Source organism: Jatropha curcas, chromosome 2 (genome assembly GCF_041381405.1).
Source record: "Jatropha curcas cultivar XTBG-Jc1 chromosome 2, XTBG_Jcur_1.0, whole genome shotgun sequence".
NCBI lineage: Eukaryota > Viridiplantae > Streptophyta > Magnoliopsida > Malpighiales > Euphorbiaceae > Jatropha > Jatropha curcas.
Genome location: NC_143152.1, coordinates 23,432,570 through 23,485,281, shown reverse-complemented (window position 1 = coordinate 23,485,281; position 52,712 = coordinate 23,432,570). Strand labels below are relative to the sequence as shown.

Sequence of the window (52,712 nt, the reverse complement as noted above, 5' to 3'; positions counted from 1 at the left end):
TTTGCTTAAAAATGTTGCCAAAAACTGTATAGTTCCACTCTTTGAGCTGATGTGTAAAAGAAGAAATAGTGGAACTGATGGTAGATAGAGTTTTGAAAGCAAAACATTATATGTGTTCATCTTTTTTCGAAGTATGAAAGGGTTTTCAACTAAATTACACATGGAGAAGCATTTCTCGAGCTAAATGGGTTATTGGCCGAGGCTATAGGTGGAGAATGGGTGATGGGACTGTGTAAACATGTATTTTTTATACCATTATATTGTTAGAAAACTATTACAAAAATTGTTGTTCGAATCAGTATTCAATCGTCAAAAGTCAAAGTAAAACTCTAAAAGTCGAAAGTGACTTTTATCCACTCTTTTGATCATAACTTAAGCTACGAATAGTTCTTTTGAATAATTAAAACTAGACTTCTCAAACTTTTGTAACGGCATATTGCACGCCAAAATCCGACTAAAGACAAGTGAGAACGAAGCCTTATAAGTCATGTTAATGGTATAAGAAAAGTCAAAGTCAGGGCTTAAAGAGGGCTATTCGTAAGTGGCTGGCAGCCGTTGTAAATGGCCTTGCAGCCGTTGCAACTTACCCTGGCAGGGCTCGGTCCCTTGGTCTTCTCTGCCACGAATTGACTATGGTTATTCGTTAGAACTAAGAACCTAAAATAATTGGAGATATTGATTAGATGTCTACGGGCTGATCTTGATAATCTATGACAAATCTGCTTCATAGAAGAATTGGAATGAGAACAGATTACAATCCATAGAAGTCGTGGTTTATTTTATGGCATTGAAATTAATGCTTCCATATGTGAGGAACTCATTCCATGAGAGCCACACCATCATCTAGTTCCAAACCCTCTTACTCCTCTTGAGGTAGTCCTCTTCATATAATTAAGAAAACCAATCATATCACGTTTGATTGACAGTAAAAGCGAGAATTTGACTGCTCAATTCAAATGGAATAGAATTAATGCTAACCAAATAAATTAAATTTTTTATATAAAATAAATAAATCAAATAGAGTTTATAAGATTGAGGCAACTTTGATAGTTTGATTATTTAGCTTAACTTAAATTTTGAGTTAAATTGGTTTAATTTTACAGTTTTTCAAATTTTCAATTTTATATAATAAAAAATGAAGCAAATTAAAAAAGTTCATTTCTTACACTAAAATTAAAATTAGATTAAATTTTTTTAATTTTAAACCGAACTGAATCAAAAGATAAAAACTCAATAACTAGCATATGCACCAAATTTAAAACATCAAATTGATTAAAATGAAGAACAAATTATTTTTCATTAGAAGTTAGTTGAGCAGAGAAAATCAGATGGTGCAACAATTGGATGGATCTGCAGCGTATAGGGCCCACTGATTACAAAGGGTCTTTAACTTGTAATAAATTATTCTAACCCACGATACCAGATTCTGAAAGCTTCCTTTATTATTATTTTTTTAACTCTGTTTTCTTTTTCACCATGATAATAATAATTAAAAACAAAAACACAGAATAGAGAACACTGAAAATAAAACACAGCCAATGAAAAGAAGAAAAAGAAAATAAAAAGAACACTAGAAAACAAAAATGGTATACGTCATGAATTCATTAGCATGTGTGATGATGGTGGTGCCTTCATGTCAAACGTGAAGCACACAATGAGAGAAGAGAGAGAGTCTCTATTTTCATTTTTAACGCTTAACTTTCTTTTTAAATTTTCTGGGTGGCCTGTGGACTTTACTTCTTGTTGGTAGACCCCCGCCTTTACTGACCCTCTATTTTTCTTTTTTCTTAATATAAATAAATTTCTTATAATCCTTCTTTTTGCTGTTTAATGTCTCTTTGCTTTCTAAATCCAGTGTTAGATTAGATACTATCAGTGAAAATATAGTCAACCAAGAGAAGCTAAATTTTGGGTTACTTGCATTTCTCTTTCTTACTTTGGTGCTGGAGAGAGAAAGAGAAGAGAAGGAGAAATGGGTATTGTTCCAGATGAGGCAATCAATCAGTTCAAAGAATTGATGGATCAAGGTTGATTTGATCTCTATTTATTTGTTTATGTACATGAAAAATTGCTTAAATTAACTATTTTTCACTTTTTCTTTTTGGTTTGTTCTTTTCTGGTTTATTTTCTGAAATGTGATGGTAGTTGATGAGCCACTGAAGAGGACATATCAGGTATGCATTTTCCTTTCCATGTTTGTTTTTAATCTATTTCATTATTGTTATTTTTATTTTTTATTTTTCTCAATTTAGGTCAGAAGTTTTTCAAGTGTATTTAGAGGTCAGTGGGTAATTACGTGATTTTGCTGCTGTGAGTTGCATATGCTATGATGCTGATCCGGATACCGTTAGTGCTTTTTCCTTATACACATAATTGGAATTTTTGTTAGCTAAGAATGGCATTGGAATGTTGAATATTATCAATTACAAAAATTGGTTCCAAAAAAAATGATAAACAAAAAGAGAAATATTTGATTTAGAACTCTGGTAAGGATTAAAATGGGCTTTTTTTCTGAGAGTGTATGCGTTGCGTTGCTTTAACTATTGGTTTATTTGATCTTGAATTGACGGGAAACTTTGATCTGAGTCTTCTTCTCAAGTTCAACAATCCACTCGGTAGTGGGTGTAGTAAATGAATCTATCTTCAAGGCTGTTTACTGGAGACTGTCTCTGGGTTTATTTTGTATAGGCTCTCTGGATTCAAACTGTACAATAACTAAGCCTTGATCCAAACTTGTTGGGATAGGCTATATGAATCATTAATGTCTAGAAACAGTAGATCTTTTAAAACAACTACTCTCCAACTCCAAGTGGTTTTAAGTTTCGCTCTGCCTGTTTAACACCCTCCACCATTAACTTAGAAAACTTATGAACTGAATCACATGTGGGTCTATGCAGGACATGATAACCATCTCAGACGTCCTTCCCTCATGTTATTCCCAACTTGTGCTGCTTGCACCTTTTTATTGGATATAGTCATTTTTAATCTTGTCAAATATTGTGTGACCAAACATCCATCTTAACATCCTTATCACTGTAACATTCATCTCGTGAACATAGAAAAATAGAAAACAAGCCTTTTGATGTAGTGTAAATAGTAATATAAGACTTATGATCACTACTTGGGTTCCAATATGTTTAGACCTGAGTTTTTCCATTTAACTACTGATTTGGCCTTTCTTAACCAACAATCCAGCAAGCTAGATGGATTGACCTTTGATGAGCATTTTGCTTTGAACTTTGAGTAGTGAATGGTAGAGGAGGCTTTTCATAATAGTATTTGAAACACGTTACTAAGAGACTGGGAAATTAATTAAGAAGAATGCTCCCACATAGATCTGTTAATTTTTATTTTCCACTAGCCCAGCAACATTTCTCTGGTCATTTCGTATTACTTGAACCTAATCCTTCTATTGTTGTCTCTTTGCTACTTTGTTATAAGAAATTTCTTTTGAGTTTCCAGTTAATTCGACTATCTTAAATTGGTAGAATAAAATGGCCTTATAGGAATGCTAAGACTTTGTTCTTCTCCTTCCCATCCTAAAAGTTTTTTGTGACTTGTACTTTAGCATGTGGCTATCATATCAATGGTGTTATATTAGAAGCATAATGCTGGATGATTAACAGACTGAATGTGTGGTGGGGACTTCTACAGAACAAGGTTGTAGTTCTTGTCAATAATTGACATAGTGAATGTCGTTCTGCTCACTGTTTGACATGGCAAAAGCTTCAGCAGTATTGTGTCGGGTTGTACCTGGTTCAAGACGCAGGACCTATGCTAAATCAGGTTAAAGTGGTAATTTTGAAGAATTGAGGAACCAAACCAATATTATTGCTAATAAAACCAAGTAGTTTGTATTGGTTTGTTTGGATATCTATCCATCAAGTTTAATTTGAATCAAGAAAATGTTTCTTACACACTTCTTAAGCCACAGAACAAGCTTGAAAATGCTATGTTTATATTCAATGAGTTCCACTAGTGGGGTACATTGAACTCGAAGAAGAAAATCTTTTGCTAAGTAGATTACATGATTAGAGAATAAATAGAAAGTAAACACTCCTAACAGCAACAGGGGAAAAAATAAAAAAGAACTCCAATATAATTAAGAGAAGAAGACTAAACATAGGAAAAAAACAACAAATACTTTGACAAAATTCACCGGAAACACATTGTGTGTGTGGGAGTGTCTGTTGACCCTAAATAGAAAACAGTACTTTTCTGTATCTAAAAGTTTCTATTTTCTGTATTTGAAACATATAATTGATATGTATTTTAGAATTCAGTTTGCTTTGGGTTATAGTTAGTGGTCAAGATATCAATCCTCAAACCTAACTGATTTTTTTATTTGGCTATTATTTTAAACCAAGACTAGTTTGATAAGTTTGTAGCCTGTAAATTTTGATACAGTTGGGTTGGTTTAGACTCTTTCTATACAACTCTAGTATTATGCAATTGTTAGATACCCTTGCTTCCAATAACCAATTTCAGAATTCTTGAACAAAATGAGTTTAAGATGAGGTGTATTAGAGGAGTGAAGTAACTGGAATGGTCTGGACTTCTGTTGCTTCAAAGTCACAACCCGCTAGATGTCAAAGAACAAAGCACTATGTTTTCCTTTTATAAAAAATTTCCATGTTATTATTAAATTTACAAGTAAGTAAAGTTGCCTTTGTGTAGCTTTTAATGTGCGATCTCCTCCCCTTACATCATAAATAGATTGTTTCTGTGGCATGAACTCTTGACCTCAAGCTACAATTAAACAACTTTACATTTCTGTCTTTCTTCCTGTTGTGGAGCTTTCATTAAATATTCTGGAAAATTGTGAGATAATTTACTAACTGGTATGAATTTGGATTCTGAACACACATGCCCATAAGAAACCATTACTTGTAACTGAAGAAATTAGATTTTAAATAAATTTTAAGACAATAGATAGAGGATAAAAAAACTGAAGTGGAATCCTCATATATTGAAGAATACTTTAAAAGATTTGTCCAAATTGATTTCTTGCTTGTAGGCCATTGGGAAAAAAAGAGGTAAAATAGAAGAGTTTTGGGAGATGGAAGGGACTTGACTCAAAAGAAAAAAAAAAAAAAAAAATCTCTTCTAGCTAATTAAGTTGTGTGCTCTCTTAACTTCATATGCATATTTTTTTTCTGAATATCGCCCACCAAATTTTTCTTTTTTTTTCTTGCTTTGTTTTTCTTTTTTTCTTTTTTTTTTTTTTATTGGAATGCCTTATTGACCATCTTTTTTGGTAAAACATAAGTTCTGGCTTTTCAAATGCTTTTTGATTTCTTTTGACTGCTTTTGGTCTTTCCATGGAAAACTTTTACATAATTTGGTATTTGATTTTGGAATCTTTTTATATTTTAGAGAATTCTAAAGCAATCATCTTCCTTTGGATTAAGCATAGATATTGTTGTTAACCTTTTGAGTTTTCTTCTTTATTATCGGCTAGATAAGGAGAAACTCCTTTACTTTTCATGCACTCATTCTTCTGGTTTGGCTTCAATTAGATTGGCACTTCAACTGAATAAGTTTGCTAGAGAAATTTTTTATCTCCAAATTTAAGATCTTAGACATGCCAAATATTTGAATATTACTATTTGTTTCAGTGAATAATGAGGGGTCTTTGGGCCACCCATTTATAGAACCAATTCTTCAAGGGGACCAAATTTCTGATGAAAATAACAGTCTTTCAATATGAAATCCATTTCTCAATTTTTTTCCCATTTTTCAATAGATTCAATTAATAATGGTTAACTACCTGGGACTTTATGTGTGAACTATGAAAACTCGGGATCAATTCTAAAATGGTCTAGATTATTTCTCAGAAGCTATCCATTATATCTTTTAGCAAAAAATACGAATCAAAATGGTGACCTAAGTTTAATTATGAAGCTGGTTTTTCATAATGTAACAATATGGTCCTCCAAAAACCCAAGTGCGAATTCACAGTCGTATCAGTTTTCATTTCAAGTAAACAAAATATGCAAAAACAAATGGGATTCTCATGCAGTTCGATTTTATTAAGAAAGATAGCAAAAAGTTAGCAACACCAACTATGCCCCGATAAATCTTGATTGTTTTGATTCTTTGAAGGTAGTTACTGTTAAGTTTTCAAAGTCAAATTAGCGGGTGAATGCAAAAATTTTACTGGTTAGAAAACCAAAAGTAATTGAATGAAACCAAAATGCTTCTGGAAAGCAATACCTTATGCTATGCCAAGAAGGTAGTAAAAAGCCAACAATTCCAAGGCAACAAAGAATAATATGACAAGGCAAGGCTAAAAAGTGTTAATAGATACTCTTCTCAAAACTCCATCAGGAGTATAAGGCAGGAAATCATCCTCGACAGTACATTGAAGATTTTGCAGTGGCCCCCTGCTGTAAATTCTTTGAGAGGCACTGACTCGATAACCACCCAGCTGTACACATAGAGAGAATGCTGATTGGTTGTGCATTATCATAGTTTACTTTGGAAATAATGGACTCCCATTGGGAAAATCTTTGTTAGTTTGTTGATTTTGTTGGGAGAATCTGTTAGGTTGTCAGTTGTTGATTATGTGTTGGCTAAGTTCTTGAATCTTTAATTGCAGAATATTCATCAAGGATGTCAAACTGAAACTTTAATGCGTTTCCTAAAAGCTAGAGAATGGAATGTTGCTAAAGCCCATAAAATGGTTTGTAGTTTCCATTTCAGTTGAATGCTTTGTGAGTGATGAAAATAATTCAATCACCATTCCTGATTTTGAATTTGTATGATGCTTTAGCTAGTTGATTGTTTGCATTGGAGGATACAAAATGAGATCGACAATATATTAACGGTAAGTTATTGTGCCCAGGTACTTCATATACATTTAGTTCATTATTTTTTCTGAAGATGTATTCCTGGTAATCTGTTATGATATTGTGTTTTAGTTTATGGTTGGACTTCTATACGATTTTTTTTATCTTGTCTTCATAGGGTGGATAAAATACAGTAAAAAAACTGATTTACTGAATCGAATTGAGGTTATTTAGTAAAAATGGATCAAAATGGTAAAAGGTACGGTAAATTGTTTGGACAAAATTCAGTAAAGAGTAATGGTTCAATAAGGCACCCAAAAATGGTGTCGTCTTAAGTTTTAAAAGCCAACCCTAGTAGAGTAACAATTTGGTAAATCAGCTGGTAATTGGTGAATCAGTCGGTAAATGGTAAAGATCCATCGGTACATCAATAATTCAGTAAATATGTAAATCAGTCAGTGAACAACAAATACTCAATCGGTAAATTGATTAATACAAATTCGGTAAAAAGTTAACCATACCGATCGAATGTCCACTACTAATTTTCTTGTAAGTTAATGTGGTATCAAAAGTTACATTGACAATCGCCTGCAAGTAAATAAATTTTTACTGATAAATTGTTAATGTTTGCATTAGACCCAAAAATCTTTTGTTGTTTCTGTTGTCTTTGGTTCATCCTACAATCTTCCTATCATCTACTGGTATTTTATCATTAACTTTTTGCATGACCAAATGAGCTATTGAAACTAGAAAATGGACAACAATATTGTGAAGCTTGTTGATAGGTGTACCTTGAATTATTTTAGTGAGTTTTGGCTATTGTTATTGATTGAACTTTGTTATTACATTTTGCAAAAGGGATAACAACTTGTTTTGTGCAAAATGTTTATTTGTATGTATATCTATCACAAGTTTTTTGAAAAGAAATTCAATCTGGTATATGTTTGTGAAAGAATCGAATGAATGAGAAAGATAAAGAAATTTGAGCCGTTAATGGCGAGAGAGATTAGGATGAAAATATTAGGCAGTTGAACAGGCCTTTTTTCGGGGATAGAGGGACTTGAAACCTCATGATTTTAAAGTCGATGGATTTTTCCTGTTTTCCAGAAGGAATAAATTTTAATTTATATTTTCGCAAACAGAGCACCTCGTATAAACACGCCCATTAGCACTTGTACATAATAAAAGATCAAACAAAATAATTGTATCTCCTGTTTTACTTGCACGGTATATTAGACACAATAAAGTTAACCTTTTTTATTGTTTCAAGTTCTTTTGGGACTCTGGCTGGTTTCTTACCAATCTGGCTAAAACTTTCAATTATTATATGGTTAATAAATCAGTAACTTTTTTATCTAATGTGCTATTTCTTTCTACAGAAACCTATCATTCCAACTGATTTATACAGAGCAGTGCGTGATTCACAGCTTATAGGAATGTCAGGTTACTCAAGAGAGGTGTGCTCTTTCTATCTTTAAGTTCCCATGCTTATGGTTTCTTATTCCTAGTTTAGAAAAGTTCATGTACTGCTTTGTTGGTCCTGATGACACAGAAATGCTTGTTTACATGCGAATAGTGTATGCCTTCTAATTCCTATAAATGTTTCTACATCAGGGGCTTCCAGTCTTTGCTATTGGAGTTGGGCTCAGCACGTTCGATAAAGCATCTGTAAGTATCATTATAAATACCTTGCAGTGTTTTTTTCTGAGTTTCTAAGCACTCTTTAAATGTTGAATCATTGATCAGTAACTTCACCTTGAAACCTTAATCCTATGTGTTCTGAAGAATAGCTGAACTATAATATTTATAACACTGTTTTGCATTTCTTGTTATTACAGGTCCACTACTATGTGCAGTCACACATTCAAATAAATGAGTATCGAGACCGTGTAATATTGGTGAGTAGTAGATTTTGAGTATACAGAATGTTTTAAGTGGTTTTTTGACCTGAATGTGTCTTTGCAGCCTTCTGCTTCAAAAAAACATGGGCGACCTATAACAACCTGCGTTAAGGTTTTGGATATGACTGGTCTGAAGCTGTCAGCACTTAACCAAATAAAGGTATGACTTGCAATCCTTGAAGTTCCTTATTTTCTTCACAGGCCTTTTCTTGAATATTTATCCTTTTTTCTTTGACGCTAATGTTTGTCAACTTCTATGTATCAAGAGATCAATAGCATTCATACTTCAATTAACTGTGTTTTTTTGAAGCAACAGGATATGAGATTTAGTCAACCATATTTTATCTTTAAACCTCTGACCAGAATATAATAATGGTGAATTTCACTGCTGTAATGGGCGGTTGCATTATAAAAGGTCGAGTACTATGTCATATTGACCAAGTCCTGTGTTCTGTGTTGCTGCAGTTGATGACAATCATATCAACTATTGATGACTTGAACTATCCAGAGAAAACAAAAACATACTACATAGTAAATGTGCCATACATATTTTCAGCTTGTTGGAAGGTAAAACTCTCCCTTGTTTCAATGTGATTACTACAGTGGATGTTGGACTGGATTTACAGTGACCTTCCCAGCATTGAGACATGTGCTTCAGTTAACACTTGGACTTTCGGCAGGTTGTCAAGCCTCTATTGCAAGAAAGGACAAGGAAAAAAGTTCAGGTGTTATCAGGTAGTGGGCGAGATGAGCTGTTGAAGGTAAGGCATAGGCATAGTTTCCCTGATTCCTGTTGTATTGGAAACTTGCAGTCTGCTATGTATGGTTACTGGTCTAGTAGGAACCTTATAAGCATATTTTTCTTCCCCCCAGTATTCAGCATAGCTTTGTAAACATTGATGTTTTCTTGGCCAACATGTAGATAATGGATTTGGAATCTCTTCCACATTTCTGTAGAAGAGAAGGATCTGGATCATCTCGATATTCCGAGAATTCAAGTGAAAATTGCTTTTCTTTGGATCATCCGTTTCATCAACAGCTATACAACTACATCAAGCAGCAATCGATGATTGATGAACCTGCCAAACCAATTAAACAGGGGTCCTTCCATGTGGATCTGCCTGAGGCAGCTGCTGAAGGAACAGAAATTGCTAAAACCATTGAATCTGAGCTACATAAGTTTGGAAATGGGAATGGGCTTTCCAGATCAGTCAGTGACCTTAAAATCAATGATGATTGAGACATTTTGAGTATAAGATATTATCTGCCACTTCCGGTGGTGAATATTCAATCTTCATGTCCATTCACTCTGTTATAGTTATACAATATAAATGGATGTGATAGTAGCTAGTGATTCCCAATATCTCCCTACTTGACAGGGAAAAAGTTAATGCTGTATATGTATTTGATATGTCGGCTGGATAATATTCATATAAAGCTTTCCACAGCCTGACACGGTGTAGGAATGGTAGCAGAAAATTGTAATTTAAGTTCCCATGTTTAACCTATCATTTGATCGTTTTTGGCCTCTCACTCTCTTTTATTATCATAATATTAAAGGCTTCTGTTTTATCTTATTAGCCTCCTGGAATATTATTACCGGTTGTACCTTTAAGGCCTGGAGTATACTAGCTATCTAGGAGAATCTCCTTATGTAACTCTTGGTTTGAATTCATTTTATTATAATTTAGGAGAATCTCCTTATGTAGCTCTTGGTTTGAATTCATTTTATTATAATTTAGGAGAATTAATTAATTTCTGAATTTTGTATAAAAATTTTAAATAATTTATATTTTTACACAAAACAAAAGTACAGCAGAAGAAGATGTATCACTTATCATGTTGGTCTTTTGGAGACATTTGGGAATGCTTTCAAATTACTCGCCAACCGTAAGACCTATTAAAATGGTCAATAGCCTATTAGGTTACAGCAATAAAAATCAGGATGGCCCATCCACCTATTGCCACTAATTCTTTAAAGGGTAATGCTAACTGACTCATGAAATTGTCTATTATGTCCTTGGAAAACTTTAGATTATTGGATAGAGAAGAGAGAAAATAAAAATTTAAAATTTAAAAATTTCATTCTCTCTCTGGTTTACAATCTCCAATCAACAAATCATTTAATGGGTGAATATTTCAATGCATAGCAATGACCATCTAATTTCAACACACTTTTAAAAAGAAATCTTATGCCTTAAAACTGTATTTATTCGTTATCCATAATTCTATGTAGAAATCAAATCAATAAAAATATCAAATTAATAAAAATAAAAATTTTTTAAAAATTATTTATATTTTATCTTTCTTTTTCAATATATAGTCAAAAATAGTCCATTTAAATAAAAAAAAAAAGTCTTATTAGTTAACGAGCATAGACTCTGTCTAGATAAGTCTAGCCCTATATATAAATACCTTTAGTTTCTCTCAACCTGCTAGTCATTAGCCACATCTATATTGCATCATTCCATATTGAGTTAACACATAAAACGGTGCGTTTTTTGTGGCTGCATATTGATTTGTGAAAATCACGAGAAGCTTTAATTTTGGTTGAATAAATATAGATATGGTTGGATGAGCTTTAATTTTGGTACAATAAGTAAGTCTAGTAGGTGTATTGATCATAAATTGAATGGTCTCACATTATATTTACATTTATTGAGCATTATGACCTAACATGTCAATTTAATTAACTATTTTTCTTTTTTTCCTAATATATTCTTAATATCACATTAACTTCTCCAAAATGTAAAATTGTAGCAAGCTTATCCCCGCCCCGACCGGCAGCTGGCGGGTCTCCCCATCTCTCCTAAACTTCCCCCGGTCTTCGGCCCGAGCTGTATGAGGCAGAAACTCGTCTCACGTACGGTTTGAAGGCTGAGCTCAAGAGCTTCAACTGAAGTCGAGGAGTTATAATAAGAATGCAACTAACTAGAAAGCAGTTCTTGTCTTTAACAATATTTCTTGGTTGAATAAACAATAAATGCATTGTCTTAAAAAAAAAATGGAGAGATTTGCTCTACCGTTGCTAAATAAATGGGATATTAAGAGATTTGATTAAAGAATAAAATTCAGTTACAAACTCAATTCTGCACCCTTGAAATTTTTTGCACGCAAAAAATTAACTGAATTTTTAACTTTTGAATTATAAATACTCATCAACTTCATAAAAATGCAGTCATATAAATATGGAGAACAACACAAATCTAGATGTATATCCACAATTTTAGTTCAATCATGAATCCGTTAAATCTATTAGACCTTAATAAATTTACCTAAAAACTTGCATATTTAAAGTTTAGTATGAAAAAAAGGCACAAATATTAAAAATTGCATTCAACTTGGTAAAAATTACATTATTTTCATGTATTTATACTTAAATACGAAATGGACACTATTTTTTTTTTTGAAAGAGAAGAATTATCATATATTATTTCAAGGAAAAATAATCCAACAAACAGTCTGGCACTGAGTCCCAAATATGAAAACAATTAAAACGATAGGATGCTCTAACTAGACAATGAGCACCTATATTATCGTGTCTTCGAATCCAACGAACTTTGACTAGTGGAATGGAGGCTAATAACAAAATACAATCAGAAATAACGATACTCAACTCACTCATATCTCTAATCTTTGACAAAAGAACATTAAAAATATTTTGAGAATCTATTAGAATAGTACCCACACCCTGAACATGCCGAGCTATAAACTGTAAAGTGAAGCGCAGGGCCAAACCTTCTGCCATAAGTGGAGATGGCTTACCTTCATAGAAGCTTGAAATAGCACGCAAAAAATATCCTTCATTGTCTTCAAAAACGGCCCCTACACCCGCCGATCATATATTAGAAAAAACAACAGCATCCACGCGGCAAGTCCACTCTCCCACATCAGTAATAGCAGCTGTTACTTGCGAAATTTGTACCTGGGGCATTTGCGGCTGCACCAAGGCATTCTTGAAGTCTTGAAAAAGAATAGAAGCAGTAGCACTAACAGTTAAAGGAGTCCAATCCATTTGTTGCCAAAGAAATTTGTTCCAAGCATCCCATACACTCCATGCGATATAAGAGATAAACGCTAACTTGTCGTTATTGATTTGTTTCAAAACCTGCAAATAAAGAGTTTTAAAAGAAAAGTTAGTAAAAGCTTCCTCCACCCTACACACCTTCCAAACCTCCAACACATTTTTGCACAATAATAATGCATGATTAATATCCTCCTCCAAATCACAATAAGGGCATATAGTGTCCACATTCACACCCCGCCTTCTCAATCTCTGTCAAGTAGGCAATAAGTTACGTAAAGTTCTCCAAATGAAATATCTAACTTTTGGTGTAACATTCAACTTCCAGATACTTCCCCACCCCTCACCTTCTATGCTCTCATCACCCTTTTCCATCACCCTCAAGGTAAGATAATAACAAATGCCAAATTAGCTCATCCTCCAAATCTCTTACACTAAGGGGAATATCAAGAATAGTGTGGATATCCCTCAAAGAAAAAAGATTAATAATCTTTGCCACATCCCATTTCCTCTACCCTACCACCAAAAGATCTTTCACCAGGAGATTATTATCAACAAAGAGACTACCATCCTCCACATAAAAGACTCTATTAATGGGTAACCAAGGGTCCTTCACAACATTAATACGCCTACCATTGCCCACCCTCCACCAAACTCCATGTTTCAAAACCATGCTAGAAGACATTATACCCCTCCAGACAAAACTAGGGTTATGACCCGTTTGCGCATCAAGCAACTTTCCGTCACGGAAATATTTAGATTTGAAAACTCTAAAAAGAGAGCATTAGGCGAAGTCAAAAGACGCCACCCGTGTTTCGCTAACATAGCCACATTGAAACAATGTAAATCCCTAAAACCCATTCCCCCATCTTTTTTACTCCCACACATTCGATTCCAAGCTAACCAATGGAGCTTCTTCTCACTACCCTTTGAACCCCGTCAAAAACTATTCATCATTTTTTCCAACTCATCACATAGACACAAAGGCAATTCAAAGACACTTATGCAATAAGCCGACAATGCTTGAATCTCCGACTTAATAAGTATCTCTCTCCCTGCTTTGGAAAGAAATCTGTTAGACTAGCTGTTCATATGCTTCCACATTCTTTCTTTTAGGAAACCAAGAACTTGTCTTTTATTCCTGCCAATCAGAGAAGGTAGCCCCAGGTAAGACCTACCCTCAAAGGGTTTAAACACGCCCAGAATATGGCGGATATCGTCTTTCACAGTCATGCTAGTATTCGGGCTGAAAGTAATGCCAAACTTCTGAAAATTAATCGATTGACCAGAAGTGTAACACCCGCCGCCCGATCCCGAAAGACCCGACGGTGGATGCCACATTCGGTGCCAGAGGCACCGTCCTAACCTACATAGAAATCATACGATCATATTATGAATTAGAAGAAGTTTAGCAAGTAATAAGATTAATATGTTTTTTTTTTTGAAAATGCTTTGGGAGAGTCCTACAGAAAAACTGCAAGAGTTTTCCCTAAAAATAGAAGTTGCCAAACATGTGAATACAAAGTACTCCCAAATTCAAACTCCAAACCCCATCAAACTCCAATAACAACACAATAACACTTCTATAATTTCATAACTACCTAAGTCCTCAATAACATTTTAATATTCATCAATTCAATACATTCATGTAAACATATTAACTTCTATTTATATATATACCAACAGAATTTACAATAACATGCTTAAGTCATAAATTAAATAATATAGTCTCCAAAAATATACTATTTATACATGCCATAATTCTTAGTTACATAAAATACTAATCAACTACCAAAATATCTCTTCAACTCTGGTGCTACTCTTCAGGTCTTTAAGCAGCAAGCACAATCTCCAACTTGCGCGTGATAAAATCAACGCACTGAGTGGATGACTCAGTGGTGCTAAATAACCAACAATTAAAATAACAAGAAATAGCTAAGGCAAAACTCGCAAGTGCTTTAATTATATAAATACCGAAACAACAAATATGTCGTCATTCTTTTATAGCAAAAATAAAATTTCACTCTTTTTAGTTAAGGCTCGTACTAATACAGAATGAATATAAGCAGATTTGATCGTGGCCTATGTTAGCGCCACCCCCATCACACAATCGTGGCCTGTGAAAGCGCCACCCCCATCACACAAATAAGCGCGTTCGCCTATTTATAAGGGCTGATAACCCTAGCATATGATCATAGCTTTGTATAACCAAATCAATCTCATCATACCACATTTCAATCATGCATAGTAGAGCCCAAATCAGAATCATTCTTTCACAAAGGGCTTTCTTACTTATTCAAAATTCTTAATCAAAACACTTCATTACTAAATACCCATCATTTCAAAATATCTCAACTTACAACTTACAAAAATTACCACATTCTTCAAAAGAAATATTTCACATAGATATATATACTTAATATGGTACAAAAGTACATATATGCAGATTAACTAAGTCGGCACATTTTCTTCCTGTTAGGACTGACTTCAACATGGAGCAATATGCAGAGCTTTATATAGATGAGATAGTGAGATTACACAGGGTTCCTTCTTCCATCATTTCGGATAGAGATCCAAGATTTACTTCTAGATTTTGAAAGAAGATGCATGAGGCCCTGGGTACTAAGCTGAATTTCAGCACAGCTTTTCATCCTCAAACTGATGGTCAGTTAGAGCAGGTTATTCAAATTTTGGAGGATATGTTAAGAGCTTGTGCTATTGAGTTTCAGGGCAGTTAGGAGAAGTACATTCGACTTGTAGAATTTGCCTACAATAACAGTTATCAGTCGAGTATTCAGATGGCCCCTTTTAAAGCACTATATGGTAGGAGATGTAGGACTCCACTGTGTTGGTCAGAATTGAGTGAGGGCAAGATGGTAGGTCCGGATTTGATTCAGAATACAAAGGAAAAGGTCAGAATTATCAGAGATAGATTGAAAGCAGCGTCAGATCGTCATAAATCTTATGCGGATTTGAAGAGGAAAGATAGAGTATGCAGTGGGAGATAAGGTTTTCCTTAAAGTATCTCCGTGGAAAAAGATATTGAGATTTGAAAGAAAGGGGAAGCTTAGTCCTAGGTTCATTGGTCAATATGAGATCATTGAGCGTGTGGATCCATTAGCCTATAGAGTAGCTTTACCACCAGACCTGGATAGGATACATAATGTTTTCCACGTATCTATGTTGAGGAGGTATCGGTCCGACCCATTACATGTAATATCAGTGGAATCTGTGACTATAAAGCCAGATTTAACTTATGAGGAAGAACCAGTAAGGATACTTGCTAGAGAAATCAAGGAACTAAGAAATAAGAGAATTCTTTTGGTAAAAGTTCTTTGGAGAAACTATAAGACCGAAGAAGCTACATGGGAAAGTGAAGATATAATGAGACAACAACATCCTCAGTTGTTTAATTCAGGTGAATTTCGAGGACGAAATTCTTTAAGGGGGAAGAGCTGTAACGCCCCATTTTTTCTGTGTTTCAATAGTAGTTTACCGGTCTGTGGATAGTACCACCGGTCCAGACGTTGGTATTATTTTTGGTCCGAAAAAATTACTACTTATGTTTTATATTTTATTTAACATTTTTGGAGCATATATGCATGGTTTTTATGGGTAGAAAGTAAGGAATATTTTTTGAGAATTTAGAGAATTTGTGAATAGTGAATTATGGTGTTATATTAAGTAAGGAAATATGAGAAATTATTTTTTTTTTATGGAGTAAATTAGAAAGTTTTGTGGAGATAAATAATATTTTAAAGGAATTTAATTGGAGAATATTTGTAGGGACTTAGATTACGAGTGACTTAATCCTAGCCATCCAATTTGGAGAAAAGACCAAAACACCCTTTAGTTGACTTATTAAAGGCAACCATCAATTATTGAGCAACAATTTTTTTCCTTCTTCTTCTTTTCCTACACGTCTCCTTCTTCTTCTTCTTCTTCTTCTTCTTCAATTCTTACTTAGTAAGCACATCAAATTCACCCCATCCAACTTGATTTAAGTAATAGATCTTAGAGAGTGAAGCTAGAGAAGTAATATTTGGGGACTCATTTCAAGGAATTTGGTGATTTTCCTACTTGGGTCAAGTAAGTGATTTTATGATAAGTTAATTATTTTTGGGTTTAGAGTTTTCTTTTAGCATATACATGCTTAATCATGCTCCAAATACTTCTTTTCTTTGTTTTCTTTGTTTGATTTTGAGTTTCTTACATGTAGAGGGTGGAGAGCCTTCTACCAAGGATAAGGGCAAGACCAAAGCTTGAGAAGCTTTGATTCAAGCTTGTTAAAGCTTGTTTTGAAGGGTAATGCTTATAAACACACTTACCTTACTCAAATTTTTGATTTTGTGCCTTTATACTATCATGTGTATCTTTTGGAATTTTGTATGAAATGATTGATTTGTTGAATTTTGGTTGCAATTACATGCTCTTGGTTGATGTTTGATGAGTATGTATAGTGTGGTAGACATTTCTACCTTGTATCTTTGTTGTTCATGTTCCTTTCATGGTTAAAGTAAGCTGCATTTAGGAAAAACGCGTTTTTGAGTGAGATGAAGGACCATTTTTCGATCCTTTCTAATTTCAATTTGTGTCTGAGTCCTTCATAAAAGGTGTAGGTCTACCTCTTAACTTTCCAACCCATCCTCTTGTGTCCAATTTGGAGATACATAGCTGAACTTATGGCTGAAACGCCCAAACTGACTCTGTTTGTGTCGGGCCACATGCATCACTGAATTGAGTGCCCATTTTGACCACTATAATGACAAGATTAGATTCTGAGTTCTTCACAAAAGTTGTTGCCCTGTGTCTTGAGACTTCTCTCGCTCTGGATTGGTTTAATTTTAGTGTTTGGTTTAATAGGAATTCAATAAACATTGGACTTGGTTCTGCTAAATCATGTCTGATCTGTTGGTCTGTGTTCTGAGCTTTTGTTTGCTATCTTATCGATGGATCTGGGCTGTGGTCCCTTCATAACATTTGTAGTATTTTATCTTAACTTTCTAATGAATCTGATCTCAGTTAATTTGGAGTCCCATAACTCAAGTTATGTTTTAAAAACCCAGCAAAGGTCAAGTTTATGAAAATGCTGAAAATTTCTTGATATGTGTATTGTTATACTATATTAAGTTGGATGGGGTGAATTTGATGTACTTACTAAGTAAGAATTGAAGAAGAAGAAAAAGAAGAAGAAGAAGAAAAAAGAGACGTGTAGGAAAAAAAGGAGGAGGAAAAAATTGTTGCTCAATAATTGATGGTTGCCTTTAATAAAGCAACTAAAGGGTGTTTTGGTCTTTTCTCCAAATTGGATGACTAGGATTAAGTCACTAATAATCTAAATCACTACAAATATTCCAATTAAATTCCTTCAAAATATTATTTATCTCCACAAAACTTTCTAATTTACTCCATAAAAAAAAAAAATAATTCCTCATATTTTCTTACTTAATATAACAACATAATTCACTATTCACAAATTCTCTACCTTCCTTACTTTCTACCCATAAAAACCATGCATACATGCTCCAAAAATGTTAAATAAAATAAACATAAATAGTAATTTTTTCGGACAAAAAATAATACCAACGTCTGGCCGAACCAAAAATAATACCAACGTCTGGACCGGTGGTACTATTCACAGACCGGCAAACTACTATTGAAACACAGGAAAAACGATGCGTTACAAGAAGCCAGCTCATATGTAGCTAAGATCCCTTTAACATTAGTTGCTTCAGCATTAGATGCTTTGAAGAAGAAAAGTGAGTCATCTGCGAAAAATAAATAGGATATTTTAGGACACCCTCTACCAGCTTTACCACCATGAATCTTACCACACCTTTTCGCTTCTGAGAAGAGTCGCGACAAACCTTATGCACATACCAAAAATAAGTAGGGCGATATAGAATACCCTTGACGTAAACCTCGTCCAGGAACAATAGAGCCAACAGTATTCCCATTAACAATAACTGAATATTTAACAGAAGTCATACACATCTTCATCCAATTTACCCACATAGCACAGAACCCCATTTTCTCAAGCATGGCATAAACATACTCCCAACAAACTTTGTCATAGGCTTTACTGATATCAATTTTCAGCGCACAATTTCCACATCTACTTTTACTTGGCTTCTTAAGATTATGCATCATTTCAAAGGAGATTAAAATATTATAAGTGATAAGCCTCCCAGGTATAAAAGCAGACTGATGGCAAGAAATAATATTTGGTAACACGAATTTTAATCGATTCGCTAGGATTTTAGACACAATCTTGTAGAGCACGTTACACAATGAAATAGGTCTAAAATCAGTGACAAAATCTGGTCTATCTTTCTTGGGGATCAAAACAATTAAGGTATCATTTAGAGAGTCCAGGAAAATACCTTGTTATAGCCAATGGTTACAGGCGATTACCAAATCCCCACCAATTAAAGGCCAAAATTTCTAATAGAAAGCAGGGTTCAAACCATCCAGGCCCAGCGCTTTATCAGGACCCATTTGAAAAACTGCTTCTTTTGCTTCTTCTAATGAGATGGGAGCCGTCAACATGCAATTATCTTCATCTCGTATTGTACTGCATACCAACCTCAAAATGGGCTAAAAATTTATGGCATTATGTGTAAGAGATGAGTGAAATAGTCAACAAACAGCTGCCGCTTCGCACACTCCTTTCCACCCACTGCCCGCATCGTTTTGTAGTTTATCAATAGAATTCTCGCGTGTTCTTGCTTTGATTTTGGCATGGAAATACTTGCTGTTTCTATCACCATGCCGCAGCCAAAATTGTTTACTGAGCTGTCTTCTTCTAGCATCCTCCTGCGCCAGAATATTGCCCCACTCCCTAATTAAAGTTGAGTTATCGGCAAAAGGATCAACCTCTTTAGCAAAATCGATAGCACGCTTCAAGCTATTTTTTTTCTTCCAAAATCTCAAATTTCTATCCACAGCCCAACGTTGCAGTGCTTCCATACAAGATTTTTTGCGGATCATTATATCAGACCCCATGGAGAAGGACAAACCGTCTCGAACTACTCCAACCAGATCTTCGTCATGAAGCCACGCATTATCAAAACGGAACTTCCTCTCCTTCCTACGAGATACCTCACTCTCCACTGTCAAAACTAACAATGGATCATGGTCCGATGTTGGTGAAACCAACGTAGTCGTAGAAGCTTCCTGGAATAAACAGGACCAACGATTATTAGCCATAGCAAGGTCAAGTTTCTCACGAGTGATAATTCGGCCAAATCGTTTGAAGAACCAAGTAAATTTATGTCCTTTAGCAGGGATATCACATAAATCACTCTCCACGACCGCCTCCTTGAAACCATTCAACAAGTATCTAGGATATTTGTTTCCACCAATCTTCTCCGAATCAGCCAATAGATTATTAAAATCCCCAACACATAACCAAGGACCATTATGTCTGCGAGATAAATTTTTAATCAATTCCCAGGAGTTTTGCCTTCTATATCTTTCCGAAAACCCATAAAAACCAGTTAGGTGCCATGAAATACCAGAGCAAAGAACCAAAGCATCAATACAATTATTTGAATAACAAGAAATGGAAACATCAACTTCACTCTTCGAAAACAAACCAAGACCACCACTTCTCCCAATACAATCCACAGAAAACCAAGAATCAAAACGCAACAAAGAGCAAAGTTCAACAAGCTTCATTTTATGAACTAAAGTTTCACAAAGGAACAAAATAACAGGGTGGTAAATTGCAACAAAGTCACACAGAGCTTTTACTGTCCGAGGGTTGCCAAGTCCTCGACAGTTCCACGAAAAGATCCTCATTGCTTCCGGCCATCTGCCCCACAGGATCGGCCGATGTTTGTGTCTTCGACTTATTGATGGTCGAAGTGTTACCAGTTGCAGAATCACTTTTAGTAGAAACGGCAGTGGTGCTATGAGTTGTAGGAATAACTCGTCTTTTTTTAGTCTCATCACTAATACACAAAGCCACATCTTCAGCTCCGCCGATTTCAAAAAAATCATCTTCCATTTTGTCAGAGTTATTTCCTTCTTCAGGATTTGAAGATGTACCGTAAAAGGAGTTACGAAAATTTCTCACCACAATGTTATCTCCTTCCAAAACGGATGTCGAATTTCTAATTGTCCAATTTGCTGAAATTTCAGCGATACCAAAGGATCGGATCCAAGAACTCTGTCTTCTCGCTACACGCCTCACTGGAGCACGGATACTATCATCCCAGGCCAAGATTAGCTCCTCTCTTGGTTTGGATAACCGAAGATCACAAAACGATTCTGTATGACCAATGCGGCCACATAGAAAGAAAATCGTGAAAACCTTTTCATATTGAAAACGAACATAAGAAACCTCTCCAGACATAGCAATTAGTTTCTTTTTACGCTTGAGAGGTTTCCTGATATCCAGTTTCACTTTGATTCGAAGGAATTCAAAAATGGCCTCCATGGATGTCATAAAATCATATTCCAGATAAGAACCGAGGAAATCACCCAACGCTCTGGCTGTTCCTTCATCCACATTTCCATTCGGAACATCTCGAATTTAGACCCAAATATCAACAAACAATAAAGGGATCTCTGAAGGGTTTTCTCCACTTTGGATATGTTGCCAAACAAGAAGATGTTAATTAAATAACCAAGGACCACCGAAGACAACCCTATCCATATCAATCATATTGTAGAAATGGAAGAGAAAACGTTTGGCTCCCACTTCTTGGATATCCATGCCGCCTAAGGGATGCCAAAGATCTGCTAGTGTGTGTTTCATAGCCTCAAAATTGATTCTGCTATAAGTGAGAAACATGCCAACCAAACAGAAATTATACGGATCAACTGGAGGGTTATGAGGTTGATTAGGAAGGGAAAGGTCAATCTCCTCCTCCTCATCTATAGAAAGGTGGGCGAAATCAGCTTCCATGACTGAAACGGAAAAAAGTCAGGCAAAAGGAAAGAGTTTTATGGTTTCATTGGTTTCATGGAAACTTGAAGAACTGGAAAAAATGGAAGAAGTTTATGTTTTCATGGTTTCATGGCGAAAGAGATGAAGGCGTGCACATGGTAAGTAGCATCCAAGGCGTGTACAGGGTAGACAAAAGTTCCATTGTTTCAAGGCATCCAAGGCTTGCACATGGCCGACAAGATGCGCACATGGCAGAGGAAAAAAAATCATCCATATGCAACTTACGTTAAATTTGAAAACAATTTTAAAATATGCTCTCAAATAGTGAAGTATACAATATTCCAACAAACTTGAGTAACTTTCAAAGAATTTAAATATGGAGTAGCTTCACAAAAAATGGACCAATATGTAAAATCACAACTCTTAACTATGCTCCATTTCTAAATTTTGTCATTATAAAACTCAAATTTCATCTCAATCAGAACATATTTTTTCTTAATTGAACCACATTTATTATTCCAACGTAAATTTAAGGAATAATAATTCTATCACCAAACTTTCTTTACATTTATGCACATCTACACTTATGTCTGTCAGTACCTTGATAATGTGTCACAATAAAACTTTCATAAAGAATAAGACAGAGGTAATTTGGGATTTTCACATTATTTTTTTTCTTCCAGTGTTACCAAATAAGGCAATTTTATCTATATAAAAAGAACATCAAAAAAGAAAAGTTTATCTATATAAAAAGAACAGAGAGTATTAATTTTAAGTCATGGCATATCTAGATACTAGGAATAAAATTTGCCTCGTCTATTAAGCATTCCCCTCACATAAAAAAGAACGACTAAAATTATAAAATTACCCTAAACTTTGTGAGTTGTTGCAAAATCACTCCAATTTAACCTTTGTAACCCAAGCATCTTAATTTTAAATAGATATATTGACACCCTAAATTCAAAATTAACTCAAGATTTTAATGAAAATAACATATTAATGGGTCCCACTAATTACCTTAACCCAAGGATATGAAACACGTTGTTTTAATAACAAAGTACATAAAGCTCCAGTCTAAAATGGCGTCCAAGATGCAATTTCACCTCTCCATGGGAAATTAATTATTTCATCCCCAAAGTTTTACAAAATTAATTATCTTATCTTTGTATTTTTGTATATTAAGTATTTAGTTCTCAAGATTTAGTTCTGTCTCGGTACATGGTCCTTCCACCCTTAACAAAATTTGGAAAAACCATTTCCCATGAACCCATTATCATTGACAACCATAAAATGACCGCAAATAGAATATTCACCGTAGCCACCGTCATAACCACCATTACCAAAAAAAGAGCACCATTATCACAACTAACCACCATTGCAAAGTGCATTTTTCAGTCCAAGCTAGAGTTTGTGCAAAAAATGGAAAACCTTCTGAAATCAAAACTTGATAAAACTTTATCGCAGTTCATTTTCACCTTCAAACAACTAAACAAGTATTTAGCAATCAAACAACACAGAATGGTATAGTTACAAGATTCTATACTCTTAAAAATTATGAGAAAATCAGCATCCAAAAGAGAGAAATTGATGAACAACTTAACACTAACGATGCAAAACTTGATTAAAGAAATAAAAACAGAAATAAAATAAATAAAACCCAATGAAAAAGAGAGTTACCGATAAGGAAATGATCGAGTTTTTTTTTTTTTTGGGAGATGGAAAGATGAAAGAGTAGAAAATTGAGAGGGAAAATTTCGACTACTGTGAAGAATAAGAAGAAGACAGTGATTGTTATGAGAACGGAAAGAGTGGATTAAGAGGCTAACACAATATTTTTCTTTTTGAAATACCTAATCTCAAAATCAACAATCATACCCACAAACACCTTCAATACCATGCCGCTTTGCAAACAAAAAGTCCCATAAACACCTTCAATACCATGCCGCTTTGCAAACGATAAGAGATGGTGAAGATGAGAGAAGCTTTTGAGTTCAATTGGTGATCTAAAGAGAAACGTTTGTTGTGATTGTTGCTAGAGTGGTGGTGGAGCATAAGAAACGACTGCTGATGGAGATGAAAAGGAGGAGGAAGAGGAGAGCAGTAGAGATTCAAAAGGTCTCCAAAAGCAAAGAGAAAAGGAGAGAAGATAGAGAATTTTGTTTTATTAAGGAGGGTATTTTAGTCTTTTCATTATTATTTAACGGAAAAGGAAACTGATTTCAAATGGAAGAGCTACTTAATGAGACGAAATTAGACTTGAGGACTTAATACCTAATATATAAAAATATAATAACAAAATAATTAATTTTATAAAGCCTCAAGTAGGAACTAATTATTTTCCCCCTCTCCACCCCCTCCCACTCGTTGGGGCCCATGGTAAGAGTTACTAAAGCACATAACTTTCTCTGGTGTATTTGTATTTGATATCTTTAGGTTAAGTTAGCCAAGGCTAACCAATGGAACTATTAATATATTATTTTAATCAAAACCTTAAGTCACTTTTGAATTTAAGGTGTTAATATATTAGGATGTGGATTCAGGCAGTTCGGTTCCAGACCGCACCAAACCAAAAAACTGAAAACTGAAATTTCATAAATTTCACTAACCGATCCAAACCGAAAATGTGTGGAAACCGAACTCTTCCGAACCATAAATTTCAGTTCAAAACGGTGGTTAACCGAATATCCAAAATTATTTTTAGTTCATACGCCTCCGATTCAACATTTCACAGCTCAAATTCACAAAATATACAATTAAAGTGCAGCAAATTTCCTAATAAATTGTTTCAAATCATTACATCAAACCCATATCCACGTACAAATAAAATAAAACCTAATTAACTAACAACACAAATACAACTATAGAATCTAAAAATTCAAACTTTTCAAACTAATGATTTGAATTTGTAATTTAATCTTCTTCTCCAAACATCATGACTTTGAATTTGTAATTTAATCTTCTTCTCCAAATACCATGACACATCCACAACCTCCAAAGTTTGCAAATCAACTTCTTCAAATCAATAAGAATACATATATCACAAATTAATATAGCTTCCTTACAAGGTTACTGGAAGAAACAGCCACAATAGAAAAAATAAAGCTACTGATATTTTTGCTTATATTATCCCAATTCCCAAAATTAAAAAAAAAAAAATGTGAAATTAGCATTCAGTTCCTTAGATCTTTCTTTTTGAAAAACTAATTAATCCCTACTACACCAAGATAGTGACAAAGATTATCAAATTTCTCAAAAAGAAAACTCGCATGCAAGTTTAGTTACCTAATCAAATCAAATTATCAAATTTTAAACCATAAACATTCAAGTTTAGGGGAAAAAAGAAATCATCAATCAGATCATGAAATCAACAAAATAGTACAACATAAGTAATAAACATCAATAATCAACCAACCTGATAGGAAGAAATCGCCGGAGACGTTAAAGGACGGCTGAACAGTAGTGGGAAACACAGAAAACGAAGAAGATGAAGCAATACTCGAAGGAGACGCCAAGGTCAGCCGTTTAGCAGCTTCCGATGGTGGGCTTTAGCCAGAAAAAATCATCGGTAAAGGTTGCAGTGCAGAGAGAGAAAAATGTAGAACAGGTGGTAGATTGGTTGGTAGCGGCGTAAAGTGAGAGTGAGATTAGGAGAGAAGATTCCAGGATAAACATGAACTAAAACAATAGGCAAAACGAAGCATTTTACATTTGCGGTTCGGCTCGGTTAACCACGTACTTTCTTCCTTAAAACCGAGCCAAACCAAAAATCCAAAATTTTCTAACTTTACTAACCATAACCGAGAACGAAAACCAAACCAAAAACCGAAAATTTTCAGTTCAACTTGGTTTTTCGGGTTTTTCCCAAGTCTGCACACCCCTAAATATATCTAAATTTTAAAATTAAAGTACCCAAGATACAAAGATCAAATTGGAGCGATTTTGCAAGAGGTCAAAAAATTTAGGCTAATTTTATAGTTTAAGCCTTCGTTGGACCTATAACAATGTTCTTTTCGGTCTATTGTCTAAGCATAATATCACACCTCGCTAGCTTTGACAATAGTACAACAATGGCAAGGGAACATCACTTTTACTAAAATTCAAACAAAAAGGTCTCCATAAACTTCCAAGAGTACTAAACAGTATCCAACAAACAATGCAAATGCTAATTAACTGAAGAATAGTTTTAATGTGATTTTTCAACTTCATCATAACATAAATGAGGAAAAGTGAAAAGAATTCTGATTAGAAAAAACTACTATCAACACTGATAGCACAAGCAAAATTCCCAAGTCTAGCTTTTCACATAATCAAAAACGAAAATAAGTAGAGCAAAACCATTAGAGCCTAATTCATCCTCCTAATAAGCTCATTAATATAATCCTCGCGATTTCCGGCGTCACCACCCTCCACATAATGGTTTCTTTTCTTCTTCAAACCTCCAGATGGAGCACTTAGTTTAAATGGCCAGAGAAAATTGTTTGCCTCCTTGAAATGAGGACCCACAGTCATGATCTCATGAATTAAATCTTCCACGCAAATAATTCCAAAACTTCCTAGAGCCTGCAGATATTGAAATCAATACATCAATATGAATGCATAAATTGAAGGAAGATCTAAAGCAACTGATGAATACGTAACACCTACCTGTTCAACAATAGAATTATCAGTCAGAGCAATCCTCTGCTTATTCAATTTTCCATAACCCCTCTTGTAGATCAACTCCCTTACACTTTTAAGATTAGGATATCTACAAAATAAAATCAAAGCCAAACACACATAAATGCTCCACAATAAAATTAGGTCCATTAATTACTTTCCAGAACTGGAGTAAAATTTTCAGGCTTGTGCTGCATTTAATCGAAAACATTGTTCACATGAGAACCAATGATTAATAACAGCATATGTAAATTTCTCTTAAAAGGTGTGGTGGATCAATCTGCCTTACCCATAAGTAACATATGGCTCAACCCTATGCAACATGCTCATGGTTGCTTTGTTCACTTTGAGAAACACACCGTTAAATATCTGTCCAAGAAATTTTAACAAGTTAAGACATTTCCGAATATACATGGGATTAGAATACAAGATACCCACCCTACTGGGGCAATAACTGGGTGAAAGGCCATACTATTTAGTTGTTTATTTTTAACATAAAAATGCCTGTATATATTACCTGTCTCAGACGCAGAAGTTGCAAAATTTTTCTGGTCTTTGGATCCATTGCATTGATACTGTCAAGGTGCAAACAAAATTAAAGAAACAAAAGGATGCCAGCAGTTAACACACATTGACAAATATCATCATGAAGGAAACAATAATCCATACTATCTTTGTATTTAAAACGGCAACAAAATCTCAGTAAGCTTACCCACGGATTCGGATGATGAACAGCAGTTTGGCCTCAGGTTCAACATAAAAACCTCCTTTCAGCTTGGCTTCTCTTTTCAAGGTTATCAACTCTCTTTCCTGCAAAAACATAACCAGTATAAAACACGTCATAAATAAAAGATATTAACCAAAAAAAGTATTCTAGTAATGCATAAAATTATGTTGCTACCTTTTCACTGTATTCTTTAACATATTTCTCAGCCCTCTTGTAGATTATCTTTCTACTTTCAGCATTTTTTTCCTTCTTTATTTTTAGTTCTTGGCTCTTTGCCAAAGCCCATTCCTCACTTCTCTTCCTTTTCTTTAACACAGATTCAGGGACAATAGCTCCTGCCTTAGTTTGTTCAGCCATTTCTAATCACAATCAATCAGATTAGCCCAAGGCAGCAAATCAGAGGCTCATATGACAATTTACTGGTGTTTCAAAGAAATACAGAAAAAAGATCACAGCACCAGTTGCAAAGAAACCCACTTACAAATCATCCATATTTCAAAATATAAGACTAACTTGCGTAACCCTAAAAGAATGGAATGGAATGCAATCAAATGCATAAATATCCTAAAAGTCTTGTAAACTCAAGAAAAAGTCCATGAACAAGTACTACAGGACTATAAATAAATACTTTCTTATTTCCTAAATTAATTGTGAGCTAACTAACGAGACAGGTCTCAGTCGAGACAAGTGAATTAATTGGTCACATAACTTTCAAAAAACAAAAAAAAAAAAATAAAGATAAAAAAACCACTAGAAGCATAAAATTAGCATCTCAACAAGCCATAATCCACGCCTTAAAAAGCAAGATCCAATTTTGTTTTATATCAAAATGAATAAAATAATCGAGACTGAAACACAGTTTCTAATTGAAAATAAACCTTATTAAACCCTAGTACCTATGTGTAAATTAGAGGATAGTAAACAAATCAAGAAGCACAAATAGAAATGCAGATCAAACAAAGCAATATTAACAAGCAGCAAAAAGGAAGCATAATTTTCATGGGTCGGTCTTCACTCTTACCTCCTTGAAGCAGAGAAGAAAGAAGCAGCCAACGAAGAAGCACCAGAGGAGCAGCAAGCGACGGAGGAAGCGGAACACAAATAAGATGCCCTTCTCCTGATCCCAACGGCGTCGTTTCCGAGATTTTGAAATGGTGATTTGGTCATTTCAGCTAAAAATTAGGTTTTTGGAGCATTACTCGTCCGGGCCGGGTTTAGCATTTTTATTTTGGTAAATGACTAATTCCTCCTCAAGTTTGATCATAATAACAACTTTGTCCATCTTATTTTGTAAATATATTAATTAGTCTTAAAGATTTAATCTTGTTAAATTATTTAGTGTTTCCATTCAAAAAATGTATTTTTCAGTAAAAGTTAGGGGGTGTATATGGGTCAAATTAGAATGGAAATTCGATCTATGGAGCAGGACAGAAATTCGATCTATAATATTTGGTTTAGTTTATAAGTTGAAAAAGTACTTAAAATAAGTCCAAAATATAATTAACTGCGTAATTAAAATTACTTTTTGATCATTTTTCAAAAAAAATTAACCACATACCAAGCATAGCTTAATGGTAAGTGCATTTTAATTTGACAATAGATCCAGATTTAATTATTCCCTTCCCCAATACTGAAAAAAAAAAAATCAAGTAAAAGACTATGTTCTATCCGTCTCTCTCTAACTTTTTCTTTTTTGTTTTCCCGACCATCTTCTTTGGTTGAAAGTGGTTTTTTTTTAATTTATGTTATTTAATTTTCTTTCCAATGATTTCCAAACTTATAATTATTTGAAATAAAATTTAGATTTAGTCTCTTACATGATATATCTTAAGTGTTTTTATTACTTTCTTAGTGGGGTTATTATTTTTCCCATTTCATGGGTTTCCTCTTTATTGAAGAGTTTTTATTTGGATCTTTCAAACATTATGAATTGTTAGTTGTTTGTGGTTGGAGCCTTCAAATCTTCAAGTCCGGGTAAGTTTCTTTTACCAATGAAGCCTGATAGTGCAGTTTATTCCTTCATTAAAGTTTAATGTATTAACTCTTCTGTAGGTGTCAGTTGTAATAAATTATCGAAAAAACAATATTCGGGATAATATTGTAGAAGGTTTTTTTTTTATCGTCCTATTTAAAAATGGACCAGTTTTTATCCAGAAGATTAATCTCTTCTGTCAAGATTAAGAACATCTTCAAATAGAAGATTTCAATTGTATTTCTTATGTCTAAAGGAATATTACGATATACTCAACTTATATTCATTATTAATGCATTGTTAAGTTTTCAAAATAAAAAAAGAATAGAAGACTATGTTATTCTAATAATTTTTAAAATATCAAACATTACTCTAATTTTTAAAATACTTCAATTATCTATTTAATTAATATTTCATTTTTTATTGTGATGTTTGATTCATTATTTATGTAAACGGATCCAAATATGAAATAACTAAGGTAATTAGGGGTGTATTGATTATGATTGTGTTAGATTTTAAAAAAATTGTTGAGTTTAATGAAATTGAATGATTTTCTGAGATTTTTACATATTCTATTAGAATTCTATATAAAGTTTTTAAGAAATTAGTGATATTTTTTAGACTTTATTGATTATGATGAAAATACAATGATTTTTATATACTCAATTAAAATTAATTCAAGGACTTAATTGAACAAATTAAAAGGTTTTGAGTCCAATTAAAAAATTTGAAGTTTTTTCTTATTTTTCTATATTTTGATTGGCCAACTCAAAAAATTTTTCAATTTAATATTTAGTATTTAATATGGATATCGATAAATTTTGAAACCTAATCCAATTAATAAAAATTTAAAAATTAATATTTATGATAATGACCAACACTTTTGAATCTTTATATATCTAAAACTATTTAGCTATATATTTTCCTTCCATTCAATCTCAATTCTCATCTATTTTATCTCTACGCCTTTTTTCTTTCACAATGATTTATCTTATTTTGTATTGATTTGCTTTACTTCTTTCGTGTTCTCTCTTCTGTTCAATTGCGTAATAATCTCAACTATGTAATCATCTCTTTCTTATTAGATATACAGGTTCTTGGAGAAGACAAAGAAAAAAAAAAAAAAAAAAAAGAAGAAGAAAGGCGCAAAAATAAGGAAGTTGAACCAAGAGAAACTGAGGAGAAGAAGAGTCACTAAACTAATGAAAAACTAAAAGGTTTATCAGGTGAGGGGATTAATAATAGGCTACGATAATTCGATGCCTTAGAGTCAAGAAGCAGATGTTAAGGTTTCGGAACATGTTAAGACTTTTAAATTTTACATTGTACATTCATCTGGATTTTAGTTTGATTCTTTCATCTCCCAAGTTGGTTGCCGCTTTGTTCAGTTGTAATTTTTTTTCTAATTTCTTTGATTGAGTTCCAGTAGCTGGACAGCGGTTGAATTGATAGGTGATGTGAGAAAATGCATCAACTTGTAAGAAAAATAACTCATTTTGTTGCAAGCTTCATGAAATTTAGTTCAGTTCAAGTAAAACAAACCTCTAGCAAGAGAGTGCTTGGAATAAAGCTCAAAAAGATACAATGTTAATAACTTATATGGCTTCTTGGATGGTTCTTTTAAGTTTTACCAGTCTTTCTAATCTCTTAGCACTTTATTATTAAAGCAAAGTAAATTTCTTTCCAATCTCTTAGCACTTTCTTAAAGCTAAAAATTTACTTTGTATTCTTCCAATATTAACTTTTGTTTCATTGCAAGGTTGACGATGCAATGGAGATTTAGTAATCATAAATAATAATTTTTTTCGAAAGGAAATCTTTAAATATGTATAAAAGATTCGGTATATAGACTATAGAGACTTCATATATTTCCCAAGTAATGCACCAAGGAAATCTAACGATACATGGTCTTTGTTGTTTGATTAAGCTTGAATCATCTTTTATATTTATTTTTTTTATTTTTTTTACTGATTTTAAATTTTTTTCTTATTTTTAATGTCAAAAGTTGATAAAATGACAACATATTTAAGCAAATCATTTGCTATTTGCATTTTTTTAAATGATATTCTTAAATTTAGATTTAGATAAATTTAAAGATATTTAAAACACTTAATTAGATAATTTAGAAAATTTTATGTTAATTATTTAATCCTAATCTCTACCAAAAATGGAGCGTCTGTACTTTCCTACTTGGTTTGTACTACATTGGTCAATTGATAGCTAAAACACAACTGGTGCATGTTTTTTCATCCATGAATATTATATATATAATTTGATTAAATATTTATTTTTTAAAAATTATGAAGATGAGTGAATTCGTGAATGTTTAATGTTAAAATGCTAGGAATCACATGAATTATTAGAAGTTAGTGTTAATCCAATTAAAAAACCTAATTAATGCCGTTATCGTATTAACTTCTATGTTAACATGGAGTATGTATAGCTACAGAATGCTTATTAACTTCTGTGTTAATATGGAGTGTGAATAGCTAAAGTACCGAGCATAAGCATTTAAGTAGAGTGTATTGGATTAAGACTCAATTAGATTTTAAAAGATTTTAAAATTCCAATAGTATTCAATATGGATTTTCATGGACTCTATTAAAATTTTGTAGTATTCAATTCAAACTCTTATAAAATCTATAAAAATCTGATGGTATTCAATTATGGCTTTTTAAAAGTCTATACAAATTCGATGGTATTCAAAACATTACTGATATAGAAAGATTTTATAAAATTATTGATTTCATTGGTTTTTAAGGTGCTAGAAATGAATAAAAGAGTCATTCACAAATCTATCATCCAACCCAAAGATTACAAAAATATTTTAAAATCTAATAAAGTCTTATTTTAATACACCTCTTAATAAGGATAGAAGCGGCACGTGTATCTACGAATTTTGAATTTGTCACGACCCATTTCCGTGGGCCGGACCGGCACTAGGGCCCAGGTAAGCTTAAGGCCCCCGAGGCCCGTAGTAAGCCTGAAACACTAAAAATTTACTATCTCAATATAATATTAAACATTTAGTCCATATGATTATGAAAAATAAACCTCAAGATTTTATTAAATCTCGGCCCGAATTTATCGGCTACAACATTCCACAGTTCGGGCCTAATTAACAATGCATCACATTTACAATATGGATTCACATAATTATCTCGTCTATAATAATAAACGATTAAAAGTATACAAATCCTACAACTGCGGAGTCACTAACTGTTAGTATACATAGTAAAATAATTATGGATCTAGGAAAAATTGTTTATTGCCCTGCGCCGAAGAAACATAGCCTAAATCGGATTAAAGGAAAAACCTACTTCCTGAAAAATCAAACAAGACATGTGAGTTTTCTAAGGAGTAATAATTATTGCACACTACACACAGTCACACAAATGTGTACACATATTAATCTAGTCATCCGACTAGTTATATGCTCACGCAGCCAGTCACACAAATGGCATATCACCAGCACTCACAATCATAACATCTTCATATAATCACATCAAGTGGAAATTAGTCAGTGGCGCCACCTGAAACCCCAACGAGCCGTCCTCACACATGGCTCGCCCTCTCATACATGTGCACCAGGGAGCCGATCCCCCATACGGCCAACTGGTTTAATCCTCACTGACCAGTCCTCTCATTGTATTTCCATTCTCTCTTTTCTTTTCCATACCAACAGGAGGCAACCCGGTGGTCTCCATCCAATCTAGATCATCAAGTGCTCACAACAGGAGGCCACCCTGCGGGCTACAATCAAATCTAGATTATCAGGTGCGCAACAACAAGAAGCCATCCTGTGGTTTTCCACATAATCCATATCATCAGGTGCACACGGGGGCGCCGATCTCCCATTTTCTCGGCCGACGGTCAAATATCATATAATATTCGGATCCATATCACAAACCGTCCTCACAAACCCACGGTGGTCCACTTCATCCCAATTCCACACAAACAAAGCATAGCATTATCACAACACAATTAATCAAACATTGCAATCAAATGCAGACATATTAATCAATTAAACATCGTAATGCAATGCACAATTAAACATCCAAAATCAATGCAAATAAATAAATAAATAGTATTAACAATAATCAACAATAATAAAATAAATAACAATATTAACAATAATAATGAAAATAAATAAATAAATATGTAAATAATTAAATGAATAATAAAGATAGTAAATAATCAGAGCACTATATTTATTATATACCAAATTATAGAACTAATCTAAATAAACTTATTAATTATGTTGTTAAATAAAAATTTAGTCTAATTTTTATCAAAATTTCGGCAGCACCTCCCAAATCTTAATTTATCAAATTTCGATTCTAACCGTTAACCAACTAAAATTCGCCTTACTTCTCTTATGCACAATCGGCTAGTTTTAAACTAATGGTTATCTAGTTAACTAATTAACTAATTCTAATTTATTCTTTCTCCTTAAATCACCTAATCATAATAATAATCATGTAATTTATTTGACAATGTTCTAAACTAATTTACAATTACATTATTCTAAAGTCCTAAACCAGTTAACAAATCATGTTCGCTATCCAAATACGCACACTAATCAATCTAATTTATTTACAAAAGACTATAAATGTTCATATATTTTTAAGTTAATCCAATAAGTTAATTTCTTGTTATTCAATTTAGTCTATTTAATAACTCAATTAAATTCATTAATCAATTAATTCTACATATATAAAAATTGAGAATTGAGTCTTAGAACGTACCCATTGGGAATCGGGCGACGATTCCATGATCAGCGCGAAGAGAAGAGGATTCTGTCTCTCGGGGCCTCACCGGAGTGCCGCCGGCCGGTCACCGGACCGCCACCGCCGACCGCCGTGCACGGTGGTCGGAAAATCGAACTTGCCTGAAACTGAGCACTCTTTACACCATTAGACTCGTTTTTCTGCCAGAAGTCCGATTCCGGCGTCGGTTGAGCGAGATCAGTTCCTCTCGTTGGTTGAAACGGCTCGCCAGGGCATAGAGTCGCCACCAACGTTGCTGCCAATCCATGGAAGAGAGTCGCACTCGCCTGAATCGCAAGCCGGAGAAGGAGGGAGTGAGATCAAGCGTGGTCTGTGGCGAACTCGATGGCGCTGAGTTATGGCGCTGCTGTCGTGATCGAAGGAAGAGGGAGGAGGGGCTGTTGCGATCGCAGCTTCCAGCGACAGCCTTTCGCGTTAGAGTTGAACGGAGAGGCGCTGTGACAAGACCGGACTTGCAGCGGCGAGGAGACATCGGCGAGAAGCTCAGGTGGCTGGATCCGGAAGGGAAGGGGAGGAGTCGCGCGCCTGGAGAAGAAGAAGGGAAAGAAAAGAAGGAAAAAGAAAAATCTAGGACATTCCGGTTTGATTCGGATCGGTTCGGTCCGATTTAGTGATTTGGTCTCATTTGTTTGGTTTGCAGGTTTTTTTTTTTTTTTTTTTTTTTTTTTTTTTATTTATTTATATATTTTTTTTTTTTTTTCAAGCTGTTTGTGTGGTTTTCGAAAGGTCAATTTGGTTTTAAAGTCCAGTTCGATTTATTTTAATTATTTAGTTTGGTTCCATAATATTTTCTCCATTTACTCAATATTAATAATAAAAATATTAATAGTAACAATATTTGGTTTTAAGATAATTAATTCATACATATTCATAATAAGTTAAATTAAGGGGTTTCGTATTATTTCTCAAAAATTTTAATCATTCTCAAATCGACAATTCCGATGATGTATTTGGGCTTAGGCCCAACTCACAAACTTGGGCTCGAATTGAGATTGTTTGATATATATATAGCCCAAATAGTTGAAAGTCGATATTTTTGATTTATTAAAAATTCGAAAGTTTTCGAAAATAAAAATTCGGGGTGTTTCAATCTCCCCCCCTTAAGACAATTCGTCCTCGAATTGAAATCTAACAGGAGACGGTAAGAATGGATACATAGGGAATTCAAAGTCATAAGAAATTACTTCCATCACTAGGGAGATAGCTCAAGAGTGGATAATATGAACCGAGGAAAGAAAAATAGTCAGGTATTCTAATTGTAATTCTATCGCCAACCATCCTATTTAGTACCTCCTAGTTAAAACTTACAAGAACTTGAGTTCATTACCTAAATCTCCAATTACTATTTTCAGTCAGCTACTGAAATCTTTAGAAAATCTGTCTTTAAATAAAACTTTTACAATAAAACCGGATTTATCAAGAAGATGCATAATATATGTCATCTATTTTTCTTAAAATTATATAATTTCCTTTGAAGATTTAAATTTTCATTAAGCATTCCTTTATGAAAACCTAACATATAGTTTACAAATACAAAACGACTGAAATTTAATTTACTTATAATAATAAGATTTAACTCGTTTAATTTACATATATTATTACTAAAACTTTTCTTTAATCAAAAGTTCAGAAACCACTACTTTAATCCATAACTTTAAGAAAAAATCGTCTTGTAACTTTCATTGTCTATTAGTATCACAGGGCGACTTGGGCTCACTCTCTTAGTTCTACCTATATGTGTCTTGTTTTCCCTATAATATTCTTATTATAGATGGGTGCAATTATTAGATAGCTCATGATCTAATGACCTCACTGTACCGCCAGTTATCATGCCTCTATAAAGATTTTTAATGCTTTTAACTTAACTATCAATTTCGCTTTAACTTAATCTGTCAAGTTGCCCTAAAACTTATCAATAAAATTGATTTTCGTAATAACACCTTTTGCTAATTTACATTCCAGCTCTCTTAACTCTTTCTTTCTAATAACCCTCCTTTCCACCTATGTTGCTTATCAGTCCACTATGAAGATGGTAGAGTACTCTTATTAATTATTTCGTCTGTTAATTATCGTTAATCGTGATCCATCTAATCACCAACATTTCAATCTAAAACTTATTACTCACTCTCAATATACGCTTTCATCTAATACACAGCAATACTAATGTCTTAAGTCCTAACCTAATGCTATCCTTTCCATTTATTTTGCAACCTAGCTTCTAAACTAGAATTGTCTCCTCAAACCTTTCCAATGTTTATGTTCTTACTTAGCCACTAACTGTCTACTTTACTTAATATCATCATCACCACTTGTCTTATTCTTCTTTTCAAATCTTTCTAATTTTACTATCCTCATAATCATTTCATTTTATGATCTAATCCAATTGGCCCCGTGATATAAATAGACAACTTTTAAAAATAATTTTCTATATGAATAATCAATTTCACATTATTTATCATAACACAATTTTGAATTCAAAATTAAAATGGGGTTTTAAATTTAAAATGTCAGGTAAATAAAATGAAAACAAAAATAAAAGGTTTATATTTTTTGAATAAACTCTAAAGAAATTCAGTAGCTGTGTTGAAAACTAGACACAAATTTCTAATTACCTCAAAGTTATTATTTATGTTCAGGAATCTACCATACCAATAAAAATCCTGCTTATTTTCTACACTATCCTACTCACTGACAGGAATAGAGTTCACATGAAAAGTGGTGTACTGGGTGATCAGGCCAATCCACCACCATCAGGTATTACTCTATTCCCTAGCCTAAGGGTTGATACCAACTCTAGCCCCTATAGGTATTGCGATGGATTTATCTTATTGTCTATTTTTCACTTCAAACCTCTAATTACTTCCTTCGTAATCATAGATCTACGCAATAAGTGTGGATTTTCCCACCTCATAGGGTCTAGTGCGTCCACCATCCCTAGGGAGGAAAGTCACAAAGTTTCCTTCCTTATGTTGGTTACGGCCGATCCCAACATAAAGAAATTTCCTATACTCCGCAGTTGTGTCCTAAAACCTTAACCTAAGCTCTGATACCAACTTTGTCACGACCCATTTCCGTGGGCCGGACCGGCACTAGGGCCCAGGTAAGCTTAAGGCCCCCGAGGCCCGTAGTAAGCCTGAAACACTAAAAATTTACTATCTCAATATAATATTAAACATTTAGTCCATATGATTATGAAAAATAAACCTCAAGATTTTATTAAATCTCGGCCCGAATTTATCGGCTACAACATTCCACAGTTCGGGCCTAATTAACAATGCATCACATTTACAATATGGATTCACATAATTATCTCGTCTATAATAATAAACGATTAAAAGTATACAAATCCTACAACTGCGGAGTCACTAACTGTTAGTATACATAGTAAAATAATTATGGATCTAGGAAAAATTGTTTATTGCCCTGCGCCGAAGAAACATAGCCTAAATCGGATTAAAGGAAAAACCTACTTCCTGAAAAATCAAACAAGACATGTGAGTTTTCTAAGGAGTAATAATTATTGCACACTACACACAGTCACACAAATGTGTACACATATTAATCTAGTCATCCGACTAGTTATATGCTCACGCAGCCAGTCACACAAATGGCATATCACCAGCACTCACAATCATAACATCTTCATATAATCACATCAAGTGGAAATTAGTCAGTGGCGCCACCTGAAACCCCAACGAGCCGTCCTCACACATGGCTCGCCCTCTCATACATGTGCACCAGGGAGCCGATCCCCCATACGGCCAACTGGTTTAATCCTCACTGACCAGTCCTCTCATTGTATTTCCATTCTCTCTTTTCTTTTCCATACCAACAGGAGGCAACCCGGTGGTCTCCATCCAATCTAGATCATCAAGTGCTCACAACAGGAGGCCACCCTGCGGGCTACAATCAAATCTAGATTATCAGGTGCGCAACAACAAGAAGCCATCCTGTGGTTTTCCACATAATCCATATCATCAGGTGCACACGGGGGCGCCGATCTCCCATTTTCTCGGCCGACGGTCAAATATCATATAATATTCGGATCCATATCACAAACCGTCCTCACAAACCCACGGTGGTCCACTTCATCCCAATTCCACACAAACAAAGCATAGCATTATCACAACACAATTAATCAAACATTGCAATCAAATGCAGACATATTAATCAATTAAACATCGTAATGCAATGCACAATTAAACATCCAAAATCAATGCAAATAAATAAATAAATAGTATTAACAATAATCAACAATAATAAAATAAATAACAATATTAACAATAATAATGAAAATAAATAAATAAATATGTAAATAATTAAATGAATAATAAAGATAGTAAATAATCAGAGCACTATATTTATTATATACCAAATTATAGAACTAATCTAAATAAACTTATTAATTATGTTGTTAAATAAAAATTTAGTCTAATTTTTATCAAAATTTCGGCAGCACCTCCCAAATCTTAATTTATCAAATTTCGATTCTAACCGTTAACCAACTAAAATTCGCCTTACTTCTCTTATGCACAATCGGCTAGTTTTAAACTAATGGTTATCTAGTTAACTAATTAACTAATTCTAATTTATTCTTTCTCCTTAAATCACCTAATCATAATAATAATCATGTAATTTATTTGACAATGTTCTAAACTAATTTACAATTACATTATTCTAAAGTCCTAAACCAGTTAACAAATCATGTTCGCTATCCAAATACGCACACTAATCAATCTAATTTATTTACAAAAGACTATAAATGTTCATATATTTTTAAGTTAATCCAATAAGTTAATTTCTTGTTATTCAATTTAGTCTATTTAATAACTCAATTAAATTCATTAATCAATTAATTCTACATATATAAAAATTGAGAATTGAGTCTTAGAACGTACCCATTGGGAATCGGGCGACGATTCCATGATCAGCGCGAAGAGAAGAGGATTCTGTCTCTCGGGGCCTCACCGGAGTGCCGCCGGCCGGTCACCGGACCGCCACCGCCGACCGCCGTGCACGGTGGTCGAAAAATCGAACTTGCCTGAAACTGAGCACTCTTTACACCATTAGACTCGTTTTTCTGCCAGAAGTCCGATTCCGGCGTCGGTTGAGCGAGATCAGTTCCTCTCGTTGGTTGAAACGGCTCGCCAGGGCATAGAGTCGCCACCAACGTTGCTGCCAATCCATGGAAGAGAGTCGCACTCGCCTGAATCGCAAGCCGGAGAAGGAGGGAGTGAGATCAAGCGTGGTCTGTGGCGAACTCGATGGCGCTGAGTTATGGCGCTGCTGTCGTGATCGAAGGAAGAGGGAGGAGGGGCTGTTGCGATCGCAGCTTCCAGCGACAGCCTTTCGCGTTAGAGTTGAACGGAGAGGCGCTGTGACAAGACCGGACTTGCAGCGGCGAGGAGACATCGGCGAGAAGCTCAGGTGGCTGGATCCGGAAGGGAAGGGGAGGAGTCGCGCGCCTGGAGAAGAAGAAGGGAAAGAAAAGAAGGAAAAAGAAAAATCTAGGACATTCCGGTTTGATTCGGATCGGTTCGGTCCGATTTAGTGATTTGGTCTCATTTGTTTGGTTTGCAGGTTTTTTTTTTTTTTTTTTTTTTTTTTTTTTTTATTTATTTATATATTTTTTTTTTTTTCAAGCTGTTTGTGTGGTTTTCGAAAGGTCAATTTGGTTTTAAAGTCCAGTTCGATTTATTTTAATTATTTAGTTTGGTTCCATAATATTTTCTCCATTTACTCAATATTAATAATAAAAATATTAATAGTAACAATATTTGGTTTTAAGATAATTAATTCATACATATTCATAATAAGTTAAATTAAGGGGTTTCGTATTATTTCTCAAAAATTTTAATCATTCTCAAATCGACAATTCCGATGATGTATTTGGGCTTAGGCCCAACTCACAAACTTGGGCTCGAATTGAGATTGTTTGATATATATATAGCCCAAATAGTTGAAAGTCGATATTTTTGATTTATTAAAAATTCGAAAGTTTTCGAAAATAAAAATTCGGGGTGTTTCAGAATTAATATAATCTGTCATTGTTCTGGCTAAACCACTAGGCTCCATGAGCTATAAGTAACGAACTGCGCATCAATTTTAAATTAATATAAAATTGCCTCCTTGCGCGAGCTTTGGCAATTGTTGCAAGTCCTGGTTAGCGGTGATTGTCGGTTTTCGTTATATATATATATATTTTAAATCTACGATTTTCCGATAAGACTTCACCGTTCAGTCAAAGGACGAAAAATCTGTGGTCTTCTGACTACATCGTGATTGTTTTGGGAGCACAAGAATACTGCCGGCGACAATGGCCATTGCAGGCCTTTCATGGAAAAAAAAAAGATTTTGGAGAAGATGACATATTTACTTTTTAGTCCCTCATTATTTTTCAATTGTTCAATTGGACTCCAAAACATTTTAATTTATTCAATTAGATCTTGAAATTAATTTTGATTAGATATATAAAAATCACCGCTATTCTATCAAAATCTTTTAAAAAAATCTAATCAATTTCATAAAACTCTACATAAAATTCTAGTGGAATATGTGAAAATCTTAGAAAGTCTTTCAATTTCATCAAACACGATAATTGTTTTAAAATCTTACACAATCTTAATCCAATACGCCTCTAAATATAAAATAACTCCAAATTAATTTATATAGTTTTTTTTTAAATAAGTTACGTAATTCTATAAAAATTATATTTTATATACATGTGAACAGCCGCACGTGAAAGCACGGATCAATCACTAGTAATAAGTAAAGTTAGAATATAGAGCGATAATTACTAAAAAGTTCAATTAAGAATTGAAAAATAATACCCGCTAAAGAGGTGTTTTTGTAATTAGGCTTTTGTAAATATTTTTTTTCCACCGATTTACTTTACCAGCAGTGGACAAGAAAAAACGTGACTGGCTTGTCCTTTCACTTATTTGCTTCTCTACGATTTTTTCCTAGGTCAATCCAACGGCTCAGATAATATCTCTAAGGCCGAGACGGTAATAACTTTCTGTCAGCAGTCAGCACTCGGCATTCATTGCAGTATGCAAAATTTGAATAGGAGACGATAGATAGCCCCAACCTCTGTATTCCGGACCACAGCCAATATTACTGATGGGGAGGCGCTTTTTGAGTTCTCGGTTCGGAGCAAGATTTCTCTAAGTTAGATCTGAAGGTAATTTCTAAGTTTTATGAGCTTTTATTATTTTCTTTTTCAAGGTAATTTAAATGATGCAATTTTTTTGTTATTTTTTTTATATTTTATATTGTTCTAATCTAAATTTTGAAACAGATCCCATTAAAAAGAATTATTTTTATAGAAGAAACTCGTTATACAGAAAATTTATGGCGCATGAAATTGTTGGGAATTAACTTTTTTTTTATTATTTTTTCGAATTTAAATATTTTATTTTATTAATTTTTGGTAGGATACACTCTTTGAAGAAAAAGATGAAGAAGCTTTTATTGATGTGCAAAGTTAATGTGCTGTTATTAAAGAATCAGTTTGAAAATTTTTCTACAATCGACATGGGTGGAGAAGGGAAGATTACAAAAATATTCCGAGTTATATAGGTAAAATACTCATTATTCTGTATAATATTATTTTCTTTAATTTTCATTTAATTTTATATTATCAATTTATAATTTTTTATAATTTAAGAATATTAATTTACTGCCTTCTATTTTACATACATGATGTTAATTTCTCTCGATTTAAGATGACTTTTGAGTAGTCTTATGGTTATTGAGATCTTTATTCCGCGTTTAGACTTACTTTCAGTACACTGCTATCAAAATAAATTGTTATGGATTTCGAATTGCTGTCTTAAGACTTTCAACATGATCGTTGATTCAGGGACGGCAGGGACGGAGGGAGTGCACGACGTATGAATACGATTCGAGCTTGTAATCGCAATATTAAAAATGAGGTTAAGGCACTCACGAGGGAAGGAGATAAAAAAGAGCTGTCGGCCACGGCGTCAAAATTGCTAGGCCTGTATTGGGAGTATTTGTTTCTTTTTCATTCTGTAGAGGTTACAGGTAAACGCTGTTCAAGCTTGCATGCACGATATCAAAGATAGGGTTAAGGCCCTCATGTCGATTTTGGCATTAAGCGTGTTATGCCTCCGTTGAGAGCATTTCTCTCCTATCCGAAATTGTAAGACAAATGAATGCAATTTGAATTTACATTCGCGATATCCGAAATTGTAAGACAAATGAATGCAATTTGAATTTACATTCGCGATAATGAAAACACGATTAAGTCTTTCGAGAGAGAAAGGGATGCCCTCATTGTTAGGGCTGTTGGTTTTTGCGATTAGAGAATACATGTTGTATTGTTATGTTATATCATTTCATTTAGTATAATGAAAATACTGTAAAGTCTTTCAAGAAAGAAAGGGATGCACTCATTGTTTGGGCTGTAGGTCTTTGTGACTGTGGAGAATACATGATGTATTGTTATGTTATATCATTTCATTTACTATAATGAAGACACTGTTTAAGTCCTTCAAGAAAGAAAGGGATGCCCTCATTGTTAGGGTTGTTGGCCTCAGCTATAGTGGAGAATACATGTTGTATTATTATGTTATATTATCTCATTTGGTATGGGTTGAGATATATATGATTTTCATTAATTGTGTGGGCTTTGAGGGGAATAATGTTTTATTAATTATTTCTTTTAGTTACAATGTTTATTAATTCTATTTTACTTGCTATATATTTTTTATTTTCTTTTGTTGTTATAGTTTTTTTTATAATAATAAAGTAACGTGACTCAATGAATGTAGGCATATCGTTGAACCATGTAAATACTCTTTGCTCTTATTTTCCGTTTTATCTCATTCTATTTTTAATTATATCTATATTTCTTTAAATAATTTAATGGCATTATTAAAATATCAAATATCAACCATCTTCTAGTATGCATATATAGTATTTGACTAAATGATCATTAAATGAAATTTAAATATAATTGAAACACAAACAATATATATATATATATATATATATATAATTCACTTGGAGGCACATTGAGGAGGTAGAAAATGCCAAGCAAAGCGACTGGAAAGAGAAAGAGAAGCAAGAAAAATGGTGGAGGTGGGTGCAGGCACAGGTAACTGCCAAATTACTAATTATTATTTATCTAAACTAACTGCCAAATGTTAATTTTGATATGGATGCAAAGACAGTTACTGCATAAATTTTAATATTCCTTTTTTTTTTTTTTGAAAAGATAAATTTAAATATTACTATTAGATTTACATATCTCTCTATATATAGATGTATAATTTGCGGAAATTGAGTTGGAGCAATATTACAATATAGTCCATATTGAGTTATTGGCATTATTCCTTTATATTTGTATTTTTTTTTTATCTTTTTCTTTCTTTTTAAGATTTTATCACAATTTTAATCCAAAATTCTGCACTAGAATTCCAAAAGTACCTAAATTACATTAAAATGAAAATAGTAACATATAATAGAACTTTTCAATTATAATTTAACTAGGCGGTCTTCCTTACTTCGCACGGCTGTACAGTTTTTTTTTTTTTTTAGGTGTAAGATACATGTATCAAGTAAATTGCTAAAAAGAATGAGGGTATAAATATATAATTATAATTTAAATGTATAAGGAAACATTAAAACTTTTTATTCTAATTAAAGTGAAACATTACTCTTAAAATAGCATATGAAGGAAAATAAGAAAGTGAAAAAAAGTTAGACTATAAGAGAATGCATTATATTTTAAAGTCATAAGAATCACAAATTAGAGAATAATTTTTAAAATATAATCCATAAAAGTCATTAAATTAAAGAGAGATAAGGAGAAACATTTTCTCTCCAAAATCTTCAAATTTTCCTAACTAAGTTAAAACCAAATATTTAAATCTTAGAGAGTTTTATTCTCTAAAGAGAGCTAGAGGTGAGCATTCGGTTAATCTAAACCATTCCAAAACGAATAATTCAATCCAAATATGATCGAATTTCATAAATCCATTATCCAATCCAAATCATATTTAATATAAAACCTAAAGTAATAGAACCCAATAATATGCAATTTTATTATAAAAACGGCAATTGTCCGAATAACCGAATTACCATTTTCAGTTGCTTAATTCAAACCAATTACGAGAAGTATCCAAATCCAAAATTTCTCAATATGTGTTCCTATTTCTAAATTTACAGTTTGCACTCTTAAAACAATTATATACATATGCTTATAAATTTATAGACAATCATATAGAATAAAAAATAATAATAATAAATTAATTAATTAATCTAACAAATCGCAAGTGTCCAAACAAAAATTACAAATGCAGTCATATCTAAATCCAACTATCCAAATAACAGTTAATATAATTGACATTAAAAGAAGCATTCATTAAATTTTCAGTTACAAACTTACAGTTAGTAACCAATTAAACATGATGTTTTTTATAAATGATCTCAAAAGTTATACCAGATTATTGTCGCCTGTCACAAAAACTATATAAATATAGTTTGCACTCTTGGTTTTATTTTAATATGGGGTAAAAATGCAACGTTTTGACAAAAAACAAAATTGAGATAAAAAAATATATACATTTTGAGTACTAATCTGGTTAATTTAGATTAACCGAAGTTTTTTTAAGACTAACCGCACCATAATTGAAAAATCAAATTAATATTTATAACTAACCGATCCAAACCAAAACTAATTTATTGGCAGCCAAACCAAACCAAATTACTCGATTCGGTTTGAATTTTCGGTTATATCCGCCAAGTGCTCACCCTAAAGAGAGTGTCACATCAGCATCTATGATTCTCCTTTATTATATACAATTAAGTGAAGGCCGGCGTATCTATGATTCTCCTTTATTATATACAATTAAGTGAAGGCCGGCGTATTGCGCAGGTTAATTTATTGATATATGTTATATTTTATGATTTATATATATATATATATATATACGAAAGCTGAAACAAAGAGAAAGTTTTAAGGCGTTGTCTTTGTTCAGTAATCTATTTTTCTTTTTTTAGAAAATTTTGAGTGTTTTTCTTATTTTTTATGATTTGATTGGCCAACAAAAATTTTTTCTTTTCAATTTAATATTTAGAATCTAGTAATGATAATTGATAGCTTTTAAAACCTAATCTAATTCAACTAAAACCTTATCTTTTAAACCATAATCTAATTCAACTAAAACGTTATCTTTTAAATTTTTGAACCTAAAATATAGCTATATATAGTTGAATTGAACAATATTATTGTTTATATTTCTACTGTGAAGGCTTTTGTAATTAGAGGTTAGTTTTTTTAATTTCTTATATTTATTATTCATTTTCATTATAAATTTGGGTTGGCTGCAAAATATCAGTATTTAGTACCTTTTATTAGTGGAAGTTCGATTTAGAATTCATTTATTTTTCCCATAAACAAATGTTTTTCTCCATCCATCAAGGTTAAACAAAATTGAAAAATGATACCTACCCAGTTAAACCAAAATCAATTTTTCAGGATGTGTATTTCTGTGGTGCCTATTAAAGAAAGAGATGCATGACTTCATAAGAGAATGTGATGGAGTCGCTGGATTTAGATGTTCTCCTTTCATCTTTCTATTTTTCTTTTTTTTTTTTTTAACTTGATTCTTTCGTATATTGTACCATAAATTATATTTTCTTACAATTAAATATAATAAAATCAAATTGAAAACTCAAAAAAAGCAAAACAAAAATATTAAATTAATTTCAAAATTTTGAAAGGTTCATAAACTTTCTCATCAGTAAAATCATATCAAGATTATTATTGCACAATCGTTTTTTGTAGAGCTCAAATTGATGAAGCAACATGTATACCATTTTAATTTTTTTTAAAGTTGAATGAATAATGAAATAATTTAGTTATAAAATACTTTATGTATGCTTTTAGCTTGATACAAATATATAGATATATGTAGATTGATATCAAAATATAGATAGACACACTTAGATATTGTTATAAATATAGATAATATTTTTTTAAAAAAAGAAAAGAAGATTAAAGTACTAATTATCTACACATATCTATCAAATATATAGAAAAATGAAAGAAAAATGTTAATAGATATATGAAAAGTCGTAGATATATAGATAAGTCACCTAAAAATAAATAAAGAAATAAAACATATAAAATATATTCCATTTGAAAATTGTTAAAAGTAATCTTTGTATCTAAAATCAAAAATTTAAATTTTAATATTCTTGAAAGTTTTAGAAAAATTGTCCAAAAAAATATATAAATCGTAACATCCCGACCCGACAGAGCAATCCTAAGAGCGTGGTAATGAGGAAAATTAATCATCAGATGCGCATTTTGGTGCAATAGCTTGGAGAGTTGAAAGAACTTCAGTTAAGCGTGTTCGCTTAACGGAAATCTTAAAATGGGTAACCTCCTGAGAAGTTTTCAATTTAAAACCGTGCAGATCTTACCAACTTCCCGTGGATGGAATCGGGCATGACGTAAATATAAAAAACATTAAGAATTCTTATAGCCAAAAATCAAAACAAAAGGATCTAAAGAGGAAATGAATATGTATATAAACTCTTCAATACTTTAAGTATTTAAAAAGATATGAATAAACTAATGGAGTCAACAAAAAACAAAAGAGTTTGCATCACAAACCAAATAGCATGAACAAAACTTATGTTGTGCTTGCTTAATTGTTGAAGGCTAGAAGTTAATCTATGCCGGAAAAAGAGAACAAAATAAAAGTCAAGTAATTGATAGACGAGTCGTTAATTCATGAGAGGCTAACTGAGAACTAATAAATAGTTGATCAATGACAGTGTGAGAAAATATCATAAATTATAAAATATTGCAAAAATCTGTTTTAAAAAAGATCATATATTGATAGAAAACCTTATAGTCAACAAATGAAATTAGACAAATGCAAGCCACAAATAACTTACTTACAAGAGGGACGGTAGAAAATTCATGTAACCGAGCTAACATAAGAGATTATGAATTTATGAGTCAACCGTTAGCATCACCTCAGTAATGTCATTATTACTCCATAAAGAAAATATGAAGGGAACACCAAAAAGTAATAAAATAGTCAATAATGTTTAAGTACCTATATGGAATAGTTAAAGAAGCCAGTGTATTTGTTAGCAAAGAAAGACTTCATTGTAAACAAAGTAACCAGAGAAGTAAAATGCAACTGATTTTATTTCTGCATTGAAAGTCAAGAGAAACCTTACTCGAAACAAACAAAATTTTAAACTCAACACTATCCTAGTCCTAGAAAATAGGTTAACTATAGATCAATCTTATTGAGAATTCAAGTTTGTAACATCCTAGGCCTATTGAGATATTGTCCGCTTTGAGCCCAGACCCGCACGATTTTGTTCTTAGGCCAGGGAACCACCTCCCAGCCCAAAACACATCTTAGTAGCTTAAGGCCTGCCACACCTTATGTACATCACGTCCACTTTGTGCTTAGCCGATGTGGAATTCTCCTAAGGTAAGGTTTGTCCCACCACCAGCCATAGGGACATAAGTAGTGTCCATAGAGCTCCTTATTTATGGAGACATCAGTCCCTCTTGATAGAACATGATGTCCGCATCCTAGCTCATTAGGGGTCAGTCCCGCATACTGGCCCCGGGGCGGCGGAGAGCATTATGCCAGGTCTCCCCTCTCATATTCTTGGTCCAAATGTCATTCAACATGTTATTCTCATTTCCAATAGTCTTAATTCGTCCATAGGGTCACCATGGTATCAAATGTAATATTTGAAAGTATTGATATAGATATAGAATAAAGAAAGTCGAAGAGATACCTTTTGTGCAATTGAAATTATTTTTTTAAATAATAATTATCTGTAAATAATTATCTAAATTGTTGTAGAGAAAATAAATGATTAAAAAGTTATTAAAAATTAAAAAAATTTATAAAAAAAGGAATCAAAGAATGCTTCAGGAGAGGGTGCCATGTTATTATTGTGCAAGTTTTTATATAAATATGTAAATAAATATATGAAATAGAAAGGGCAGGATTCCTTCTAGAATTATTTAATATGAAAAGAAAAAACCAACCAAAAAAAAAAAAAAAAAAAGAAAGGAGAGATCATAGATCATAGAAACAACATTTTGTATCTGATAATTGCATATTGCATTTGAAAACTGAAAGAAAATGGGCGAGCTTTACCGACTGCGAAGAGAAGACATATTGAATTATCACCAATGTCAATTTTGATACTGTTAGTTCACAAGCAATAAGCGTGAAAAAAAAAAAAGAACAACTACAATTATTTATCATGTACCCAGAAAAAGAAAGAGAGATTTTTATACTTAGATCATAGAAACAATAATACTTGATAATTCCAGATTGCGCTTGAAAACTGAAGATTGTTCCGTTGCAGAGGATGTTCTTGTCGTAGATGAAGCCACTTTCAGAGTGTTAGTATTTCTTAATGTGATGAGATTATATATAGATAGATTAAACAGATTAAATTAAATAGATACGAAGACAGATAAGAGAAAAATTCAAAAATTTCAAACTACATAATTATATACTTATTTATCTATTGATTAGTAATATTAAGGTCCAATCAAAACGTAATAAATAAAATAGAATTTAAAAGAAAATTCAAAATTCTGTAAAAAAAGATAAAAAAGAATATCGAATGTAGAAAGCATTTTGAAGTTATTTTTTGCTTTCGGATATATATATATATATATTAAATTAAATAGATACGGAGGCAGATAAGAAAAGAATTCAAAATTTTCAAATTACGTAATTATACACTTATTTATCTATTGATTAGGAATATTAAGGTCCAATCAAAATGTAATAAATAAAATAGAAGTTAAAAGAAAATTTAAAATTTTGTAAAAAAAGATAAATAGGGATGTTGAACATAGAAAGCATTTTGAAGTTACTCTCTCTGTCCTAAAATATAAGTCATTTTTGATTTGTTATTTTGTCCTAAAATAAGTTGTTTTGTGTATTTCAAGAAGTAATAAATAATATTTTTCCAATGTTACCTTTGTTTATACTAAATACAATAAATACTTCACAAGCTATTGGTTTTGAGATAAATGATAATTTGGTCAAATTATCCTTGAGTTTGTTGTAATCTAGAAGAATTAATTGCTTCCTTAATTCTTGTGTAAAAACTTTAAATGACTTATATTTTGGGACAGAGAGAGTAATAACTAGTGTTAGACCCACGTTATGCGCAGAGCAATATTAAATGATGAAATAATCTTTTACAACATCATTTAAAAGTATAAAATTGTTAGGGGTATCAAAGTAGTTGGTATGTCAAGTTAGGCAACAGAGTTGCCTAACATGCGACACGATTAGGGTCAACACAAACACGACCCATTTAATAATCGTGTCAAATTTATTAACACGAACACGACAAATAACATGAACACGACAGATGACATGAACACGACACGTGTAACCCGCCTAATATTATAAACAGGGTAAGTGGGTTATGTTAACACATATACGACCCGTGAAATATAAACATGTTAAGTGGGTAATTGTAATACCCTGAATTTTTATTTTCAAAAATTTTCCAATTAAATTTAATGAACCGACAGCTTGGAAATTATATTAATATTTTAGTTCGAATACTGTGATAAACCGAACCGAAAATCGATTGGAAAACTCAAAAACCAAACGAAATGAGACCAAATCACTGAATTGGACCGAACCGGTTTGAATCGAACCGGACCGGCCCATTTCTTTTCTTTTCTTTTTCTTTCTCTTTCTCTTCGTTTATTCCTTCTCCTTCTCCAGTTGCGTCACCTCCTCCTCCTCCTCCCTCTCCTTCGATCTCCGTCCTCCGGCCACCAAATTCGGCAAATGAACACTCTAAAACCATCTACTCAACGCAAGGAAGAAGATTATAGCTTAGATTTGAACTGAAATTGCGTCTATTTTGAAGGGGAAGAGCTTGAAGTTTTGGCCACCGTGGTTACACTTTTTTCCGGCGATTCACGGCGTTTCAGGCAAGCCTAGAGCGCAAGATTTGACTTTTTCGGCCACCGTGCACGGCGGCGGTCCGGCGACCGGCCGGCGAGGACTTCAAAGGCAGAATGTTCTCCTCTTTGCGCGGATCACGGAAATCAAATCCGATTTTCGATCGGTACACTCTAAAGCTTAATTTGCAATTTTTGAATAAATCCCGAGATAATTAATTAATGAATTTAATTAAGTAGTTAAATAAATTAAATTTGATATTGTTAAATATATTCCATGAATATTAATTATAACTATAAAATCGGTGTTGAAATATAAATTTCTAGCTAATAATAATGTAAGTAAAATTTGGAAATTTTATTAGTAAGTAAATAGTTATAGCATAATTAATTATAATGAGAATTTAATTTGATTAAGAATATGCCCGATGAATAGACTGTGAATTGAATGAAAGAATGAATGATGGTTATGGCGGACGAGATGAGTTAATGTGAATTGCCCGATGGATGGGCTGTGTGTTGACATATGGTTTATGTAAAAATTTGGATAGTCCAGTTTATAGAGGAAATGCTGCCGAAATTTTTATAGAACACTTAATGAAGAATTAAATTAGTTATATTCTTAATAAGTAGTGACGACTAAAATTTTAGGTATTAAGAAATATTATACAATATTATAATTATCATTATACAATATTCCTCACTGAATAATTAGAGATTTTATCTAAAGGTTATAAATTAGAATAATTATTTATATAAATGAGAGAACCTAGATATATATGCATATATAACAAGTGAATTAAATGACCAGTAGCCAAAATAAATAAACGAATGTGAAATATAAGTTTTTGAATTAAAATTCTTATTTAGAATTTTCTTGTTTATTTTAAAGGTTTATAAAATACAAAATGCGAGGACAAAAGCTGGAAGCATGTGGCTAAAAAGGCAGTCCTTTTAAAGGACAATAAAGAACTGTGAGTAGTGTTAGATAACTAGTATCATCCACCTGCATTCATGCATTCACGGCTAAATGTTATCATGCATTATTTTGTTGAATTGCCATATCGTGCTGCCCTATTTGTATTGCTTGATTAGCTGTGATGTGATATTACTGTGCCTTGGTTGTGTGGAATTGGGATGAAGTGGGTCACCATGGGTTTGTGAGACTGTTTCTGTTATATGGATCCTGATTATGATTCTGATTCTGTTATATGGATCCTGATTCTGATTTCTGTTAGCCGGGTAAATGGGAGATCGGCGCCCCCGTGTGCACCTACTGTTCTGATCTGTATGATATGAAAAACCACGGGTTGGTCTCTTTGGGCGCACCTGATAATCTAGATCTGATCGCAGCCCGCAGGGTGGCCTCCTGTTGTGAGCGCTTGAAGATCTAGATTTGATGGAGACGACCGGGTTGCCTCCTGTTGGTATAAAAAAAAAAAAAGAAGAGAAAAGAAGAGATTATACTGAAATCACAGGTTGGCTTCTTTATTTGGACGCACCTAATAATCTAGATTTGATCGCAGCCCGCAGGGTGGCCTCCTGTTGTGAGCGCCTGATGATCTAGATTTGATGGAGACGACCGGGTTGCCTCCTGTTGATAAAAAAATAAATAAATAAAAATAAAATAAAAAAAGAGAGAAAGACTGGAAAAATAATGAGAGGACTGGTTGTGTGAGGATTGCACCGGTCGGCCAGAATGGGGGATTGGCTCCCTGGTGCACACGTGAGAGGATGAGCCATGTGGGAGGATGGCTCATCGGGGTTCGGTGACTCCACTGACTAATTTCCACGTGATGTGATTATATGAAGGTGATAATATTTGTGATTGCTGTTGTATTGCCATTTGTGTGACAAATTGCATGATCATATAATTAAACGGTAATCGGATAAAAATATTTTAGCATCTGTGTGATTGTGTGGGGTGAGAGGGTTATCTAACCCTACTCATTGAGTTTGGCGCTCACCCCTGCCTACTATTTTTTTTCAGGTAATAGAAAGAAAGGAAAGCCCTATGAAGTTGAGACACTTATTGTAGAAGACGGTTAATGATAGAAATAACGATGTAAATATAAAGGTAGAGTTCCGCAATTGTATTCCAGTTGGGTTGTAAATAAATAATAAAAGTCCATATTAAACATATGAACTGTATTTTAGATGCATATGTATAATAAGTAAATGGGTCTGAATCCATAATTATGAATAGAATGTGAGATTTAAATAAGTTAGGCTTACTACGGGCTTCGGGGGCCTTAAGCCCACCCAGGTCCTAGTGCCGGTCCGGCCCACGGAAATGGGTCGTGACAGTAATGTTGACTTATATACAACCCACCTAACTTTCTTATAATATTTTTAAGTTTAATCTATTTAACTCAAATTATATTTAAAAATAAATTTTTATATATAAAATGCATAGATTCTTCGAGATTCACAACTAAAATAAAAAAAATTAATACAACAATAAAGTTTAAATAGGATTTTAGTTAGAGTGTTTATGTCTACCCTTAAATAAAAGGGTGACGCACCTAATCTGTATATCAACCCGTGACACGACGTATTTATATTTGTGTTATAAATGTGTAACCTATTTATGATTTTTGATACCAATTTAACATCAACTCTAACCTGTTTATTTTGCATGCAAGATGAATCGTGTTGCATGTCATGACCATTTTGACACCCCTAAAATTATATAATAAAATGATCGTGAAATGCATTATAAAATTATATCTCATTGAGGTATGCTGAAAAAATTGCAATGTTAAGATGTGTCTTCTTAGGTATCATGCGAAGACTTTCACCAAGATAATCAATAGCAAAAGTTATGCATAATATGATTTGCATTAAAAATGCACATACACTATTAATGTATTTTTCAATAGTTATAATAATTTTGAGAATTTAATTAATTATATTGAAACAAGAAATTAAGTATTTTTATTTTATGTTTATGATTTATTATAATTATTTATTTATTTATTTGAAATATTA

General features: G+C 33.0%; 4 protein-coding genes and 1 long non-coding RNA gene across 8 annotated transcripts; 2 read left to right on the top strand and 3 right to left on the bottom strand.

Moving 5' to 3' along the window:
- Window positions 1-1,596: 1,596 nt before the first annotated feature.
- Window positions 1,597-10,269, top strand: LOC105636213 (Sec14p-like phosphatidylinositol transfer family protein). 3 transcript variants are annotated; one of them, XM_012219421.4, is made up of 12 exons: window positions 1,597-1,746; window positions 1,856-2,027; window positions 2,146-2,174; window positions 6,602-6,685; window positions 6,776-6,829; window positions 8,171-8,248; window positions 8,406-8,459; window positions 8,630-8,689; window positions 8,757-8,852; window positions 9,158-9,259; window positions 9,373-9,453; window positions 9,615-10,269. In XM_012219421.4, the coding sequence occupies exons 2-12, from the start codon at window positions 1,973-1,975 to the stop codon at window positions 9,930-9,932; spliced, it is 1,011 nt and encodes a 336-aa protein (XP_012074811.1). In that variant the 5' UTR covers window positions 1,597-1,746; window positions 1,856-1,972; the 3' UTR covers window positions 9,933-10,269. The 3 variants fall into 3 exon arrangements, with proteins under 3 accessions (XP_012074811.1, XP_012074810.1, XP_037492013.1); XM_012219420.2 differs by having other exon boundaries at window positions 1,673-2,027; XM_037636085.2 differs by lacking the exons at window positions 1,597-1,746; window positions 1,856-2,027; window positions 2,146-2,174 and adding an exon at window positions 2,274-2,346.
- Window positions 10,270-14,623: 4,354 nt separating this feature from the next.
- LOC149498429 (uncharacterized) lies at window positions 14,624-25,604 on the bottom strand. Of its 2 annotated transcripts, none has more exons than XM_089717444.1 (2): window positions 25,025-25,604; window positions 14,624-24,624 (listed from the first exon to the last, which is right to left on the bottom strand). In XM_089717444.1, the coding sequence occupies exon 2, from the start codon at window positions 20,718-20,720 to the stop codon at window positions 19,356-19,358; it is 1,365 nt and encodes a 454-aa protein (XP_089573570.1). In that variant the 5' UTR covers window positions 20,721-24,624; window positions 25,025-25,604; the 3' UTR covers window positions 14,624-19,355. The 2 variants fall into 2 exon arrangements, with proteins under 2 accessions (XP_089573570.1, XP_089573571.1); XM_089717445.1 differs by having other exon boundaries at window positions 14,624-24,621.
- LOC149498430 (uncharacterized protein At4g02000-like) lies at window positions 20,793-21,630 on the bottom strand. Its single transcript, XM_089717318.1, has 3 exons — window positions 21,357-21,630; window positions 20,914-21,248; window positions 20,793-20,849 (listed from the first exon to the last, which is right to left on the bottom strand). Exons 1-3 carry the CDS (start codon window positions 21,628-21,630, stop codon window positions 20,793-20,795), a joined length of 666 nt encoding a protein of 221 aa, XP_089573444.1.
- A 150-nt stretch (window positions 25,605-25,754) lies between the features above and the next one.
- Window positions 25,755-28,175, bottom strand: LOC105636212 (large ribosomal subunit protein uL30y). Its single transcript, XM_012219419.4, has 7 exons — window positions 28,017-28,175; window positions 27,170-27,354; window positions 26,981-27,078; window positions 26,786-26,843; window positions 26,558-26,637; window positions 26,257-26,359; window positions 25,755-26,172 (listed from the first exon to the last, which is right to left on the bottom strand). The coding sequence occupies exons 2-7, from the start codon at window positions 27,350-27,352 to the stop codon at window positions 25,957-25,959; spliced, it is 738 nt and encodes a 245-aa protein (XP_012074809.1). The 5' UTR covers window positions 27,353-27,354; window positions 28,017-28,175; the 3' UTR covers window positions 25,755-25,956.
- A 12,606-nt stretch (window positions 28,176-40,781) lies between these two features.
- Window positions 40,782-42,402, top strand: LOC105636211 (uncharacterized). The gene is made up of 3 exons (XR_001046950.4): window positions 40,782-40,940; window positions 41,194-41,338; window positions 41,622-42,402. It is a non-coding gene; the product is annotated as an uncharacterized LOC105636211 (long non-coding RNA).
- Window positions 42,403-52,712: the final 10,310 nt, after the last annotated feature.

Bases quoted from the DNA above. Each gene is read 5' to 3' on its own strand.
- LOC105636213 (XM_012219421.4), top strand. From the start codon at position 1,973: ATGGGTATTGTTCCAGATGAGGCAATCAATCAGTTCAAAGAATTGATG. The intron at 6,686-6,775 runs GTTTGTAGTTTC...ATGATGCTTTAG, and splicing joins TTGCTAAAGCCCATAAAATG to CTAGTTGATTGTTTGCATTG. The intron at 8,690-8,756 runs GTGAGTAGTAGA...GTGTCTTTGCAG, and splicing joins ATCGAGACCGTGTAATATTG to CCTTCTGCTTCAAAAAAACA.
- LOC149498429 (XM_089717444.1), bottom strand. From the start codon at position 20,720: ATGATTTTTTTGAAATCGGCGGAGCTGAAGATGTGGCTTTGTGTATTA.
- LOC149498430 (XM_089717318.1), bottom strand. From the start codon at position 21,630: ATGGAAGCTGATTTCGCCCACCTTTCTATAGATGAGGAGGAGGAGATT. The intron at 21,249-21,356 runs GTCCTTGGTTAT...TCTAAATTCGAG, and splicing joins GGATAGGGTTGTCTTCGGTG to ATGTTCCGAATGGAAATGTG. The intron at 20,850-20,913 runs GTGAGGCGTGTA...CTGAAATTTCAG, and splicing joins ATGATAGTATCCGTGCTCCA to CAAATTGGACAATTAGAAAT.
- LOC105636212 (XM_012219419.4), bottom strand. From the start codon at position 27,352: ATGGCTGAACAAACTAAGGCAGGAGCTATTGTCCCTGAATCTGTGTTA. The intron at 26,360-26,557 runs GTAAGGCAGATT...TTTATTTTGTAG, and splicing joins GAGCCATATGTTACTTATGG to ATATCCTAATCTTAAAAGTG. The intron at 26,173-26,256 runs GTAGGTGTTACG...CAATATCTGCAG, and splicing joins ATAATTCTATTGTTGAACAG to GCTCTAGGAAGTTTTGGAAT.